Source organism: Musa acuminata, chromosome BXJ2-5 (assembly GCF_036884655.1).
Source record: "Musa acuminata AAA Group cultivar baxijiao chromosome BXJ2-5, Cavendish_Baxijiao_AAA, whole genome shotgun sequence".
NCBI lineage: Eukaryota > Viridiplantae > Streptophyta > Magnoliopsida > Zingiberales > Musaceae > Musa > Musa acuminata.
Window position 1 is genome coordinate 5,243,291 of NC_088342.1, and position 68,035 is coordinate 5,311,325.

At 41.8% G+C, this 68,035-nt stretch overlaps 13 protein-coding genes across 16 annotated transcripts in view; 10 read left to right on the forward strand and 3 right to left on the reverse strand.

The window, feature by feature from the left end:
• The first annotated feature begins 1,104 nt into the window (after window positions 1-1,104).
• Window positions 1,105-3,546, forward strand: LOC103984168 (xylan O-acetyltransferase 1). The gene is made up of 5 exons (XM_009401618.3): window positions 1,105-1,951; window positions 2,021-2,192; window positions 2,274-2,473; window positions 2,551-2,709; window positions 3,023-3,546. The coding sequence occupies exons 1-5, from the start codon at window positions 1,359-1,361 to the stop codon at window positions 3,387-3,389; spliced, it is 1,491 nt and encodes a 496-aa protein (XP_009399893.2). The 5' UTR covers window positions 1,105-1,358; the 3' UTR covers window positions 3,390-3,546.
• A 1,670-nt stretch (window positions 3,547-5,216) lies between these two features.
• Window positions 5,217-7,070, forward strand: LOC103984169 (probable protein phosphatase 2C 32). The gene is made up of 4 exons (XM_009401619.3): window positions 5,217-5,753; window positions 6,122-6,469; window positions 6,575-6,754; window positions 6,864-7,070. Exons 1-4 carry the CDS (start codon window positions 5,265-5,267, stop codon window positions 7,023-7,025), a joined length of 1,179 nt encoding a protein of 392 aa, XP_009399894.2. The 5' UTR covers window positions 5,217-5,264; the 3' UTR covers window positions 7,026-7,070.
• A 921-nt stretch (window positions 7,071-7,991) lies between these two features.
• LOC103984171 (putative cell wall protein) lies at window positions 7,992-8,318 on the reverse strand. Its single transcript, XM_009401620.3, has one exon. The coding sequence runs from the start codon at window positions 8,316-8,318 to the stop codon at window positions 7,992-7,994; it is 327 nt and encodes a 108-aa protein (XP_009399895.3).
• Window positions 8,319-11,256: 2,938 nt separating this feature from the next.
• On the forward strand, window positions 11,257-15,990 carry LOC103984172 (dnaJ protein ERDJ3A). Its single transcript, XM_009401621.3, has 7 exons — window positions 11,257-11,414; window positions 12,834-12,889; window positions 12,979-13,052; window positions 13,567-14,117; window positions 14,231-14,569; window positions 14,938-15,288; window positions 15,460-15,990. Exons 1-7 carry the CDS (start codon window positions 11,343-11,345, stop codon window positions 15,745-15,747), a joined length of 1,731 nt encoding a protein of 576 aa, XP_009399896.2. The 5' UTR covers window positions 11,257-11,342; the 3' UTR covers window positions 15,748-15,990.
• A 6,336-nt stretch (window positions 15,991-22,326) lies between these two features.
• On the forward strand, window positions 22,327-27,036 carry LOC103984173 (potassium transporter 1). 3 transcript variants are annotated; one of them, XM_065108203.1, is made up of 9 exons: window positions 22,327-22,913; window positions 22,997-23,230; window positions 23,900-24,142; window positions 24,720-24,770; window positions 24,879-25,139; window positions 25,246-25,298; window positions 25,384-25,498; window positions 25,591-25,845; window positions 25,919-27,036. In XM_065108203.1, exons 2-9 carry the CDS (start codon window positions 23,008-23,010, stop codon window positions 26,890-26,892), a joined length of 2,175 nt encoding a protein of 724 aa, XP_064964275.1. In that variant the 5' UTR covers window positions 22,327-22,913; window positions 22,997-23,007; the 3' UTR covers window positions 26,893-27,036. The 3 variants fall into 3 exon arrangements, with proteins under 3 accessions (XP_064964275.1, XP_064964276.1, XP_009399897.2); XM_065108204.1 differs by having other exon boundaries at window positions 22,327-22,876; XM_009401622.3 differs by adding an exon at window positions 23,476-23,719 and having other exon boundaries at window positions 22,332-23,230.
• A 230-nt stretch (window positions 27,037-27,266) lies between these two features.
• On the reverse strand, window positions 27,267-28,083 carry LOC103984391 (transcription factor MYB73-like). Its single transcript, XM_009401869.3, has one exon. The coding sequence runs from the start codon at window positions 28,074-28,076 to the stop codon at window positions 27,267-27,269; it is 810 nt and encodes a 269-aa protein (XP_009400144.2). The 5' UTR covers window positions 28,077-28,083.
• Window positions 28,084-29,706: 1,623 nt separating this feature from the next.
• LOC103984175 (pyruvate decarboxylase 2) lies at window positions 29,707-32,229 on the reverse strand. Its single transcript, XM_009401625.3, has 6 exons — window positions 31,627-32,229; window positions 31,343-31,506; window positions 30,598-31,248; window positions 30,398-30,515; window positions 30,114-30,302; window positions 29,707-30,036 (listed from the first exon to the last, which is right to left on the reverse strand). The coding sequence occupies exons 1-6, from the start codon at window positions 32,155-32,157 to the stop codon at window positions 29,866-29,868; spliced, it is 1,824 nt and encodes a 607-aa protein (XP_009399900.2). The 5' UTR covers window positions 32,158-32,229; the 3' UTR covers window positions 29,707-29,865.
• Window positions 32,230-35,313: 3,084 nt separating this feature from the next.
• On the forward strand, window positions 35,314-36,603 carry LOC103984392 (ethylene-responsive transcription factor ABI4-like). The gene has a single exon (XM_009401870.2). It carries the CDS (start codon window positions 35,411-35,413, stop codon window positions 36,281-36,283), a length of 873 nt encoding a protein of 290 aa, XP_009400145.2. The 5' UTR covers window positions 35,314-35,410; the 3' UTR covers window positions 36,284-36,603.
• Window positions 36,604-38,891: 2,288 nt separating this feature from the next.
• On the forward strand, window positions 38,892-47,410 carry LOC103984176 (plant intracellular Ras-group-related LRR protein 8). The gene is made up of 10 exons (XM_009401626.3): window positions 38,892-39,128; window positions 40,301-40,395; window positions 40,824-40,988; window positions 41,734-41,844; window positions 42,010-42,110; window positions 45,053-45,190; window positions 45,982-46,030; window positions 46,139-46,204; window positions 46,675-46,794; window positions 47,028-47,410. The coding sequence occupies exons 1-10, from the start codon at window positions 38,954-38,956 to the stop codon at window positions 47,148-47,150; spliced, it is 1,143 nt and encodes a 380-aa protein (XP_009399901.2). The 5' UTR covers window positions 38,892-38,953; the 3' UTR covers window positions 47,151-47,410.
• Window positions 47,411-55,550: 8,140 nt separating this feature from the next.
• Window positions 55,551-56,698, forward strand: LOC103984177 (protein G1-like7). Its single transcript, XM_009401628.3, has one exon. It carries the CDS (start codon window positions 55,751-55,753, stop codon window positions 56,456-56,458), a length of 708 nt encoding a protein of 235 aa, XP_009399903.2. The 5' UTR covers window positions 55,551-55,750; the 3' UTR covers window positions 56,459-56,698.
• A 5,059-nt stretch (window positions 56,699-61,757) lies between these two features.
• Window positions 61,758-62,672, forward strand: LOC103984178 (uncharacterized). The gene is made up of 3 exons (XM_009401629.3): window positions 61,758-61,956; window positions 62,061-62,261; window positions 62,472-62,672. The coding sequence occupies exons 1-3, from the start codon at window positions 61,846-61,848 to the stop codon at window positions 62,505-62,507; spliced, it is 348 nt and encodes a 115-aa protein (XP_009399904.1). The 5' UTR covers window positions 61,758-61,845; the 3' UTR covers window positions 62,508-62,672.
• Window positions 62,673-64,971: 2,299 nt separating this feature from the next.
• Window positions 64,972-66,082, forward strand: LOC103984179 (PRA1 family protein B2). Its single transcript, XM_009401630.3, has one exon. The coding sequence runs from the start codon at window positions 65,131-65,133 to the stop codon at window positions 65,776-65,778; it is 648 nt and encodes a 215-aa protein (XP_009399905.2). The 5' UTR covers window positions 64,972-65,130; the 3' UTR covers window positions 65,779-66,082.
• Window positions 66,083-66,681: 599 nt separating this feature from the next.
• The window catches only part of LOC103984180 (patellin-6), a 6,253-nt gene continuing 4,899 nt past the window's right edge, over window positions 66,682-68,035 (forward strand). For both annotated transcript variants that reach the window (XM_065108205.1, XM_065108206.1), the window contains exon 1: window positions 66,682-68,035. This exon is cut by the window's right edge and continues 688 nt beyond it. The gene's annotated coding sequence lies outside the window, so the exon portion shown is untranslated.

Below are 68,035 nucleotides of genomic sequence, written 5' to 3' on the forward strand. Positions count from 1 at the left end.
TTTGCTTTTCTCAACAGCATTGGTCGCTGGCCGAAGGCAAGAGCGAAACTTCGCTTTTCTCACTGCTCTGATACCATGATGGAAAGAATAAAAGATAAAAATAATTATTAAAAAAACTTTATTAAAGATAAGAAGCTTTAGCTCGAATACATTAACATGTCCCTCTCCTATTTATACAGAGAAGAATTTTTCTGAATAAAATAGAGGATTTTTCTTAACATGATAGAGAGATTTTCTCGTATAATTGGGGAAATCTTATCTTCTATCAGACATTACTCACAGTAGATTGCATGATCCAATAACAGGATTTCATACGAAGAGCACTCGATATCGCAACTTGCAGTACCAAATACTGTCACATAAAAAGCTTACAGGTATATAGAGTCACAAGGTTGCTTTGCCTTTACTCTGTTCAGATACAAAGCTACTGATTCTGACCAAATGGAATACATCAAACTTGAAGGTCAATCTATCACCTCTACCCAACAAAGTCACTGGTCATTTGATTAACCCCTTCCCAAATTCCAGGGTACAGTCTGAACCACCTGAAGCCACAGGCATGCCTGTAGAGAGCAGGTATTGACTTTGTATCTCATACATGGTCACAAAATCAACTTGGATTTACATCCACTTACATACAAGTGCTGTTGAGAATTTTAATTATGGAAACTTACAAAACCTGGTTAGAATATGCACCAGAATAATCATAAGTATCCACATCAACTTTAGTTTAGATGTGGACTTCATTTTTGTGGTTTATCTTGTCCAGGTGTCTAAACACTAATAGGCCAATATGATCACATTTCCTGGATTCTGGGGACACCCATGAGATATCAGATATTGTACTATAAATATAATTAAAGTGCAGTTAAATGCTTCTTGATGAAATCAATGCATAGTGATCATTGAATGCAAACTCTTAACTGGCAGCAGTGAGCTCTAAAATAACACTAGTAGTAGACATCAGCCAAAGAAGTCAACTGGGAAATTTTATGCCGTAAAGAAAAGATGAAGTGGGGATTTGTCTGTGTATTAATTATGGGATGGGAGCTGCTTCTAACTATTTGTATTATGTACAACGTCACCAACAACAACAACAACAAAAGAATTGCTCGGCTTCATTATTGGGTTTCTTCTAGGAAGAGGAACTCCACCTAATAATTATTTGCCCTTTGGAATCTTGTGGGTTGCGCCATTGACCCATCTCTCACCCCCCATCGCATAGATTTGTTCTTCTTGGCCATGGTGGTGGGGACTGGATCTCCGCCCAATTTAAGGAGGAGGTGTGTCGACGACACTCCGCTGCCAAACCTGTCCCTCTCTTCTTCTTCGTATGAACCTTGACTTGGAGGCAACAGATGCATCCTCGCCGGAAAGCATCGATTGTTGCGTCGGAGACGCTCGGCATGAAGCACTCGTCCTTCAGCACCGGCCGGAAGAACGGCAAGTACACCGTCTTCGTCGTGATCTTGTTCTCGGTGTTCCTCTTATTCTCGTTCACGTACAACGAGGACGTCAAATCGAGCGCTGAGCACCCTTTCGGCGGTGAAGGCAAGTCTGCAGATTTAAGTCGGGAAGAGTTCCCCGTGGCTGAGCCGATCGAGATGGAAAACCACCAGGCTACGAGAAGCATGGAGACCGCCACAGGCAACGAAGCTGAAAAGGAGACGACAACGGTGGTGTTGCCGCAGGAGGACGACGTGCCAGTGGTCGACGTGGCAGATGCTCACGGAGAGCCAGCGAAGCCCGAGCGGCAACGGGTAGTCCTCGACGTGCCGGAGAGCTGCGACCTGTTCACCGGCCGATGGGTCCACGACGACGTGAGCTACCCGGTGTACAAGGAGCCGGAGTGCCAGTTCCTGACGGAGCAGGTGACGTGCATGAGGAACGGCCGGCGGGACGACAGCTACCAGAAGTGGCGGTGGCAGCCCCGGGACTGCTCTTTGCCTCGGTATGCATGTCGACATCACTGTTCATGATCAGTAAGCATATGGTGTGATGTTTCGCTTGTGATGCGAAGATTCGACGCGAGGCTTATGCTGGAGCGGCTGAGGGGGAAGCGTCTCATGTTCGTGGGGGACTCATTGAACCGGAACCAGTGGGAGTCGATGGTGTGCCTCGTCCAATCCGTCGTCCCGCGGGAGAAGAAGACCCTCACCAAGAACGGCTCGCTCAACGTGTTCCGGATCGAGGTAATTAACGTCCAAATCCGTGCCGTCGAACAAGCAGCGAGTCGGCTCCCAATTCCTCACCACCGTTTCTCGCCGGAGCAGGAATACAACGCCACGGTGGAGTTCTACTGGGCGCCGTTCCTGGTGGAGTCCAACTCCGACGACCCCACCGTGCACAGCATCCTCAACCGCATCATCATGCCCAAATCCATCGGGAAGCACGGCCGGAACTGGAAGAACGTGGATTACCTCGTCTTCAACACCTACATCTGGTGGCTGAACACCCCGACCATGAAAGTCCTGTGAGTAGCAATAGTAGTAGTAGTTCGAGCTGTTCGATTCCTTGAGCACAACAAACGGATTCGATTTCTGTCATCAGGCGAGGATCGTTCGGTAAAGGATCGACGGAGTACGACGAGATCGATCGACCGGTGGCATACAGGCGAGTGTTGAGTACGTGGGCGAATTGGGTGCAGAAGAACGTGGATCCCAACCGGACGACGGTGTTCTTCATGAGCATGTCCCCCAACCACATCAAGTAAGATCAGCAGGAAGAGCTTGTTCTTTTCTTGCATCGAGCTACTTGCGTAGGATAACCAATCAAATGAGATTGAGTGCCCCCGTGCTATCCGCTTACCTGCCCGAGCCGTGCATGAACTCTTGACCTGGGGACCGTTTCCATGGTTTCCTCCACCGACTACAGCCATTCAAACGAAAGCACCTTTAGACGCAGATCGATGTTCCGTGTGCAGTAAACGAGGCGCCATCCACGTTGACCTCTCTACTTGGAAGCTTCATTCTAGATATAATATCCTTTTCCCGGTGTTATTTGCTTGTCGTCTTCCACCCAGGAGCACGGACTGGGACGACCCGGACGGGATCAAGTGCGCGCTCGAGACGCAGCCGGTGGCGAACCTCTCCCACCCGCTCCACGTCGGCACCGACTGGCGGCTGTTCGCGGTGGCGGAGGAGGTCATCAGCAGCAGCATGAGGAGGGTGCCGGCGTCGTTCGTCAAGATCACGGCGATGTCGGAGTACCGCAAGGACGCCCACACCTCCGTGCACACCCTCCGGCAAGGCAAGCTGCTGACGGCGGAGCAGCAGGCCGACCCCGCCACCTACGCCGACTGCATCCACTGGTGCTTGCCGGGGCTCCCCGACACCTGGAACGAGTTCCTCTTCGCCCGCATAGCGTCCAGCCCATGGCGTGATCACTGACCGGCGGCCTCGTGCCTCCCTGCAAACGATCTCTTTCCTCCTCTGTGAGATGTTAACCTCTGTCGAACTACATCTTGCACATGCATTCCTTGCACTGTATGATTATGAGAACGTGGACAAAGAACAAGGAAGAAACAATAGAAGAAAGATTAAAGTTCCTTGGCTTTGAACTCTGCCATGCACCTCGACACACCTCCCATCAACCACACCCATTTTGAGACAGATTCGAATAGCACGTCTTAAGGGTGAATTCTCGCCCAAAAAAAAAAAACTTTTTTTTTCTTTTTTAAAGATCCCTCATTTTCAGAATTCCCAAATGACGATTTCATTTTACTAATACTTCAAATATCCTTAGTTGCCTACCTCTTTTTTCTCTATAGACCAATTCATAGGATGAATGTCCAGTTATTGTGTTTTTACACTACATCATAGTGTATTCAATAATATATAAAAAAAACACTATATTATAATACTTTTATAAATATATTATAGAATTTTCTTAGTATATATTAAGGGCAAATTCTTTAAAAAATAGTTTTTTTGTAAGCATCCCTTTTTTTTCAAAATTATAATTCTTTTTTAAATATTTAAAATACCTCTGACCACCTTTTTTTTTTTATAGATCAATTGATAAGATGAATTAGTCTAATTATAATATTTTTACACTACGTAATGATGTTTTCAATAATACAAAAAAATACAATGCTATAATATTCTTCTGGTATTATTAAAAAAATTATAACACAATGTAAAAACACCATGGATTGGAGTTATGGAAAAAAAATATTTTAAATATTAAGAGAAATATAATATTATATGAACTCTTTGAAATTAGAGTTATGGAAAAGAAAAAAAGTAAAAAAAAGAAGAGTATTTTTCAGAACTTCACCCATATATTAATTTCAAATAACTCTCAGACAGAATCCAAAGGACTCTGATTTTGACTCTTACGATTAATCGATATAGACTAAATATGCTCATCAGCTACAAAATAATAGATACATTAATTTCCGTATGATTTATCGGTCACTTACTATTCATACGCGCCGAAGACCACGGTTTGACCCCACGTCTTCGTCCAAGCGGAAGCTGCCTCGCTACTCCCCGCTTCTCCAACGGTCGTATTTCGGCGTCTTTGGTCCGCCTCTCCCCTGGCTTCCTGTAACGGTCGCCTCTGTTGGCCCCAGCTGTCACCGTGGCTCCATGCAACCAACTGGTTGTTGACTACACCTCCGTCTGCCCTTTTTTTGTGGACTATTGGCTTCTCGGTTCGTAGCCCCGTCGACAGCTTCGTCGCCTCTCGCTCGCAGGCCACCGGACACGAAGTCTCTCCGCTGGCGTTGCGACAGGCATCCGAACCACCCCCGTCTGCCTTAGCTCATATGTCGACGTGGGTGTTTGGTGCTCGAAGAAAACGAAGAGGTTTCCCTTGAGGAATGTTCTTCCACGCGTTAACGGGGTACCCGACGGAGTACCTGTTTCGCGAGATGCGGGCCCCACCGTTTCCGCAGAGTTCCACGGCCTGTGGATGTGTTCGGGTCAAGCGTGGGTCTTTGCTTCGTTAAAGGGTCGAAGCGACCGTGTCAGCTGTTGGAAAACAGACGGCAGAGGTTTCACATTTTTATACATTAATTTGACTCATAAACGGAGGCTCGGGATCCGGTGCTCCTCCCTCCGTTCTTTTACTTATCCATCATCGGCCAAAAAGCCCTGCCCTGATCGAATTCTCGGATAAATCTCAACCATCCACATGCGCGTGTTTCTTTCTCAGGATTAGTTCTCGAGGAATACTTGACCGGGGACGAGGGGACTATAAATACCGCTGTCCCGAGAACAATTTGTGGAGAGCAGGGGAAATATTGCCGTTTGGGGACGATGTCGTGTTCCGTGGCGATTGCGAGCTCACCGGCGTTCTCGCCTTCTCGCTTATCGATCTCGTGCAAGGGGTCCCCGGAAAACCTGGCCCTGAATCCTTGCTCTCCCTCGGCGTCACCCCGCTCATGCTCGTCCTCGCCTTTCAGGCCGCAGCGGTTCCAGAGAGCGCCGAGCGGGCTTCGGGAGGTCGGTGCCGGGATCGGCACCTCATCCTCTCCCTCCGGATTGGCCGTTGACGCGCCCTCGTCCTCGTCCCCGCCTCCGTCGAGTTCGGGTGGGTCCTGCTCGGTGTCGAAGAGGAAGAGGCCAGCGCGGATCAACATCCCGTTGGCCAAGGCATTGACTTTTGCGCCCGAGGTGTCTGATGATTGGAGAGAGGTGGAGGCGGAGAGCGCGAGGTATACGGTGTATTGCAAGAGGGGAAGGAAGAGGTTGGTGATGGAGGATCGACATAAGGTGGCGCTGGACCTCAATGGCGACCCCAAACTGGTACGTGCCCTTCTATTGTTTCATTTATCCTTGTTCTATCTCTGCAAGTGCGGTACGTGAATGGGGAAAGTAAGTATTATAGAAAATCTAGACCAGAGGGGGGAATTTGATTACTCCGGAAGCAAAAAGATGGAATTTTTTGAACGAGGGGGAGTTCAAACAAATCAAAGATGGGGCCTTTCGAGTCTGATCCAATTGTTTGTGACAAATCTCTGAATTCGACGGTACTGGGGCTTGCGGAATTATTGGTCAAAGACAAATACTTGGAATGCCAAATCTTGATTCGGTTGAATTTTCTAAATGTACTCATGACATGATTTCTGTGCTGTCAAAGTTGACGCCTTTTGTTATTTTCTGTGTGTTCGTAGGCTTTCTTTGGCATTTTTGATGGCCATGGAGGTAAGAGGGCTGCTGAATTCGCTTCCGAGAACTTGGGCGAGTTCATAGCAGAAGAAATGGTGACAACTAGTGGAGCGGGCGCCAATGACGTAGCGAAAGCTGTTAGGATCGGGTACTTGAAAACCGACGCAGAGTTCTTGAAGGAGGAGGCGGATGGAGGCGCTTGCTGCGTCACCGCCCTGCTTAGAGATGGTGATCTTATTGTTTCTAATCTCGGGGATTGCCGTGCTGTGCTGAGCCGAGCCGGTAAAGCAGAGGCCCTCACGTCTGATCACCGGCCCTCTCGAGAAGATGAAAGGGACCGAATCGAGAGCCTTGTAAGTGTTGTTTCTCCTTCCTCGATTTTAATCACCCGGTTGTCATAGAGAAACAATTAGCATGAAATTGTTTGCAGAACATAAGAATGTTCTAATCTTATGCAGGATGGTTACGTGGATTACTTCCGAGGAGCATGGCGATTACAAGGTTCCCTTGCCATATCCAGGGCAATCGGAGATTCACATCTCAAACAATGGGTTATACCAGAGCCGGAGACCAGAATCATTAACATCGAAGCAGAATGCGAGTTCTTGATTCTAGCATCGGATGGGCTATGGGACAAGGTATAATCTAACTCCCGGCTATTCCTTTAACAAGACCAGAGAACAAATCTGTCTCTTCCCTGCTCTTTCTGAGTAAAGATGACAATATATTTCTCTCAAATGTTTTCAGGTTAGCATTCAGGAGGCTGTAGACGTAGCACGACCATCGTGTATCGACGCTGATAGTGCATCATCATTGTCTGCTTGCAAGAACCTTGTCGATTTATCTGCTAAACGAGGATCATTGGATGATATAAGCGTTATGATTGTGAAGCTGCAGCATTATGTTTGAAATCAAATACCCGATAGCATAAACACACGGCATTTTGTTGGAAAATTGGAGGATGCAAATCTTATGATGACGAATTGCAGCATTTTGGTCGAAAGGATCAGTGTGTTCTTCACTGGCGTTGACTCCTTTGTCAGGGCCATGAAGTTGTGACGAGCATCAACACATCGGAGAAGAATGCTTTTGCACTCATCATCATTGGAATTAGGCTTTTTTTTTCAGTTTTATTTTGATTCTTTCGAATTTTACTAACTCACATTGTAATTGACTTTTAGAAAGCAGCCATATTGATATGTAAGATCTAATCTCCTCTTTTGGCTGAAGTCAAACAGTTCTTCTGCTGGACTCAAAACTTGTTCCTTTTGGTTGGCTTAGAAAGACTTGACTACAGAATTCCACACCACAGGGTATCGGATGAACCATGTTTTTGGTGCTTACGGCTGAGCTAGAAATGTCAGATGCGAAGCATCTGCTACCCATCTTGTCTCGATATCGTAGATAGATTCTGTTGACCATCATAAATGCTATAAACCTGTATGTCAGTGTAACAGCAAACTTGTTGGCCTTTTCAACCTTTTTGCTTTAAATACATCATCCCTTCATCCTATAATTGCCTTTGTTATCTGAAACTATTACATTAATCATATCCAAAGCAAACTGTCAACTAACATACAATCTAACAGAAAATCCAACAAAATGTTGAGTCTCTGTTGATATACCTGAGTTGATTAATGTAATATAATTTTTTTAAACGAAATATTCTATTAAATTATATATCTTAAGTACAACATAGATTTAGAGTCGTCATCACCAGAAACAGTACTGACATGTTCATGGTTTTTATTGAAAGCAAAGGTCATTCATGGCGATACAACACCGACCACAACAACAACGACAAAACAGTGATGTCCTAAGGAAGCTTGCTCGCGGTATGGCGGCTGTAGTACAGTTATCATGCAGTGGCTGCTCTCACGGAATCACTACGCGGAACGGATTGGGGACTTCAAACCCGGGGTTGGGAACGAAGGTGTCGTCGTTCCCAGGAAGATACTGACCATGAGCAGCCGCCGGGCCACTGTGGTCCAAACCACGAAGCGCAGGCATCTCATGGCTGCCGATCTTGTACCGCCCGACGCCGGGGATCAGCACCGTGCCTTCTTGGCCGACGCACTCCGTCTCCTTCTTGTCTGAGTTCGCGGGGACGCTACGTCCGGCGAGGGTGACTTGGGCGAAGGACAACAAGCCCAGGAAGAGGATGACTAGGGGGAGAGAAGAGCAGCTCGAGAAGCTCGCCATGGAGAGAGCGGGAAGCAGCAGAAGAGGAAGAGGTCGGGAGGCGGTACGTTGGTTTGCAATTGGCAGAAGCATGCTTCTTCTTATACAAGCTCGGAGTGGGAAGAGTTAGGTGGCGAGGTGACGGTGATTAAAAGGCGTTGCCAAACCTTCTTGAAGGAGTTGGGGAATGCTTTTACTTGGGAGTAAATTAAGGAGCCTTCCGATCCATCCTACCAACAACTTTTTTAGGCTCATTGATTCCGCCACCATAAAAATTGATGTCAAAATAATTTCACGTTCACCGCCGCCTTGAATTTGCGCAAGCAACACTTGAAACAAAAAAATCACAGTACTATTTTATTTTTATTGTGCTTGAATTTAGTCCGATTTTATATTTGAGTAATGACAAATAAAAGAGTCGCTAGACGAATAATGTTTTATAGATCTACGTGTTAATACATACAAAAGTCTTACGCACTAAAATTAGGATATCAAGATGTACTTAAGAAATTAATACAAAAATATATTTTTTATTTTTAAATAATCAGATATCATTAATCATTTAAGACGATATATGCATATATATACTCGTAGATACATTAATGAAGCGAGAGATACTTTAACAAAAAAAATTTAAATAAAAATATAATAAAATATATGACTTTTTATAAATCTTATTTTCCGTAAAAGATTCGTATAATCGACTACAAATAATTGAGACTTTATAATTTTTTTTTTCTAAGACTAAAAGATAAAGATAACTTTACTTTGATCAAAATGAGCACAAAGTTCATAATAATTCATTGGGGTAAACAAAATTCCACAAACAAGTGGATTGATAGAATCTCATATGGTTAGCTATCGAATTAGCAGTGATGTTAGCATCCCTATTGTAGCTTCACAGCATCAAAAAAAAGTTCCATCAACTCAGAGAAATCAGTCTCCAGAATTAGCTTTCTTATGCCTTCTTTGCTTGCAATCTGGAGGCCTTCCTTGGCAGCTGAAGCTTCACATTTCACCCAGGAATGTTTCACGAGTGGGGATAGCAGAACCATCTGTATTCATTTTGAATCAGTCTTCATCCATCCGGTGTGTGTTTTGCCTTGCCTCCATTCTCCCTTCAGGAGAGGATCTCTCAGAATAGGATAAAGAGAGAGTCTAAAACCTTAGAGAAAAGAGCCACTGTCTGAGGCTGCACACCACTGGATATTACCTCATTTCTGGCTTGCCAACCATTTGCTACAGCAACATCCACTCCCTTTTGTGCTGGAACTGAATTTTCAAGTTAAGCTGAATCAAATTCCAGAACCTGACAGCAAAGAGGCAGCTGAAGAAAGAATGTTGCCAGGAGCCATAATCATCCCCCACAAATCCAACAACAGTGTACCTCCATAATTAATACCCTGTGCAGCAGACGAATTAATTTCCAGCAGAAAGCCATCATCACTTTGGGTGCAACTGGCAATTTCCAAAAGCTATCCTCAGCACTCCGGAAAGTGACCGTCCCTCATCTGTTCCAATTTAATGAACTTGTAGGCAGACTTAACTGAAGGGATGATGATACCATTAGCAGATAGTTTCCACATCCACTGAGGCAAGGCAATCAATCTCACATGTCTGATTACAGATTTCTACCTCAAAAAAATGGTTAAGAAATCTTCAACCATATCAAATTGAGTAAGAAGATAAGAACATCAAAATTACTTGCTAGAATTAGGTGATCAGTAGCATCAACAAACAGTTTTTAGCTCCGACTAGAACACTAGAATTAGACCAAGGGTTAAAACAACCATACTTAGCATGCACAACTTGAGACCAAAGAGACAGACAGTCTTTTGTTCAGGTAAACCATAATTCTTTTAATTTGTAAGTCTTTAATGCCAAGGCCACCTTTATCTTTATCTTTAGGAAGGCTTACCCTACTATCATGATCCTTCTCCCAAAGAAAACGTTTGATGATTTGCTCAATCCTACCTTGGACATGCTTAGGCATTCAAGACATACTTAAGGAATGTCTTGGAATAGAAGAGCAAGCAGCAAACTTGCTCTCTTACGAAGAATGGCAGTCACATAGCGTTGAAAATAATTACAATATCTATTTTATTTCATGATATATTTTCTGTTAAATTATGATTCACGCTATGTTGTGTGCCAAATTATTTTGGATAACATCATCGAAAATAATATAGAAGATTTTATATTAGGATTAAATACTTTGGACTTGTCTATGTCCCATCTTTATTACTTATCTTTTATAAAAAAAATAATATAAAAAAAATTTCTCAAAAATTATTCTAATTTAGATGAATTTGTCATTAGTGACCAACAGAGGGTTCGACCAATTAAGCTAAAAATTATAAATCAATTATAACCCAAAATAATAATAATTACTGGATTTTCCGACGTGTCCAACTTTGACAGCTGCATCAACTTCCTTCCGTAAAATAATAATTGTGATCTGATGTTTTGATTCCACGTCATCATAAGCCAACCACTCCACCGAACAGTTACGTCTCCGATCATTGGATATGTTAAGAGCCTTAAATATATCGCCGAAGCTCTAAATATCCCCCAAAGAATTCTATTGAAATTTCCTCTGTACACTAATTATTTTAAGTGTATTTAAATTCGATTAAGTATATATACTTAAATTGTTATTAGTGACATGGCGCCATCCACGCGCACTCCGTACGCGCGTAGCCAAATCTATCGTCTCTGATTCTCTTCCTTAAACTTATGTGGCTCCTCATCCGACGGCTCAGATGCTCCCACCACCCAGCGCGTAAGACCCAGCGTAGGAAAAACGCGTTACTGAAAGGGGTTCTTCTTTCCTCTATTCTCCGGAACCCTATTGGACGAATTTGTTGGAGGCGTCTCGTTTCCCCACGTGTCCGGAACTCGAGAACCATCTCGACTTCGCGAAGGCACCCGACCCGCCGTGGCCTCCGTTATAATGCTCGCGCTCCCACCGTCAGCTTCGAGAATCGTCTTCGTCGATTCAAGAATTGTGGGCTTCAGGAGTTCGATCGCCCGCTCGCGGCGTCAATGAATCTCTCATTTTTCGTCCTAGTAATCCTCTTCTTATCACGGCCAGCCCAATCCGTGGATCCTTACAAGGTACCCTACTTTCTCCTTCTTGGGTTCGTTCTTGTGCCTCTAGGTTTAGGTTTATGGTTGCCACATCTGGAGTCGATTCAATTCCTCTTTTTCGTATATTGCATATGCGCGTCGCATCAATGGTATGTCTAAGGAAATATGTTGCAAATCTTGGTCTGGGAAGTACAAGCTTTCGAAAACTTGGTTCGAGTGGCAAGAAAGATAGGTTGCCGAAGATTCTGTTCTAGTTCAACCGACAATCTTCACGCTTAACAGTAGAATCGAACTTTTACTTATCTCATGTATATATAATTCTTTTTAGATTAAATGGGTGATGTAGCTGACATCAAAATTGAAATAATTCTTCATCCTAAATTTGAATCTTCACTTGAGAACATTTATAATCTTGGGGAAATGGGGGTTTTCAGTTAGTCCGGTTGTTCTCTACGTAAGGAGTTTTCTTTCATAGGATACACTAGCAATGCAGCTATTGAAAGGGTTTTCGATGTTTGCGCATTAGATCTTGAAGATAGGATATCCATGGGAAATTTGCATTGATGTGGATAAATTAACAATCGAAAGACAAAATTTTGTGTACTCTGTTTGCCCAGTCATTTTTAGACCCACTTCTTCCATTCTTCTGTTACTGTTGTCTACATTTCACTGCAATTTCAGAACATCTGAAAATTACTCTTGTTACCTATTACTGTATCACTGATCCTTATTTAAAGTGTGTACAAATCATAGGTGTTTATTAGTGATATGCCCCTTGTTTTTTTATTATCTACTTGAATCTTGAAAGCATGTTAAACTGTTACGAAGGCAGTTTATATGGGAACAACCAAAAAAGGGACTGAGATGGATGCATAGCAGAAACTTTAGAAAACTACGTAAAATGCTTCATGTAAATTTTTTTATTTTTTCCATATATAAATATGTAAAGTTGTTTAAATTAGTGAAGAGAGTTAAGGGTTATGATAAGTATTTTTCAGTGGTTGGTATGATAAATGGTAAACATTTCCAATTTGCAAAGCTATTGATGCTTGGTAGGATGGATGAACTGGATTGTTGGATGACACTAGCAGTCTTCATCTGAAAAACATGTTGTTATTAGTAACTCTTACTACTGCATTAAATTGAAGATTGATAAGGTATTCAAGTTGTCATAATGCTTTTGTATGCTTAGTTTCTTGCTATTGTTTTGAGCTACTTAACACTTTTCACAACAGTAATGCCGAAAGAGTTTCGTGTTGCATTAGGCCTTAATCAGCTTTGGTTGTGGAGACCTTTTTTTCTTCTTTGCTGATTCTATTAATTATTGCATGCTGTATTTTTCTTTCCCTGTTTGAGCAGATATATGTCATGATACAATGTTCTACGCACATTTTGTTTTCCAGTCGTGTTTTTTACCTGGTTATGACCTACTATTTCTCCTTCCAGGTTCTCGGGGTTGATAAAAGTGCTAGTCAGCGTGATATTCAAAAAGCCTTTCACAAGTATGTGCTGCTGACATCCTATGTTAATGAAATTCAGTTGTTGAGATCCTTTTGTTTTGATTCCTACGCTTTTTTTTTAAATTATGCAGGCTGTCTCTTAAATATCACCCTGATAAGAATAAAAGTAAGGGTGCACAGGAAAAATTTGCGGAGATAAATAATGGTAATTTACTAATTTGTCTTTCATTACAGTTTTTCAATGATGAAATTCTACTACTCATTTTCCTTGTCTGAAGCCTTATGCAAAACTGTAATCATCAATCTTTATGAGTATTTTTTTCCCCCCTGATGTTGATTAGTTGAGTGTCTATTCTGAATGTTGATTGAACTTTCCTGGGCAAAACAACCTTGAAGAGGAGAACATCCAAGTATTACTTGCTTTTTCTTATCACTTGCTTTTTATCCTTCCCTCCTCTTTTGAATAGTCTTCTTTTTTGATGCACATAATAAGGTAAACTGGCCCTACTCAGTTATTTAGATATATCATTTGGAACATGTAGGGCTATTTGATTGATATATCCCTAATTGGGATATTATGGGTTGTTGTTGTGTACAACTTGCATAAGCAATATGTATCTTTTCTCGGTTTTCTTTTATTCACCAGTGTCAGAAAATCGATCAGAAAACTTAAAATACATTAAACATGTTTTAGTAATTCTGTCATATTTTTGTTCCAGCATACGAAATTCTCTCTGATGAAGAGAAGAGGAAGAATTATGATCTATATGGAGATGAGAAGCTGACTCCGGGATTTGGAGGTAATTATGGAGATGAGAAACGGAACCCAGGATTTGGAGCTAATTTTGGGAATTATCAGGGACATACCACTGGTGGACCAGGGAGCAGTTACTTCACTTCTAACCAGGGTGGATGGCAGTCAATGGGTAGCAAAGGAAATGCCAGAACATTTTCCTTCGCCTTTAGTAAAAACCCTAGTGTTGGTGGAAATCCATTTGGTTTTGGCTTTGGTAATATATTTTCTGATTTTTTTGGTGGTGGTATGGAGGGTGGAAATCAGCATGATAGTTTCAGTACCTTTGGTGGACCAAACTCTCAATTTTCTTCTCATGGGAACATTCAGGATGTTGATTTGCAGCTTTTCAACAAACAAATAAAAGACCAGGGGTTAACTTGGCTTTTATTGTTCTATACATCTTCAGCCACAGGATACCATGTACTAGAATCCATTATGGAGGATGTGGCCAGTTCATTAATGGGAGCTGTAAAGGTAAATTTGCAAGTATACATGCAAGATCACCTGCATTTGCTTGCATTGTATTATTCTTATGTGCTTTAGCAACTCTTTAGACCAGCTAATGAGTAGCATTTACTTCTTTGCAGGCTGGCAAAATTGATTGCAAAAAGCAGTCTCTCTGCAAGGATATGGGTGTGTCTCTTCCGAAGTCAGCGCGTCTCTTTATTTATTCCTATAAATCTGCTGAAAAAACTTCATTGGTAGAATATAGTGGTGACCTTGATCCTCGGAGTCTAAAAAACTTTTGTCTGGATCAGCTGCCCAGGTTTTCTAGAAGGATAGAGTTTAGCCAGTTTGATTTTTCACCTGATAGCTCAGTAAATCGACCTCAAGTGCTGCTACTCTCAACCAAGAAAGAGACACCAGTAATGTGGCGTGTTATCAGTGGCTTGTATCGGAATCGCTTTTTGTTCTATGATGCAGAGGTAGCCTACTTTCTGCCTTTTTAAATTTTGTTTAAATCTTGCTTGTGACAGTTCTTTTACTAGTGTATTTTAAGGGTCATTATGATACAGAGAAATGCTCCTTAGTGCAAGCGTAGTTTCTTAAATAAAGTAGCTTACCTTGCAATGTTCAGATTCAATAATTATTATCAATGGATAAGGTAATTGAACTATTTTGGCACTTCACCAATGTTACTTGAGTTATAGATTCCAGAATTATTTCAACATTTACACTGATACATGCTGAAGCATTTAGCTTGTATCTTGATTTGCCTTTTCTGCCATGAATATGTCACACGTTGTATTTTATATACAAGCATAGGAAATTAATATGATTTTGTGTTTTGTAGGCTCATGATGTTTCACATCCTATGTTGAAAAGATTAGGAGTCAAAAAGCTACCATCTGTGGTTGGTAAACTAGTAACTGGTGAGATGCATGTTTTGAGATCTGGAATCATTGTTAAAGATTTGAAATCTGGCATTGAAGAGTTGAGAACCTTGCTTGAAAGTTTTGAGAAGAAAAATAAGGTGTTCTCTGATCATTCCAAGAAACCATCTCAGAATGAAGAGGGTGGAAATGTTCCTTTTCTCACAACTTGGAACATAGATAATCTTTGTGGTGAAAAGGCTACTGTATGTTTTATAGGTGTCTTCAGGTCATCAAAGGGAAGAGACAAGCTGGAAACAATTGTTTCGGAGGTCAGTAGATCCTGCTATAGGTTTGTTTTGGTATCAAGGTTTCATTGGTTCGTTATAGCTAATTGGATGGTACAATTTTATTCAGGGATGATTTTTGAATATTTTTGTTAACTGTTGTTAGTGGTTGGTAAAGATGCTTAAATTGCTTTCTTCCTGTCCTTCCATTTTCAGGTCTCCCGGAAGACTCTAGTTAGGCAGCAGAGCAAAGCCCAAACCACAAGGGATTCGATAACTTACTCTCTGTTGGACGGTAACAAGCAGCCGTCTTTCCTGTATGCGTTTGACAAATTGGGTTATGGTTCTTTGGATAAATTTCTAATAGCTTACAAGCCTAGGAAGCAAAAATTTGCAGCTTTTACCGGTGATGTGACGATGGAAGCGGTAGAGAAATTTGTTAGTTCAGTTCTTAATGGGGATATACAGTTCTCCAAGGTTCGACAGCAGCCTGTTATTAGATGAGGTACTTAAAAATGTCAGTCCTTGTGAACTTTTCACCGTGTAGCATACCACCATTTACCCCATGGTGCAACTGACAGATCACTATGGAAGTGGCCCTGGGAAGAAAGGAAGCATGACAGTGATCTCACTTGTCAAGTAATCGTTGTATAGAGCAAGAATGAGACCAAAACCCTGAAAGAGGTTTCTTACGGAAATATGTATTTTTTTTTTTGGGTCACTAATTCTAATCTTTGCCTTCACTTCTCTGGTGACTTGGTTATGTGACAATTCTCCAACCTGCATCTTTTCTTTCATATTTTTGGGGGAGTGAAGGTCTCATATCTGGCATGAGAGAAAAATGATCGATATGATTGATATTACCACTTTTTTCACTGCACAGCTAAATGTTTTCCTCCAACTAGTTGACAAATTTGGTTTTGTAAAGTTTATTTGCTTCGTCTGACATAAAAGGAAACACCGTGATCTTATCTATGCAGCCATATGAAGTTGGCTCTAAGCAGTTCAAATCTTTTTCTTTTTTCCTTTTTGTTCTGAAGGTTTCTAAATGGCTTTGACCTGTGTAACAAGTTAGAGAGTCGGTCAATCTTCAGGTTACATTGGTGTCTCTGTTGATTTTAGTGCTTGCGGCTAATATATTCTGCTGTCTTCTCTCCTATGCTAACTTGCCTTGGCGTGCGTCGCACAGAACCCAGCCAACATCCAGATTTTTATTGATGGAACTGCTGACAAGGTGCCGAATTCTGCATTCTTTTCAGAATTACTCATTATCTCTTACTTTTTTTCCTTGAAAATTTTGGATCATAGGTTGTTTTGTCATCTGGTAAGTACTTGAAATGTGTAATCATGATCATCATAGTTTTTGTTTATTTAATTGGTTAGAGAAACACACTATTTTTCCATGTTAGTTTTATTTGTATTTAAGTAATGGTCGCCGTGTCTCTCGTACTATCATCCATCATAACTTTTACCATTTTTTTTTTTTCGCCTGTGTCATCGTCCTGTCACGGACTTAGCTGGTTTTGCCTAAGTCGTGCGGTACCCTTGCGTGTCCGTCCGCAAAGATTAGCCTCCCCGAAGTCTCTCATTGTCCCTTAGGACTAACAAAAGAGAAAACGGGCTAGAGAGAACGTTTCAATCGGGATCCACAAGCAAACATATCTGAAAAACACTCCATAGACAATGCAAATTACAAATAGACTTTACAAGCTCTGAATAGTGGCACAACAAAGGGTAAAATGGTCCATTACAGATCGAAAATCTCTCGCACGTGTCCACATGACACAACCTTTATTTACAAGCCTAAAGAGGTCATCAACCCAACTAAAATGAGACTATTAAGCCTTCAACTGCCCCTCTATATGCTGTACAATGCATGAACATGCCAAAAGACACGGACATACATAAGCATTACATCAAACATCCTGTTTTGAAGTTTGTCCGTGACATTCTCCCCCACTTATTCCTTCGACGTCCTCGTTGAAGCCTTTGTCGACACTGCAACTCCTCGCCTTTGCTAAGTCTTCAATCTTCTGTTCCAGCTACAATGCGCCTCTTGGCTCCTTGCTGCTCTCCGCTGCTGTTTTTGAGTAGTCGAACCTTTGATCCGCCATGTTGCTTCAACTCACCAATGACTCTGACTCTGGTGTAGGGTTGGCTGAGTTGTGTTGATCCTTGTTGATTTCTGCGGATCCCCCAGATGAAGGAAAAGACCATCCTAGTCTCTCAAATTCCTCATGTTGCTTGAACTGGGTGGATGCTTGTTGGAGCTTTTAACGAGCATCGTCTCGTAAACTGCTGAAGTTTTGGGTCCTTCCTCCACAAAATTTGCTCATTGACTCTTCTTTCACTTAGTTGTCACATCCAAGTAGGTTCACATCATTTTCGCTTTCGATTGGCATTTCGTTGGGAAATAAAGCGGACAATCTACTCTCAGTAGCACTGATCACCGTTGGTGAGGATTTGACAACTATTGTCTTCCATTATCTTCGAAGGGTCTTTGAACTTGTGCAGAGCTCCTCTGCTGGATGGATAAGAGAATTGGGGTACTCGGTTTCGCCCATTCTCTTAAGAGTTGAGAAGGCAAAGGTTACTTGACTTCGCCCGCCTCCTGGAGGTTGTACTCCATGCATCGAGCTGGTTACTAGCCTTCGCCTGCTCTTTGCTCACACTTCTGAAGCACTTGAAGTGTTTGCACTCCTTGCGTTGAGTTAGTTACTGTGATTCACCTTCTCAATGACATTGAACTTCTGGAATGCAAGAAGTTTTCACCCCAACTTGGAGTAATTCTCTCATAGGTTTGGTCGCCTCTGGGATTGTACCGTCTTCTCCATCAACCCTGCCGCCTACTCCTCTGAGTAGCAAAGGTACAGCACCGCATACTGCCTGCTTCGTTCCTTGGTTATGCACTCTTGCATGACCTGAAATCCTTCACTTTCGGCTATCTTGATGAGAAGCACATTGACACCGGTCTTACGAAGTTCTTCGGCCTCTGCCCTTCAGCCTTGTCTCGGTACTTGGAGATTGCCTCTGCATTCTCCACCTCCTCGGCCCCTTTCACGACCAAGCGCTCTCCCTCCATGAGAGCAAGGGATCAATGACTTTCACGGAAGTCCCGCCTCTACGGTACCATGGCACTGCCATGCCCATAGCCCTACTATCCGTCGCCTCGCATCTGCATCCCTTTTCTTCACGATCAGTAGATATGTCTTCATGGCACTCCTCTGAGTCCACCTCCATTCTAACTGATGCTTGATTTTGGGTAGCTAAGTCCCTCTGGACTCGTCGTCGCTTCCTCGCCCCTTTCAACCCCCTGCTTCAACACCTCTGTGTTCTCCAAGCAGTTTGTTTGGTCGATGGAGAGACAGACTGCAACTCCCATGCATGGCCTCTGCCATCACGTTGTAGGGTTTGCACCGATTCTGTTCTCCTTAGCTTCCTTGGTAGCAACGTTCGCTTACTCGGCCTTGTCCTCTGACTTGCCGGGCTCCCTTAAGCGAATATGAGCTCTGGAGCAGTCCAACTCTCCGGCTGCTTCAACCATACCTCTGTATGATCAAGTCCCTCCCATGGGACTCACTGGTACTTGCATTCGGACTTTTCCCTTGGTGGAACATAGCCCCCATATGCTAATGACCAAGGCTTTCATCCGATGCAAAATTCGATGCACGCCCGGAAGACCCGCCTCTGCGGTACCATGGCCTTCACTCCTTGAATCCATAGCCCTTCTTACCGTCGTGTTGTTCACCGAAGTGGAGCTCCCAGTAGCTCCCGATCATATCTCCATATGATCTAGTCCCTCACGGGACTAAGTCGTGTGTATCGCATTGCCACGAACTGTTCCACCACGATCCGTTGCACCATGTCGCCTCCTGGTGACATCTCCATTGCATTCTGATCCTTGTAGAATAAACTCGAATTGTGAACCCTCCATGTGTGGCCTCTGCCAATACATCACAGGGTCTCCTCCACATTCGATTTTGTTCGCTCCTTTGGCAATCGACCTTCATCCACCCACTCTTGGGTCACACCTAGATGAAGCACCGCTCTATGACAGTTCGTCGCCTAGTAGCTCCCGAAGTCCACTGACTTCACTGTAATTTGTGCACCATTGTCTGGATCCTGGGCCTCTGCCCCTACGAGCACAATCTTCGCTGTGCACTGCTTCCTTCATGGCAACTTGAATGACAACACTGTGGCATATTCTTCAAGAGTACCCACCTCTGAGTCCTCTTGCCCCGTGCTAAGGCCTTCTGAACCCAATTTCGCCTCCGCAAATTGAGTCGCCTTAGTTCCTCCATCAAATGCTTCTCCGAGATAAGGTGTATGTGCCCAGAAGTTCCCTTCGTCTTTGGCACCATGCAAGATGAGTCCGCTCCGTTAGAATGAAGGACCCATGGAACAACATGATCCTACTCTTGCCTCTGCAAGAGTTCATGTCCTTGACCTTTGTCTAAGGAAAGCACTGTGCCTCTGCTCCATGTTCCAACTTCTATGCTGGCTCCCTTCATGCGGCTTGGGTACTTCGCCAAGTTACACCCAAGTTGCTCCGCTCCTCGTTTTTGCATTGAGTCGATGGTGGCCCTCGCGCCCACCATTCCACGGGTCAGCCCTCCCTTGAGTCTGATCTCCACATCGACTCCAAGTGTGCCTACATTTAAGTTGCTTTGGGTCGCTCCCCCACTTGATCTCGCAATGCATCCACCAATGCATTCTCTCAAGCGAGATCATGCGACGACTCCTCGCCGCTTGCTCAGTCCATCGAGCTTTGTGGAGTTGTTGTTTGTTGAGGTACTCCTCCTCAACATGTGAGGTCCGTCTCACATGATTCTCCCTCTGGAGAGCCGGGACTTATCCCTCCTGGATAACTATCCCGTTGGAGCAACATCTATCTTCGTTTGGGAGACCACCATCCCCTTGGACTACTCTGATCTGCTGAACAAACTGTGCATTGTTCTGCCTCCTGCAAATGCACTTGCTAGATTGCGACTCCCCGTCAATACAGTCCCCACTACACCCCTCAAGGCCTAGCAACATGCTGAACTCGTTGCACACTTCAGCCTCCTACGGACGTATCCTTCACATGTCGAAGAGAAAGTTTCAATGCTCCATGGCGCCGAGTTTCGGTCGCCTTGGGATGGCCACGAACATTTCATCGTCCGCATACAAGCCCATACATGAGTACCAAATTCTTCTAGTTAGCAATTCCCCTCACCTCTGTGAGCTTTGTATAACTCTTTTGGTCGTTGAGCAACTCATTCCACCTTGGATGGTCTCATCCTTTACCAAGCGCCTCGCTTGCTTTGAGCACCATCAAGTATGGTTGTCAACGTTGAGCCGTAGCTCAAACTCAGCCATCCCAACCTTTGTGCGCTCCACATTCTTCCAAGCTTGCCTGTTCTCGTGATGCCTCTTGCGCGAAAGGTTGGTCATTCCTCTGAATGCCAATGTCAGATGCCCGCTCCTCTGAGCGACTCCTTTTCCCTACATCTCCATGTCCGTTTTCCCTCAAACGGTCGCGCGTGTACTGACTGCCCTCAACGCAGCCCCGCTAGGTCCCCCACGTTTGCATGCTAAGTGTTTATATGAGTGCTTGTCTCGCTCTGATACCATCTATCACGGACTTAGCTGGTTTTGCCTAAGTCGTGCGGCACCCTTGCGTGTCCGTCCGCAAAGGTCAGCCTCCCCGAAGTCTCCCATTGTCCCTTAGGACCAACAAAAGAGAGAATGGGCTAGAGAGAATGCCTCAATCGGGATTCACAAGCAAACATCTCTGAAAAACACTCCATAGACAATGCAAATTACAAACAGACTTTACAAGCTCTGAATAGTGGCACAACAAAGGGTAAAATGGTCCATTACAGACCGAAAATCTCTCGCACGTGTCCACATGACACAACCTTTATTTACAAGCCTAAAGAGGCCACCAACCCAACTAAAATGGGACTATTAAGCCTTCAGCTGCCCCTCTATATGTTGTACAAGGCATGAACATGCCAAAAGACACGGACATACATAAGCATTACATCAAACATCCTGTTTCGAAGTTTGTCCGTGACAGTCCGATGATCTCTTGAGAGAACCGCATGGATGGTGTTCTCGATCGGTTCAAGATGGTGACTATCCTGTGAAGTTACTAGGGCCTGTAAATTACACCCAAAAAAAAAGAAAGTGTAGTGGAAACTTGATTAAGATGGTTGGTATATAACAAAGACGGATGATGTAACACATGGCTTGGCTCCACTGTGTAATGCATCAAGGAAGATGGGTTTTGATAATGACCTGATTTGTCCTCAAATGCATGCCTTGACTGGGAGGTTTTCTGACCCCGGCCAACCACTGTCCATCTCTGATCAGTTATCGATCATCGATCATGCATTGATTGGCCGGTGATCTGACGTGACAGCGATTGTGTCTCTAAGATAGTCGATCCCACGTCAGGTGTACATTATGATAATTAGCTGTTGAATTTTGGATGTTATTGTGCATCTTACGGGATCTCCACTTTAATGGAGCTAAGAAAGGCCCTGTGGACTCACGTGGTTTAAGGGTTGGATCGCGAGCCACCGGATAAGGAAGCTGTTCGACCAGCTGTCGGCAGTGTCAAATCGAAGGATTCATGGGGCCACAGTGATCTGTTCCATAACTAAAGAAAGGGATTGGGCCGCGACCCAAGACACGATGCGAGGGACTGATGGCATCAACAAAGCTCGGTCTTTTTCTCCTTCCTTGCGTGCTTCCACTCAACATCTCGGGCATATTTGCAGGCTCTCCATCCGGTTTCCTGAAGCGATAAGACATGGCTATGGGTGGGTATCATCCATCACCTTCGGTAGGACACTTGCTTACGCAAGTCTTTGGATGACGTTGATAGATTCTCCTCTATTCTTTAAGGATCGGCAGCAGTAGATGACGAGGGAGATACAATGCACTGGGTGTTCTAAAAGATCAGGCTTCTTCAACTCTTTCCATAATTTTTGTGGTTACAACGGCCTCATCCATCATCATCATCATCATCATCATCATCTTACAGAATCAATCCTACAAACAAGCTAGCCATCATTCCTTCCTTTCCTCGCTGTTCTTTGCAACTTCTTCCGAGTAGTCAGTCTCAGTGCAATGAACCAACCCGACTCTCATGCTGTGAAAGTTGGGGTGACCTCTCCCTAGTTTTGTTTACCGCTAAAATGTGATGGCAGAGAGTCCCACAACGACAAGTCACACTGTCCCTTTCTCTCTCATACTTTGCCTTGGCCGCCCTGCCGACGTTGTACTCTGCTTGTACTTGGTAGCCATGGGTCCAAAGCGAGTCCGCCCTTCACACGATGGGTCAACCACTACTTCTATGATTGCTTCGTGGGGCCGATGATAGTTTACTTGATGTGACCCACATGATATGAGGAGTCGTACGATAGCAAAGACTTTTGATGTTCTTCTGCACACAGTCACATAACTCTTACCTTTCTGATTTCCACCAACCCGATGAGGATGAGGATGAGGATGAGGATGGGACTCCTTGACTGTCACGACCCACATCATCTCCAACCTACGCCCTAACCGCGGAAGTGACAGAGAGAGAGCAAAAAGAAGTGCTTCACCTGGATAAATGACACATTATTCATCTGTTCCTTTGGTGACTCTTTGAACTCATGCCTCTGCTTTTTCTCCATGTATGAACTTTGTGACTCATGAGAAGGAATTTTTCTTCAAGATTTGGGTCCTCGAGATCATGTTCTTGTAAATTTACTACTAGGGTTGCAATCAATGCGAGGCCGTCTTACCCTTCGTTCCCAAACCATCGCTTATTTAAAGCTGCGAGGTTTTGGTGATGCCTGTCATCATCGGTCTCCTCGTGAGCCGCGTGTCGCAACTGCCCGCGCCATCACATTAATCTTCGTCCGCTTCTCACTCTCTGACTCCGGCCGGGACTGCCATGGGCTCTTCGAACCCACAGTCGTTTGCCAGAGAGGAAGGATCCGCTCCCCCTGTACGCTCTGCCTCCTCGCTTTTACTCCCGTCTTTTCCTCCTCTGTTGTTCTGCACATTCTTTCATTTGGTCTTTTGCGAGTCTATAAACAAACTAGTCTTTTAATTGTCTGAATATATCGATAAATTTATGGCTATTTGAGTTCCTCTGCTACTGCATCTGCCTCAACTTCTCACATCAGAACATAATCTTGATGCTGTCACTTTGTGCCATACGGTGTGTTTGATCTCTGGTTCTTGGAGCAGGACCAGAAGAAATCTTCTTGGAAGACTGTGCTAACTCTTTCATACCAGAGTCTGGGTGTGGTCTATGGAGACCTGAGTACTTCTCCTTTGTATGCATACAAAAGCACATTCTCAGGGAAACTGAGCCTTCATGAGAGTGATGAGATAGTGTTCGGTGTGCTCTCATTCATCTTTTGGACATTAACTATCATTCCTCTTTTCAAGTACATATGCTTTGTGCTATCAGCTGATGACAATGGTGAAGGTAGGACCTTACTGGGTTGTTGACCACAAAAGAATACATATCCTTCAAGGTTTTTGTGTTATGTTGGCTGACATGCTCTATGTTGTAGATGGCTTCTCGAAGGAGAATGTCCCCAATCTTGGAAACTTGATTTAACCTTAAATTGTTCTTAGTGTTGATTACCTTTGTCTGTTGCGTCAGGTGGAACCTTTGCACTATATTCACTTCTTTGCAGACATGCCAAGTTATGCATGCTGCCTAATCAGCAAGATGACGACAAGGACTTGTCAGCTTATGATGATGAAGGGGCAGACACATGGGGGAGTCATCTGCTCAAGGATTTCTTCAAGAAGCATCCGATGTTCAGAGGTGGTCTGCTTGTAGTTGTTCTTCTTGGAACTTCTATGGCAATCGGTGACGGAGTGCTCACACCAACAATCTCTGGTAAGTATCAAATTCAGGTGATATATTAACTCCAAAGCATGGCCCTGATGGATCAAACCGATGTTTGTCAAGAATAGAAGCCTTGAATCAGTAGGAGAAGATGCCCCTATGCATTTCTCATGTGTTGCTTTCGAGCAATCCTTGCTGCATTCATCATTTCAATGAATTCATACTTCAATGCAACTAGTTGGAGCTATCCAACATTTGCGGTGGATATCTGCATCAGAGTCTTTGTCATAGCTTCTTCCTACAGAAGAAGACATTTATAAAAAGTGAAATTTATATCTGAAGCCCTATTTTGAAACTTGAGCTGTCTGAATCAATAACCTTTCCAAACTATTTGTTCCTTAGATGACAAATCATCAAAGCCTTAGCGAAAGATGCTATAAACTACACATAAGTAGTGGCTCATTTTTTGTTGATTTGATACTCTTCACTATCAACTTTAGATTTATTTAGTGCTGTTCTTTAGGTGCCAAACTTATTTGAATCTTTAATCAAAGACAACACTAAAACTTCTATGTTGTTTCTATACTTCACAATCTGAATCCAACAGAAGTTTTGCATGTTTTTCCAGTTCTTTCAGCGGTATCGGGTGTCGGAGTGAAACTTCCCCATCTTCATGAGAGTAAGTTCATCGATCAATTTCTTTGCCCCTCTTTACATGCTGCAAGTGCTACTGCTACTTTTTTTTTTTTCCAGGTAATGCAACTTCATTTTGGTGCTTATTTTTCAGATTATGTCGTCGCAATTTCATGCGTAATCTTGGTGGGTCTCTTTTCTCTTCAGCACCATGGAACACACCGTGTCGGTTTTATATTTGCTCCAATTGTCATAGCATGGCTTCTATTTATCAGTGCTATCGGCATCTACAACATTTTCAAATGGAATCCCGGCATTTTTTGTGCTCTTTCACCGGTTTACATGTTTAGGTTCATCAAAGCCACTGGCACGGAAGGCTGGGTATCATTAGGAGGAGTTATGCTTTGTATTACAGGTAATGCCACTCCCTAATTCTCCAAGAAAAAAATATACTGCACATTATGTCTTAAATTGTGTATCGAAGACATTCGCAACCATCATGCAGCTACTTTGTACTTCAGGTACCGAGACTATGTTTGCTAATTTGGGTCATTTCTCTTCCCTTTCCATCAAGGTGAGCGAATTTATCGTCTTAATATGTGGAATTTGTGGTCTGGCCGTTAATCCTGACACTTTTACTTAGAACCATGCCATTCTAGATTGCCTTCACCTGTCTGGTGTATCCCTGTCTAGTTCTTGCATACATGGGCGAAGCTGCTTTTCTCTCTAAGCACCATGAAGACATTCAACGAAGCTTCTATAGGGCAATACCAGGCAAGATGCACTGCATTTACTCCTCATTCTAACACATCGGAACTCGATACGGTACTCAGAATTGACACATTTATGCATTCTGAAAATTACAGAGCCAGTATTCTGGCCGGTCTTCATTGTGGCCACTCTCGCAGCGGTGGTCGGAAGTCAGGCTGCGATATCTGCAACCTTTTCCGTCGTAAGCCAGTGCTGTGCTTTCAGTTGCTTCCCTCCTGTGAAGATTGTCCACACTTCAAACCAAATATATGGACGGATCTACATTCCTGAAGTCAATTGGATGCTCATGTGTCTGTGTCTGGCTGTCACGATCGGACTGCGGAACACCAACTTCATCGGTCATGCTTACGGTAGAGCTCTTTTATCTTTTCGAGCATTCATGTTTTATGGATAAGCTGCCTGATCAACTGACCTCATCGACAGGGCTTGCAGTCACAATCGTCATCTTTGTAACCACTTGCCTGATGTTCTTGGTGATCATAGTCGTCTGGAGGCAGAAGGTAAGAACGGCCGTGGCTTTTCTTGTGTTCTTCGGATCGATAGAGCTGTTATATATATCGGCATTGATGATAAAGATCCCAGAAGGGGGGTGGCTTCCGCTTGCTCTCTCTACGATATTTATGGTTGTCATGTATGCATGGAACTACGGCACATTAAAGAAGCATGAATCTGATTTGGAAAACAAGATTTCAGTAAGCAGAATACTGGCTTTAGGGCCTAAGCTCGGGATCGTTCGCGTGCCGGGAATTGGCCTTGTTTATGCTGATCTGGTGACCGGGATGCCTGCCATTTTTGGGCACTTTGCCACGAATTTGCCTGCATTCCATCAAGTTCTAGTGTTCGTGTGCATCAAGTCCGTGCAGGTTCCCTTTGTTTCTGAGGATGATCGATTTCTGGTCGGCAGGATTGGACCAAAAGAGTATCACATATTCCGGTGTATCGTTCGGTACGGGTACAAGGATCTGCAGCAAGAAAACTCTGAGTTCGAGAATGATCTTGTGTCTAGAATTCTAGCTTTCGTAGAGACGGAAGATGATGATGGAGAAACATCGTCGGATTACGAGTCTGGTGAATCGGGCATTCGGCGCCTCGAGCATACTTCCGATCACAATGTGCAGCATTCCGATACCCATTTGGCGAGGCCTCCGGCACATGAATTCTGGGAGAGTTGTCAGCTGAAGACGGAGTCCTTAGAGATCCTGACGGCCAAGGAATGTGGAGTGGTATACATTCTCGGGCATTCCTACGCCAAGGCGAAGAAATCATCGTCTGTCTTGAAGAAACTCGCCATCGACGTTGTTTTCTCCTTCCTGAGCAAAAATTGCAGGGCACCTGTCGTTCTTCTGAATGCACCTCACTCTTTATTGCTTGAGGTTGGTATGGTGTGCTATGTTTAACTGTGCCAAACTTGTCTCTCTTCTTCTCCGTCATCTTGATATTGTACATGTTTATGGAGGAGGAAACCTAAGTTGGTCACATAATCGACATGACCATTTCTCTTCCCTCAACAAGTATGTGCATATATCTTACATTTGTTCGAAGTCCCTCCCCTCGACAAGTATGTCCTCAGAGCTCAAACTTCTCCGCGATCGTATTCCTCTCTTGCCTCACCTCGATCACCATCTGCAGCAAGCTTGTCGGTGTTGGTGATGTTCTCTGATGCCAATGAAGGAGCGTTAGAAGAGGAAGATGCTGCTGACATTTGTGATCAAGCAAAAGACATGTTCGGTCGTAGCATCACCATCATTTATTAGAAGATCGAGACTTAGAATCAATCCTGGCCGTTGGATGCGGAATCGGTCCCGATGATGATGGAGCTGCCACCGCCGCTTCCTCCTCCCGATGGAAGTCGGTTCATGTAACTCCTCACCTCCTCCACTATCATCTCTCTTATTATAGCCAACAAGCACATCCCCGCCGTCGGCTCCTCCCACAGCCGCCCTCCACCGCCGTCTGTCCCGCCGCCCTCCCCTAGCCGTCCAAGAGTTAGAGACGTAACCGGACCGGACCCCCCGGCGCTGCCGTCAGTCGCGTCGTCGTCCCTCAAGCACGGGCGCTTCCCAGATAGCGAGCCCGAGTCCGACTCGCCCGGCTCCTCGGAGTCGGCGGCAACGGGCGCTGTGGCCGCGGCGTCGAGCTGCATCGGGGAGGACGGGACGGGTCGCTCGGAGGCGGACGCGTCGACCGCGTCAGCGGCGGCTTGGAGGCGGCGGCGGAGGGTGGAGTTCCAGTGGTTCTTGACGGCATTGTCGGTGCGGCCGGGGAGGAGGCGGGCGATGGTGGCCCACTTGTTTCCGTACAGAGCATGGGCCGCGACGATGGCCTCGTCCTCGGCGGGGGTGAAGGGGCGGCGGTGTACGGTGGGGCTGAGCTGGTTGCACCACCGCAGCCGGCACGACTTCCCCGACCGCCCGGGGATGCTCGCGCTGATCACTGTCCAGTTGCGCGGCCCGTGCTGCTCCACCAGCCGCATAAGAACCGCGTCCTCCTCCGGGTTCCATGAACCCTTGACAGGTTGCTCCCCGACATCGCCACCCTTCACCACCGCCATCTCTTCTTCTCCTACTACATATATCACCATATTTATCGCTCGAGTCGACGGACTCCGTTGGGGTTTCGTTTGGTTTGCGGTTAGTGGTGGTTTTTAGGACGGATCCAATTTGACGACCGTTAGCCTCTGGTTCGTTGGGATTGGATTGGCATGAGACGTGAACCGCTTGCAATCGAACCACTTTACCGCCAAAGTCGCGTGGGTTCCTCTCTCTTCTTGTTGGTTGAGATTATAAATTTCACTTTTCTTTTTGCTGAAATCCTCATAATGTTATGATTATGTTTTCATAAAATGAAGCATCGAAGGGGAACGATCCTAAATTAAGGTGAACTACATTATTTGAATCATGCAATTAATTCCCGTACATGATAAGACTTGGGCTCGGTTTAGTTAAAAGCCCATTAAGCTAGGCCCAAACGAGAACACTCTTTACAAGCCGATCAAGGGCTAATTATATATTAGTTATGTAATTAAATCTTTTTAGTATCTCGGTCCTTAAAATTAAAAATATATATATCAGAATCTTTATATTTGTGAAAGTGAAACATCTAGCTCCATTTACCCTAACACGTTTGATTTTATCGATGAAAATACGAAAATGATGGATAAATTTTTTTTTAAATATCTTAATTATATTTTCGATGATGGTGGATTACAACGTCGTTAGGAGCCGTCGATAGCTATTGTGGATGATTAGAGAGAGTGGCGATGAGAGGTAAGGCAAAATGAGTGAAAAAAGATGAGAACGCAAATGTCGACACTCAACGTCTACATCGTTGTTGATGCAGATACAAAGCGGCAAAAGGGCAATGATCTACTGTGAGTCGGATGTGACCTTCCTTTGCTGGTCCTGTGATGCATTCATCCATAGTCATCAATTTTCTCATTGCACATCATAGTCGTCACTTGTGCCGCTTGCCACTCCCTCAATGTTGACTGTCATATCTTCAACATAGGTCCATGGCGGGTTTGTGCCCTTTGTGATTCCTATAATCCCGATCTTGTTGTCTTCCCTTCGCACTCGATGATATTCTCGTCCTCTAGCTCTTGTCTCTCTATCTCTAAGTTCACAGTAGTACTTCAGGTAAAAAAGCTCGTAGATCCTCAATGGACAACCATGAAATGATGGTATGGGATGGTTGAGGAGAGGGTGGAGGGCATCTTGCTAAGTTAGAGTCGGAGGATAGGGTTACTGATCGATGTTGATACAGAACGTCGATATTTATATTATCCTCTTCCTCCTCTCCTTTTATTCAATTATCGTCATCGCTTTCCCTCATCATTCACAATAGCTACTCATGGAGAGTCAGTATTATATTCTTCCTTCTCTTTTTCTACTCAACTATTATCGTCGCTCTCCCTCATCATTCACAATAACTACTCATGACCTCAGCAACATTATCGCCTACCACAACTAAAAGTGTAATTAAGACATTAAAATTATTTTTATTTATTATTTTTATATTTACGTTGGATCAAACTAACGACGCTAAGATAAATAGAGTTAGATATTTCATTTTCATACTTATAAAAAGTTTAATATACAATTTTTAAACCTAACAATAATATAATAAAAAGGGATTTAACTACGAAAAATAATTATAATTAACCCGTCGGTCGATGCTTCCGTCTCTATTTAGACGAATACTAAACCGTCAGATGCAGATCTAAAGGGATTCTTAATGTAGCTGAACAATTCCTTTGCAAAGATGACAGTAATTGGTTAAGTGCATAGCAATTATTCGTCACAGGAGAACAATCTCAGCAACTAAACCGATGATAGAAGCGGCTCCGTCGTGGAGGTTCTTTTGCGGTGGTGTTACTGAGGGTTTGGAGGCCTGCTGTTGGCTGCTGAAACCCTGGAGCCCCACTCGAGCAACTCTTTGCTGGTATCATCCTTGTGCACGATGATCTCTATGAAGCAGAGGCAATCTTTCTTCGCCCCCATCGCTGCCTCGATTGCCTCCTTGAGCTCCTCCTCACACGTGACCTGGGCGAGCACAGGTTGATTACACTTGGAACACGGAGTGCAAACGGCGGGACTGGCCATGAAGAGAATGTGCTCACCTTTGCGGTCCAGCAATTGCCCTCGCCGTTGTGGATGGCATCCACCAGACCAGTGTAGTTCCAGTTCTTGATGACATTGTAAGGCCCATCATGGATCTCGACCTCAATCGTGTACCCGCCATTGTTTATGAGGAAGATGATGGTGTTCTGGCCGCACCTCAGCATCGTCGACACATCCTGGGCTGTCACCTAAAATCCACAGAGACAGATTCGGGCATTAGATTCCATGGCTCAAGCATAATCCTAGATGTGGTGCATCCACAGTCGACCGTGAAGGCTGACACCTGAAAGCTTCCATCGCCGATGCAGGCGATCACGCGCTTATCCTTTGCGGCCTGTGCATACCCGAGCGTCGCTCCGACGGACCAACCGATCGATCCATACTGCATTTGGAACTCGTATCTGCAACACAAGAACATCTCATCAAGAAGCAAGAAATTACAGCTGATCTGAAGTGGATGGAAGACCATTTCAAGCGACCTACCCGCATCCCTCCGGCAGTTTCAGCTTCTGGCAGTTGAACCATGAGTCCCCTGTCTCGGCGATCACGGCAGTGTTCTCCGACAGCATCCGTTGGATGTGCTTGAAAAGCACGTTCACCCTCAATGGCTCCTTGGGTTGGCACTCCAGTGGCTGTCCCTCGGGCACGTAGATCCTTCGGTAGTTCTCGTGCGCGGTGGTGTTCGTGTTGAGCCTCTTCGCAAGCTCGAGGAGGAAGTCCTTCATGAGGATGCACCCGAAGGCCGGGCCGTTGGCGACCACCACCCGGTCGGGCTGGACGATTATAGCCTTCTCCTTCTTGAGGAGGAGGGAGTACCCGACGGAGCTGTAATCGTTGAAGATGGGGCCGGCGAAGAGGTAGGCGTCCGCCGACTCCACGATCTCGGCGCAGAAGGCCGTGCTCACGGCGCCCCAGTAGGTGCCAAGGAACCTGGGGTGGTGCTCCGGGACGAGGCCCTTGGCCGACGGCATCACGGCGATGGGGTAGCCGGAGGCGTCGGCGAGCTCCACGAAGGCCTTTCCGGCCTTCGCGACCCGGATCTTGGGGCCGCCGACCAGCACCGGCTTCACGGCCTTATTCAGGACCTGCGCCGCGGCCTCGACAGCGGCTTCCAGTCCCATCTGGTTGCTCAATCTAGCAATTCCAACGATAAAAACCCATCAGGAAATCTTGCCCCAAACCTAATCTACAGTCCACTGACGAAAGAAAAGAGAGCGATCCATCGAACCTGGGAGAGAGACAGAAGGGGACGGGCTCGCGGCTGAAGGTCGGATGCGCGATGCCGGGGAGATTGCAGCTGACACTGATGTAGACGGGCTTGCTCTCCTTGAGAGCGGTGGAGATCGCGGTGTCGATGAGTTCGTGAGCGTCATCCAGGTTATTAACCACCGCCTATGCATCCAAACACATCGATTGCAAGATGTCTGCGTTATGGAGCTCAAGGCAAAAATCGGATTCTTGTTCTCGCTCCTCCCGAGAGAGAGAGAGAGAGAGAGAGAGAGAGATAAGTACCTGGAAGCAGGTGACTGTCTGGAAGCACCGGAGTTCCTGGGAGAAGTCGGGGAGGCCGATGGTGTGATGGAGGACGCGGTTGGTCCCGTAATCGTTGGAATTGGGCCCGCCTACGATGCAGATCAACGGGAGGTTCTCGCTGTAGGCGCCCGCTATGGCGTTGAGCACGCTGAGGCCGCCGACGGTGAAGGTCACGACGCAGGCGCCGACGCCCCGGGAGCGGGCGTATCCATCGGCGGCGTACCCGGCGTTGAGCTCGTTGCAGCACCCGATGAGGCGGAGGCCCGGCTCGGCGATGAGGTGGTCGAGGAGGGTAAGGTTGAAGTCGCCGGGTACAGCGAAGACGTCGTGGGCGCCCACCTGGACGAGGCGGCGGGCGAGGTGGCGTCCGAGGGTGGCCTCGGCTATCGCCGCCACCGAAGCCGGCGCAGCGGGGCCGACGGAGCAGCACTGTGCCGCCGGGGGGCAGCCCACGACGCCGTTCGCCTTCGCCTCCGCGGCCGCGTCCACCGATCCGATCCTAGTGTCCATCGCCACTGCGGAAAAGGAGTGTGGATCGTTTCTTCCTTTACTCTGTTTCTTTGACCTGTGCTCTTTAGGAACGCGCGCTACGCTCTTTATACTAATTAATGGGAGATATTTTAATGACTCCTCGATTCGTTTCCTCTCACAGCTTAGATGGTTTCACGTGGGTCCCATCCGACGGGTAATCATAGTGAAGGTAGGGAACGCGTTGATATGCGAGACCACGAGTCATCACAGCCGTCTGATCGACGAAAGATTCCGTCAAGACGGTGAGGGCACCCTCCTTTTGATTCGATCCCATGGGCTCTCAGTCAAGCTTTCCACGTCCATATCGGTGCTCGTGGGATCGACGGGTGGTCGTCGTTCGCTTAGAGTCACGCGGAGTGCGGGGAAGCCAAGGTGGGTGGGCGGAAACCACGTCGCCCTCTGGTTGCGCTGATCGCTGATTACACGCAGTGGTTTTGGATTGGAGACAAGACTGGGTTCATCTGGGGAAGTGTAGTATTGTCCTTAAGCAAGTCATAATGGTGATATTTGAATGGGCTAATGTGTTAAACCAGCGTGACTAAATAGATATACATGCATTCGAAGAAACCATGAATTTTTCTTTCTGCATTTTACCAAATAATTGATATCATATATTTTAATACCGAACACGTGACAACAGTCGGTGACCATCATAGCACCAATGAAAGAGCTTTAGACTGACACGATGCAACACCTTGAACTCGAGAGGGTCGCTCATATGCCCTTACATTGTTCGGGCCTATACAATTCGATGTCGAACATCACATAAAAGCTCCAAACGACTCCATACAATGTGGACCCGTATAGATTGACGTCAAATATTACATAATCATTCAGAAAAACTTGGAACGACATCACACGATACGAGTCCATACACATTGATCGACACCCATCCGTAAGATACAAGTCAACTATTTGAGAAATCAACAATCATTAACAGACACGACCAACCTCTCTTTGTAAATATAAAAGCTAACCCCCTGACCAACGGAGGAAAAACTTCGAGCATTTAACTCCCTCTTACTCTACGTTAACTTCAACTTCAAAAGAGTTGTGTTGAAAAATCTCCCTTCGAGCATTCAAATGTGTCTATGATTTCTAGACACATTTCAAAATTTTATTTTATTTGAACTTCGACTTGATTTTTCAATTTATCTCAAACTTAATTAAAAGATACATGAGCTCATCTTTTTCTTAAAGCAGAAATACCACTTACTTGAGCCCAGAAAGTGTCTCTCTTTACCACATGTGGAGCGTCGCGCAGCACAAGGTAGTGGGGCGGGTCAGAGCGGGCCCAGCCACATAGGTCCGATGGGAAGGCCATTGCGTAAGCCACTATCCCTTTATACATATGTATATTAATTATCACGTTCCCTTTCCAAATTTAATTGGCACATTCACCTGTTGTCATTGTGATACTAATTTTTTGTCACCATGTCGAAGTTATCAAAGAAATAAGTTAAATTGTGAGAATAATTTTTATATGAAAATATATTGTTTTTTTCTGTAGCTTTATTCTACATTTCCCAACAACATGAAATATTTAGCTCCTTCCATAATATTATGCATGTGGGAATATAGAGTAGGTTGATCCCGACCCTTCAAAGTCGAGATCATGGCAGGAGAAACCGATGGACGGTCGATGTTTGCTTGGAGTTGCGTCCGGTGCAGGGAAGGGGAGAATGGCGGTGTTCGCATGTTTCCTACAATGGTTTTGGGTGGATTAATGTGTTCAGAGGACATGACCAAACGAACGCGTAAAGCTTCACAATGAAGTGTTCGAGTCTCCTCCCTTTTCATTCGAGGTTTACGGTTTGATTCGTGCATGATATCAGCTTTGTGAAAAGGGACGGGTGATCTTTTCACGTCCACGAAAATTAAAGGTGTCTCCGCTACTGTCAAGGTGTGATACATTCCCAAGAATCAATTCGACTCGATGCGAATCGGTATGATATATAGAGTTCTCTAACTTTCTTCTCCTGCGTTCCTGCATCTCTCCATCTTTTACTAGTATTGAAGGCAAAATATGAAGATGCTAATATCATATGACTAAGGGTAGAAAGGATCAGATTACATATATTATTACTTGGATCATAATCTAAACACTTTTAAATTTTGAGTTGAATTAATGTCTGACTTGATATATATTAATCTTAGATTGACTTAAACTCATCTTTTTGATCGGACTACATGAGTTGACCTAAAATTCAGATCGATGCCTGAATAATATGCTGCTTTTGGGATCTTAGTTTGACACAAAGGTGAAGTGATATATGTACGAAAGGGTTACGGCCATTAAAAAATGAGTTGCCTGAGTTATTTCTTTACGTAAGAGATCATTCATACGCATGTTATACGATGTACGTGATGAAGACTAGTATGTGTATGCACAGCCGAAAGCTTGGGTTGATCACATGTGAATCCCCTCCTCCATGTTGAGTCCGAGCCGAGCGCACCTTTCTCTCCAGTATCTATGCATGCACATCCGGCGGCAGAAAGATCACAGATCCGCATCGAACAACACCGAAGGTGAAAACGCAGCACAGATAGCTTCAAACAAAGGAGGAAGCCGAATGGGAAGCTCACGTCTCAGCGCAGTCCCAAGGTGATTAATAATGGCCACCAACAGCAACCGGATGCGACTGTCCCTTTGCATGAAGACAACCTCGCTTGTTCCCGATGCCTTCTCTCCCCTACGCCCCAGCCGCATCACCATGCTCCCGACCGACCCCTCATGCTCTCTTCCACCCCACGAAGAGGCTCATCATGCCACCGGAGCATGGCCCTTGCCATCCCCCGCCCCCCCCCTTCATCACTCACTACCCCCTCCTCCCTGCATGCCTTGTTGCTTTCCGAGGCCGCAATGAGAGCAGCACGTAGCTCCCCAGCAGCTAAAACCAAATGCCAAGCCGAGGCATTATTTGTTTATGTTTTGTGAGGCTTCTTTGGCTTTCTCACCAAGCAAGAGGAGTGTGGCAGGTTGGAAGAAACCAAACGTAGTTGTGGTGCTGCGGCTTCTCAGCCATGCAGTAAAGACTGACGCTTCCACAGTCCACCGCTTCACTTTTCGTCTCTTTTATTATCGCACTATATGTTAATGCTGCTGCGTATGACCACCGCCCTTCCCACCCACAGAGAGCAAGGTTGAGGGAATCCCACCGGCCTCGGCTCTCCTCTCATCTCCCAAGCCCTTCGTCCCTCGCAGACCGACACAGACTACACCTTCCCCGTGATGGATCATCAGCTCCATTCTCCAATAGAACAGCACCAGCTTTCTTTCCAGAGTAGCTCCAGTACTACCAGCGACAACAGCAACAGCAGTACCAACACCACCTCCTCTGCCGCCGCCGCCGCTACCGTCGTTGGGGACGCCGCCGCTGCTGGTCCTAGCAGGAGGGGGAAGGGCAAAGGTGGGCCCGAGAACGGGAAGTTCAGGTACCGTGGAGTGCGGCAGCGGAGCTGGGGGAAGTGGGTGGCGGAGATCCGAGAGCCGAGGAAGCGGACCCGCAAGTGGCTGGGGACCTTCTCCACCGCGGAGGACGCAGCCAAGGCCTATGACCGGGCGGCGCTCATCCTTTACGGCCCACGAGCGCAGCTCAACCTCCAAACCTCCTCCTCCGCTGCCGCAACCGGCCATCACTCCAACAGCACCACCGCTGCAGCCTCCACCACCACTACTCTTCGGCCGCTACTCCCTCGTCCCTCCGGCTTCCCCTTCCCCATACCTCCACCGACCGGCGCCTCCACTTCTTACAACTACCCGCCCCCGTTCCTATACGCCAACATGACCGACAGCACGATCATGGCCCCCGGGCCCGCTATGGAACCACCAAGCGTAGAGGTCGGAGCGTTAGGGACCGCGCCGGGACCGGTCGTGGCTGCGGGGCCTAGCAGCCTCGGCTTCAGCGATCCGGCCATGGAGGAGATCAGCTCCTTGGCAGGGTCGGTCAGTTCGAGCTTATCTCTCTCATGCCCGCCGGTGATGACGACGGAGAGCATGGGCTCGGCGCCACTCGTGTCCTCACCATTGTGGCCTTACGATGACTACGATGTGGCGGCTTCTTGCCTGTGGGATGAGACCGACCCATTCTTCTTCGACATATGACAGTACAAGCAATTAGGGTTTACTTTTGCATGCATGGTGATCCGTTCCAAGAATCCAGAATTCTTCGATTATATTGTTCTTTTCATAAGATTTTTTGTAAATTATTAGCCAGTTTGCGTGTTATACTTCGAAGAAGCATGTAGCTTTGTGGTGAACCGACCGAAGGATTTGCTTTTCTAGGGTTTGGGGATGAACGGAAGAGGAATAAAGAACAAGGGTCCGCTGCATGTAAGGAGGGAGCAACATGCAACAGATGGGTTAGTTTATTATGTATATTTTCTTGGAAGAATGTTACTTGATTGGTTTTTGGAACGATGCTACTTTCTTAGGCGACAATGTCATTATTGTGGATCGAGTGTCCTCTTCAAAGAAATTATGTGACTATGTTGTTTCTTCCTGATTGCATGTTCTTATGTTTTTCTCAAACATAACTCTACAAGATGAAAGCCATTGCTTGTTGAGAAACCTGCTAGATCACAAATACTTTTGTGTATTCATGTCCTTTATGAAACGAAGACACTTTGTTGTTGATGCATATGGATCTGTATGCTGCTACATGTTTTACAAGTTGAAACATGTCTTGAATAGAACAAGAGCATTATGTATCAGGCTACTATTATGTTAGTACTCCATGGACAATGCGATTCTCAGTTGATGGAAGGTTTGTTCTTCGTTGGTGCTCAAGCATGAACTAAATGTATAGGGTTTTCATCTCAACATGGTTCTAACTTCTAATGATGCATCTCATATTTCTACCAAATTCCTGTTTCTCAAAGTAAATTCTATAACAAAATATTGATGTGCCATATTTGTAGTCTGTATATCTGTTAATGTAATCAGATTTAGACTGTTTAGTGTCATTTAAAACACAGACTTGCTTTCTGCAGATGGTTCTTTTGATTGATGTCTTGCATCCTATTGAATTCCCTTCCACCATTATTGTATGTATATACATGACCTTTGATTAAGTGCTCATTAGCATTTCTTCCTATTGAATTCCCAACACATTTTTATAGCAGAAATATCATGTCTTTATCATGGATCATCCGAGGAAAAAACTGTTTTATTTGGAGTGAATATTGCCAATGCTGTGAGTGTCATGAAGTGATGTCTTATCTTAAGCCTTATCAGAAACGAAGTTGCAATCAGGAACAATATTCTTCATTGTTAATTCAAAAGTAGCTATCTTCGCTGCATATTTTGCTTCTTAAGTTGATAGATTGTATCAAGAACTGCCAGTGCTCTACATGGATAACACATACTAATCAGAAATCGAGCTACAGTACCAGAGAGTGTCAAATGCATCATTTCATGCATTCTAAGTTTCCAGGTTTCTGGACTAATTCACGGTCTGTTACCTATATATTTTATGCATATTTTAATATTATTTGTCTTGCAGAATTCTTTGTGAGATCCAAAGCCACAAGCTTTGATTGTTCTCGAGCGATTTCATTTCTTACTTTGGCTGCTTATTTTATTAGTCATTCTTTCCACATTGTTTGAGATTGTAGAAGATATATCAGTTCCCTTAGTATCAAATCCAGGCACTCACCATGCTGCCAAGTTGTGCCAAATAACAGCAGTTCTTGATCTCTGCAACATTGTTATTGCATATATATGTTGTTGCTAAGCATTTTCTTGGACATGTTTTGGATGGATGCCTTCTGTTTTCTAATGTGCTTTTACTTGGGCATATTGCTTCTTCATCAGTGACTGCGCTTCTCTTGTTTTCTGAAAGCAGGCAATGTGGTTGTTTAAAGTTATTTCTCCAGACTAATGTAGAAATATATATTGTGGTGCATGCGATTGTGATTGCATTCTTAAACTGTTTATGCTCCATGAATTGTGAGGAAAACAGCCTTAGAATTCCAACAGTTACTCATTTGAAGCTCAACTTTGTTTCACACAGAATTCACCGACTCGCATTGCAGTAGACAATGGTAAGTATGATCGGATCAAATTCACTTACCCTCTAACCTCTTGCTGTTCTTAAACACCTGTGTTGCTCTGATGCCGTGTGGCAGCTTCCCTTCTGTTCATCCTCACATCAGAGAAACTTGTGCAGCCACGATGAAGCTGTGAATGATTCAGAATAGGCTTCTTATATCAAGCTAATTCAGACAGAAAACTAAGAACAAGGCTGAGGATATGTCCAAAGGGGAAGATGGCCAATGTATCTAATCCTATTAGCAACCATGGCAAGTCTCACGACACTTGCCATATCCCACTCCAAAACCTCACAAAACTCAAACCCATTACAAGCTTAGCCTCGCAAAACAACAGAAACACAATGAGGTATAATAGGCTAATATTACCTCGAATTCCGTCTTCATTTTTCACTCTTTTGTAAAAATAATAATAATTTATTTAAAAATATTTATATCTGGAATAATTTATTATTTTTATTTTCAAGGTTAAGTCATCCAAACTTTCCTCCATTGTGTAATATATATATATATATATATATATATATATATATATATATATATATATATATATATGTTTGACTGTTGAACATTCATTAAGATTCTTATGTTATTAACGTGCCATTGTCGCTTAGATCCCATCACGTAGCTCGCATCTTAAAGCACGTCGTGTTAACGTTATCGGAGGAGGGAGGCGGTTTGAGTGTCACGCTGAAGTCTCGTGAGGGGTAGACGGAGGGGAAGGATGGAAGGGGCGAAGGATGCCGGCGGCGATCGCTCGGCCATTACCGTACAGGTCAAGTTCAGCGGCCGGACGCTGCCCGTCTCCCTCCCTATGGACGCCACGGTTGCCGATCTCAAATCGTTGCTGCAGCCCGTGACCAACGTCCTCACTCGCGGCCAAACCCTAATCTGCAAAGGTACTTCCTCCTTCACCCTCTCCGTTCTCTCTTTCTCACTCGCATCGCAGATCGTGCTTTTTGTTCTGAGCGATTCAGGGTTGTTTGTTCGATTCGTGATGCGGTACTAGGGATAGCTTCCGAGCACTCTGAAACTCATTCAGCTGGAAGTCGATTCAGTGGTGGTAAATGGATAAAGGACAATTGGTGTTGGTTAGCTGCGGGGAGTTCACAATTGATTTGTTACTTTCAGATTATTTCAGATGAAGTGGTTATCATATTTTCGACAGCGGGCAGGCGAATTTATGTAATTTATTGTGTGAAGAAGAAGGTTGTCTCATAAAATATATCTCTAATTTACTTCATATCAATTGGCATGCTCGTGTGCCAACTGATTCAAGCCAAATATTGGCTGCAGCATGGATCAGCATGCAGAGTAATGATATTCTATGATTCATTTAACCTATGCTTAAGGTTTTCTTTTCCTTTCACTAGTGTTTGCACTCTATTATGTCTTTTAGGTGCTCAGTTCTCCTATGTTTGTCAAATAACCCACATTCTTGGGAAAGGCAGGTGCATGAGGAGATAAGGAGAAAAGGAAGGAATACTTAACTGATTTGCACCAGTTAATGGATAGAAAAATATTGGTACTTGTGCATGCCCACTTGTGCTGGAGAGTTTTGTCATGTGTCCATTGGCGCAGGTCATGCCAATCAGCATGCACCATTTAATGGATAGAAAACTATTGGTACTTGTGCATGCCAACTTGTGCTGGAGAGTTTTGTCATGTTTCCATTGGCGCAGGTCATGCCAATCAGCATGACAGAGTAATGCACTTTGTCAAATGGGATGATAATCTTCAAGAAAATGGATATCATTCAAAGAACAAGGCCCTAGATTATATATGAAAAAATCATGTGTTAAACATTATCTTGGAATGAACTCGACAATCTCCCGACCAAGCTTACTTTTCTGGGACACAGTTGTTTTTTCTCTGTCTGGGGATGTAACATGTGTACAGACGTAGAGAGTGACAACCCAAAGTTCAGTAGCGATTTTGTATACCAGGACGTAGTGACTTATAGTGAAATTATGCTTCACTTTGAAACTCAGTCAAGATGCAATGTTTGCAGCATTAGCCATGGGTTTTTGGGATACCCGTAGTTTACAACAGTAACCTATGTCTATTGCAGGAAAGGTTCTTGCAGATAAAGTGAGCTTGAAGTCAGTGCCAGTCACGAATGGCTCCAAGGTTATGTTGATAGCTTCTCAAGGTCTTCATCAAGGGGTAATTTCCTGGCCTTCTTGTTTATGGTTGCTACAGGTGCACTTTATATATGTTGGGAGAAAACCGTTTTTAAAATAGTAAAAAAAGAAGACAAGTGTTAGTTACACCTTTTCACTTTTGTGTTCTAATTGAAGTCATTTGTCTCATGGTAGGTCAAGTCTTTTTTCATAAGCTTCACCCCCTATCATGATAAACTATATCGAGGATGTTTTGGTCTTAAAAATCTTTTGGAAATTCATTTAGGCCTGTGTATGCACTCTAATTTTTCATCTTATTAATGGTCTTAAATTTTTTTGGAAATTTAATTAAGCCTGCTGATTACTAGAACTTGAAAACTTATTCATGGAGTTTATCAAATTGTTAACTAATGCTGAAGATCAGACCAAATATGTTGAGACATTTTTAACAAGAGCATCTTTCTTGAACAGGATGGTCCCATAACCAAAGATGCTGCTACTCAATCAATCAGCCCAAGGAAGCTTCTTGATACTAAACAAACTCAAGTTAGTCACACAAGGACAAATGTTGAGAAAAGTCGGTCTGAAAGATGGAAGTTGACTGGTGTTGTAGCTCTATCAGAGTGTCATTTGGAGGTACACAACAAAGGAGTTGATTTACAAATGAATCTTTATTCTTTCTGAATATACATTTCGAGAATAACTACTGCTCGTCGTTATGTCTTAATTAACTTTTTTAATTAGATATTTTTATAATAAATGTGTATAGATCACTAAATATAATTGTGTGCTTGAATGTTGTGCTTGCTTTTACTCAAAGTGCTATGTCCTGTTTATGCTCTATTGATCACTAGCACCAGGTTGTGATTTAGTTTATTCATGTTTTTGAGAAGCCATGAAACCTATGATCCAGAAATGCTTTACTTTTGGAATTCTGGAGATTGCTCTGATTAATAGTTTCTTTAGTTGTGCTATACCTAGTATTGTTTTTTATATAATTCTGATACAATGTGAAGCATAACCATTTGCACATTTAGGGTGCTAATGTGGTTTCATCTGATAACTAGTTGAGGTACTGAATTTGTATTTATTGTGTTTCTCCATTCATATTTTGATAATTCTCTTTAAAGCTCTCTACAATATAGTGTGTACATGTCTTATTGAAATTAATTTATTTTAGTTTCGCTCAACCATTTATTTGACCCGAGTTATATTGAAAGCCTGCCATACTAGTCTCATTTGACTTAAGTTATTCTAATTGGGATTGGGCTGCCAATGAACATGTTCTATATATATTTATTTATTTATTTATATGGGGTGAAATATATAGCTTGCTTTTCTTCCTTTTAAACTCGAGAATCCTTTGTGTATACATTGATAGGCAATGCCTGAAGAAGTTTGGTCTTGTGGACATTCTGTAAGAGTATTGGACGTCAGCAACAACTTGATTAGAGATGTACCAACTAAAGTTGGTGATTTGAAGTTGCTGAATGTAATTCTCTTTGCCTTTTTTTGCCCAGTTGGTTCAAGTTGTTTGGTCTCACTAGAACTTCTTATATCTTATGTTTTATAATTCTGAGGCTTTTGAAGGCTACTACTGATGTATATTTCAAGAATGCAGCAAATTTTTTATTCTGGCTTTTCTTCATATGTCTAGAAATTGTTGCTGAATGCAAATAATATAACAGATGAGAGCATAAGCTGGGAGGGTCTATCATCTTTAAAGTGTTTGACTATCTTATCATTAAGCCATAACTAGTAAGTATCAGATTGATACTTCTGATATATGATTGTTTTTTATTTAATTTATGTGTCAATTATTTTATTTGTGTCATAATGATAATTCTAGGAATCTATATGTGTCAACTGATTAATTTATGAAACATTGATTTGAAGGTTGGCTAATAGTTTATTGTTTACTTTATATGAATCTGATGAATATTCTTGTCAGTTGATTGAAGGGTTCATTTTGAATTAAATAAACAAGTTTTATAGGAACCTCTTGGTCGGTCAAGTTTGGGCTGATGTATAGAAGCACCACATCACCTTATGCTTCTAAAAGCCAAAATTATATGTTTTGCAACTTGTTTTTATGGTATTTAGGCTTTCTTGAACTGTATTTTCTTCCAAAACATAAACCTTTTTTTTAAGAATCTATAAATGTTAGAGATAAAATAAGCAGAATGATTGATAGAGTGTCACTCCACATATAGAACTTTTAGACTTAAACCACTCATAATTTGCAGGCCAGCATACATTTGTGTTGGTGTTTTTGAAATATAATGCACTTTAAACTTTACAAAATGAGTAAAAAGTGCCATAAGAAGCCATAGGTTAAGCAGTAAAGATGGAGATAAAAAGCCCTGAAGTTGCACTCTGCCACCGAGATGTTATTAGATCTGTGAATAAGAAACAAAGTTTTGCCATCAATGCATCCTTCCACAAGAAATCCATCTGATTTAAGTTGAAGCTAATTAGGTGGCGGAGGTTTCTGCCTAATTCAAGGTATTGAGGCACATTGTTCTCGTAAAAAATATAGGAAGAGGCAATGCAGTTTGTGGTCATTGCAAAGACCCCATGCATCAAGAGGAAAGTTTCGCCTGGTGGCTGCGAAAGAGGAGTTTGTTCCTTTGCTTCAATTGAAGCAAAAGAGTTTTATAAATGCAAGACAATGATAATAATATTAAGTACCGAACGTATCCAATTTGGATCCTGATTTAGCCAGTCACCATCAGCACAACTCTTGATACTCTTGAATCAGCATGACAATCAGACTTGAACAACAGTCCAATAGCAAGCCATAAAGTGTCACTAGAAGAACAGCTATGTAAAATTGTCCATTAGGACCACAAGAAACACAAGTCTGGTTGCCAGAGATTCCAATGGAATTAAGCCAGGGTCCAGTTGGAAAAAAATTCATTTGTATTTCCATGGGAAAGTTTTGAACATAGGGACAATATGAACTTATGAGCTTAGGCCCCCTACCTGGCTCTCTCTCCTCTTGGCTGGGTCTGTACTGTTGAATCTATAGATACTTTTGGAGGTCATCTCATCATTAACATCCATGCGCCAAATCTAGATGGCATCATTGTGATTGGTTGGCACCAAATATCAACATGAATTACAAGGGCTGGGTCACAAAAGGTCAAGAATAATGTCTACCTGTTCAATGGCTATGCTCCATTAGATCTGATACTACTATAGTTAGACACAGAATGCATGTTCATGAACATAGGAAGCCTAGGAATCATTCACTAAATATTAGCATTTTTGCCATCATTATTAATTGGGAGGAATCAGCTTTAAGAACAGTCAGAGTGGGTTCAACCACAAGTTCTAGAAACAATATTTTGGATCATGAATATTCCATGGTGTTGGTTTCATATTTGGCCCTAGTGATGCTCACCTGATCAGACAAGGAATTATTAAGGTAAAGCAAGAAATCCTGGAGAGGCCCTTAAAGTGCTGAGATAGCACACAGCAAGCTTTCTAGAGTTGTAGGAGAAAAAGAGAACATAGTTGCTGGATTCTAACACAACTGTGTCTTTCACTAGAATTTTGCCCTGGAATGTCTTGTATACACCATATAGGTCTTTCAGATGTTTGACTCAATGTAATGAAATGTCTAACATACACAATATATACTAAAGTAGTTTAAGAACACTGGAAGAGTTGAACATGGTTTCTAGAATTTACATGGTCTTAGTTGAATAGAACTTCAGTAACATGGTGGCACACCGAATGCAGCCTTACTATTATTTGCATGAAACTATTTTTTTCCAACAACTTTCACTTTAGAAGTGCAATGTGTTACCTGGAAAACCATGTGTTGATTGTGATCCTCTTTTCTGCCTGCTTCCTATTATTTCTGAACACCGTGATCTGTTTCATAGTCTTTTGTCTGGCTTCAAAAAATTGCCACAGTATTTGATACAAGCCATTCAACTGGCAATTCATTTTTATCTTCAGCCTCCCTTGTAGACATTCCTATATATACCTTGCTCTTTTTGTTAATGTAAATTAATGCAGTAAAAACATTATTGTTGGATGTATCTGCATCGTCAATTAGTGAAAGTTCATTTTCGTACACTTTCAAACATAAATTGGTTCTGTATACTCCCATAACTCTTTTATACGTGCTATTTTTAAGTTTAGCAAGGCAGATCATAGAAATTTTGTTATATATGAAAATATTGGTCATTTGATGAAATTAATGTGATAAATTCAGATCTTTTTATTCCTCATCATTCTTAATTCTACTGATTCCTTCTTCATCTTACTAATTTGATTTTTAGTAATAAACTTAAGTTTTTGATCCCTCATATTCTTCGGATAGTGATTCTGGTTGTCAGATGCCCACTCTTTTGTTAATTTACTCAAAAAATGAGTTGGTTCCAGGTGATCTTAGATATATCTTTTTGTTGCCTTTGTTTCTTCATGTTGGTTTGCTTAATGAATCTTAAATGGTTTTCTTGATTTAGTTTTCTATTATACATGGTGACATGCTACATCGGTCAAACTTCTACAATTGTGGTTATATGTATTTGCTATGATATTCTTTTATGCCAAAGAGGTGTCCTATTATGTCTTGTTAGGCCCTCCATAATGAGTATATCTTTTATTAAGAAAGATTCTAAGCTAGTTTACTTGTAATCTTTGCTTTTAAGTTAACTTGACAAATTGTTTTGTTATTTTGGCAGTTTAACTACGTTGCCATCTGCAGTGGGTACCTTGACTTCTCTTTGCCAACTTCATATTGCAAATAACAAGATAACAAGCTTACCTGATGAATTAGGATTGCTCAATCAACTTCAAATTCTGAAGGTGGCCAACAACAGGTATTATCTTTTTCTGTTACATAATTAATTTAATGTTTCACATATCACAAGCTTCAGATATAAGTAGAGCATCTTATTTATGTTTAAATACTAAATGATTAGATAAATTATGTGGAGTGACTGTTCTGAAAGGTACTAGTGACAAAATGGACAAAGTAATGCAACAAGTGCATAGACCATACCTTAGAAGTTCTCCCTCCCTCAGTACATATTGACAAGTTTGCATGTTTAAAAATAGAAAGTAGGTTTTCTCAACAGTCCAAATTATTGCTAGAATTGAGAAGGCCAACAATGACAACCAGAACTGAGGTCAATAAAGTAGTTACCTTCTCAAAATCTCAACATATGTTTCTCTCATCATACATATACTACTGATGTAGTGATCATTAAACATTATTATTGCTATTGCTATCACCATCATACAATTTTTCAGATTTGATGAATTAACATTACTAAGAATTTGAACGTAAAAAAGCTTCACTTTTTGGAGGTGAAAATTTTGACACCTGGTCAAGGTATACACGCACATAAAGAGTACTCAGCAAGGGATCATGTGACAAAAGATCTGAGGCTGCTTGCCTTTATATTTGCTACGTGGAATTGGCATATAAAGAGAATATACACAAGGATGTTAGTCGATATTATTATAATTTGTCAGTTTAAGTACTCTTTTAGACACTATTAGTTTATGTCTTACTACCCGTGGAAATCATGTGGAAATGAATTTATATGTCTATATATTTTTTGTTTTTTTTTTTCTTTTTTGACATTTTTCCACCATCTAATGGCAGGTTGAGCTCCATGCCTTCATCTATAGGAAATTGTCGAGCCCTGGTTGAGGTAATTGTGCCCTTGCTATATGCATATCTAGGACTTTGCTGTGAAAAAAAAAAAAAAAGGCATACATTAATGTATCGCATCATCAATTTGATTTTTTCACTGATGCAGATTGATTTATCATGTAATCTACTAGTTGATCTGCCAGAGACAGTTGGGAATTTGCAAGATTTAAAGGTCGTATTCTTCTTGATATTTGTAGGAATTATGAAGTTTCTACCAAGTAAAGAACTTTACAAGTTGAATTGTTTATTTGTGTCTAGTAAAAAATAATGAAAACATGTACTTAAGAATTTATTTTTTATCAAGCAATACACTTCCATTTTGATTTTGATGCCATAGTTTGTTCATTGTTGTTAAAATAATTTGTGTGCGAACAGATGCTCGCTTCATAGTTATGCTTGTGGAACATTAATTACTTTCTGTTGTAGCGTACACATTTTTGTTCAGTTATACTGAACAGGTGTACAATTCTTTTTCTCTAGCTGTATGGAACCTTTTAGGCAGATGTATTTAGGCAGCTTTATATGTTCAAGTTTTAGCAATTGGTTACACTGTTGCTTCTTTTTTTTCCATCTTGCAGTGATTATGTAGTTTATTTTACTGTATCAGTAGTTATTGCTCATGATTTTTTGCCTGTGGTGCAGGCTTTGATTCTTAGAAACAATGGTCTTAAATCCCTTCCTCCAACATTATTTAAAATGTGTTATCAGCTGTCAACGCTTGATCTTCATGGCACAGAAATTACAAATGACTTTCTTCGCCAGGTACTGCTAGCTTATATTCTGATTTTTTTTTTTCTTTTGCAATCTTTTTTCTTCTGTGGCTGGAACATGATGGCTTGGAAAAGGGTGAAAGCAGAAAGAGATGTTCATGTTCTATTTTAGTCTGCATGAGTTATTGTTTTGTATTTAATACTCCATGCTTCTCTGTATCATATTTTTGTGTATATGTGTATATTTCATCTTTTTAAAATCTTGTCTCTTGAAATGTTAAATAGATTGAAGGATGGGAAGATTTTGATGAACGAAGGCGGTCAAAGCATCAGAAACAACTTGATTTCCGTGTGGGATCCTCAGGAGTGTTTGACGAGGGTGCTGATGATGACAGGGCCCTTAAATAGGGTTAATTGCTCTAGGTATTAGATGAGCTTATTCCTTTTTCTTATAAAGTTTATCAGTTGCTCGTTGATGATTATATTTGCTGGTAGAGTTTATGATTGACTAGAAAACTTATGAGATATACGTGTATGATTCCACAGCAGGTTTATCTCTATCCGCCACAATTCACTCTATTTCTGGTCTGTTGTAATGGTTTTACTGTAGCTTCGTGATCTGTAATGGTGGGATATCTATTCAAATATTTTTTTTATGTTAGCACGCACCCGAAAGGTCTCCAGTGGCATATAACATAGGCACAGTAACTACCCTGTGGCTTTTCTCGTATGGTGAAAGTGGCCATCAAGTTTACTTCTTTGGTACTTTTGTCCGGTGGTATTTCTCTGCAGGGTTTGGCAATTTATTGAATGAGCATTTATAAGAAAAATATAAAGCAATGTATTATTAACAATAGAAGTTAAATTTATGATATGTTTTAAGATTATTAATCAAGTTTTATGATCATAAAATTTTATCTTAGGATTTACTGTGATCAGATTTAATTGTTAAGTTACTAAAGATATGTCGTAACATATCATAATAATTTTTTCTTTAAGAATAATAAGTACTATAGTAATTCTATGTATTATGAGACAAAGCACTCGAAAATAATTAATATCAATTAAGAATTTAAATTTAATTGTATTTATTGTTGATTCATTTATTATAACTATAGTATTGTCATGTAAAATGTTTGAAATAATATATTCTTTTAATTGAGTCAGTGTGTAATAGGACGATAATACGTTTATAGATTAAATAATGTTTTTTTTTCTCTTTCTTCTGTCACATCTCAACAACTCTTATTTAGGAGACTGACTTATTTTATCTTTGAGTCTGATCTTGTATTCAATAACTGTTGTGTATATGAGTTGTCGATTCAGGTGTATTGTTGATTCACTTGTATTTGTCATCTTTGCATTTGTGATCGATTCATCCCAAGTCCATTAGGCTGCGTCCGTCCTTGAGGACCTGAATGAGCCACAACTGGTTCGGCACTATGGTCAAAACCCGACCTTCTCCCAGCTTGAATACCATCATTAGTAAAGCAAAAGACAACTAATCATTTTCTTTACACACCACCACGACCGCTGCCGCCTCACTTGGTGACATCATTTGCTAATGCCTTCCCTTCTCTCTCAGTGACCAGTCTTTCTTCCCTGATGCTGATGGCCACCATCGCCTCCACAGGCACTGTGGAGGCATCATCATAGCTCTGGATTCATTCAACTAAAATAGTTGTGGAGTCGTAATTCCAACCAAGTTGAGTTCCTATCTGCTCCACTGCTTTGAAGTTTTAACTTCCTGTCTCCACCAGATGAAATTTACATGCATTTTTCTGTGCCGACATTTAAATCCCCCTGTTTTTGCGTGTATGACCGACGACACCGTAGAACTTTGTGTTTGCCGACCTCACAGTGTGTTGGAAAACATTGTTACTGATGATGGTCTGTCTGTCGATCCTTATTTACCGAGTTCAATCTGCCTTGGAGAAACAACTTTGTAGTCCTGCGTGGAAAGATAATTAATCTGTGGAAGGAGTGTTCGGCAGATCGAGTTTCATAATGTCGAATACTTCTCCCTCTAGTTGTTACTTTTAAAATGGTGCTGATATCATAAAATTATTATTACTAATGTTGTAAGTATAAAAATTATAATATATTATTATTATATAAAAAAATTAATGTAAAAAAATCAAATAATGATAGGTCATATATATATATATATATATATATATATATATATAATGTGTATCCTTTTTTATATCATTCAAAAAGTTTTTATCCGATTTACAAATACATTATGATTGGATCCGAATACTATAGATCTTCAACAAAAACTAGACTCGTTTCTTCTCTCTTCATGTTCTTAAACTACTATAAACAATGGATTAGAGATAAAGTGATAATGAGAAAATATATGTAATCTCTTAATAACCGGCTTACATGACTAATGAAAGATGTAAGTCTTACCTATTTAAATAATTAGGAGAGTCTATTCCATTGAAATCATCTTCTAACAAATTATATCATAATTAAATTTTCTTTCAATTGATTGATGATTATTATTAAAAATATAATCATATCTATAATGTATTTTTATCTAATTATATAAAATTATATAATCTTATAAATATATTAAATCTTATTGCAATTATTATTGTTATATTTTTATACATTTCAAGAAGGTGTATACTCTCCTCCAACAAATAGAGATTTCTTTGAAGGGCGCCCAAAAGAGATGGATGCATATGAGTTTGATCGATCTCATCATATGAAATATTCAAACATTATCAATTAATCTTCTGTTTTGCCGCATTATAATAAAGTCTATCTTCAAATTATTTCTTCCAGTATTTTATTCATCTTCCTCTATTTCAGCAATTATTAAACATTATGTCCATGTCATCTATCTTTAATATCTTGCATCATAAAGTAACGCTGCTTAAATAAATTTACATACATAGCATAGTGAACCCTCTAATTAGGCTTTGATCAGGTCATTCAAATCGGATTCAAATTTGGGTGGTGCTGTTGGTGAACTTATGTGTCGATGCCGAGGAATCAGCACGGCTTGGTCCAAGGGTCGATGTCCAGAGTTTTCGATCGTTTGGAAGAAGTGCTGGAGCCGACTGGATCAAGGGTCGGGACGATTGTGCCTCCGGGGGTGGTCGAGTTCCTGCACACATGCTTTGGTCGGGGAGGTTCCCGACTTGGGCCCCTTGTAGATTAAGTTAATGGTCTTATTTTTTCTCTTACCCCCGGCCAGGTGTCGACTAGGGGTTTTAATACTGTTGCTCGAGGATCGATTGTATACGGACTTGGCGCGACGATGAGATAGTATCTTCGTATGCCCGCCGCCCGATATGCATGGAGCGATGCCATACGACGCGGTCCTGAGCTTTCCGGGATGGGATTTACCGAGGGGGTGTCTCCCTGTATGAGCTTCGGTTCGGCGCGGGAAGTCATCCCTCGTGCTGACTCGACAGGGGTGTGACATAGCATGAGTCATAATATGGTCGGGATCTAAAATATACCCTATCAGGTGCAATCGGTGAGACTCGACCTGCCTTCTCTACCTCAAACAACTTGATCTGCTTGCAGAGCTAATATTCGGTGCTCATGTCTAATTTAAAGAGCGCTTCTGTTAGCTTGTGACCAAATTCATGCTCGTCGTACACAAACAACTTATCTTTTGAGATTCTAAGCTTAAAATCTATCTTCGTCACTTTATCTTTTGAGATAAAAGAAATAGAATGACGGGGAGAGAATGAGAGGCATACACAGAGTCGACGATCCAAACCATACAAACTCGTCGGTATCAAAGCCATCACACTCGTTGCCATCCCCCAACAAACTGCCTTCACCATCGAACCTGACGTAACCCACGCAGTAGCCTTTGATTAGATGACACCCCTCCCTGAATGATTGAAGGAATCCTTTGTGACCCCGTCAACGAATGGCAGCAACGTGTCCACCGGAAGGGAGAGGAGACACCGAGGGATACGCTTATGGGTGAGGCATGGCTTGCACCACCACTGCTTTCTTTTGCCTCTTCTACGAAACCTCTTCTGCGTTCCAACGCTTTCTCCTTCTTGCAAGGAAGGCTTGCCAACAAAGGGAGACCGAGAGAGCAATGCGCTACTGTCGATTAAGGGGAGGAAGAAGGATGATAATTCGTACGATGCCAACCACGATGGTCTATAATAATTCCGCACCCAACACCAACCAAAATGGTACGCTCTGAGTTAATGGGTGAACTGTCCATTTCCCGTGATAAAAACTCTCTATCTAGTCTTTGATGCATTCCTCTTCTTTCACCAGCACATGTTAAGAGAATTTACTCTCGTCCACCCTAACGAGATGATCCAATCTTGCTATATATGCCTTGCCTGCATTCCTCGAGAGAAAGTAATTGTTGTACTCATCTCTTTAAATCAAAGTTTCATGTATACATCCCTGCAAAGCTTATGAACTCATTCTCTCATAGTCAAAATGGTTTTGTCAATACACCTTAAAAACAGATATGATGGCATTATAATCTATACATATATAATGATAACATTTTTTCCTGCTCGAAGTGGGCAAGAATAATGAAGAAGGTAAAAAGCACACATTTAAGGCTCTGTCGGTGGCTCACAGTCCTAAAACAAAGGCTACAGTCTAAAGGTTGCTTAGAGTTTTAGCTTCTATATGCAATCCATAATATAGCACATAAATAGATTTGTGAGGGTCCATTTGTCATGCTTTTTCCAGTCAGATGTGGATTCTCAAACATGTAGTAGGTTCGACTTCCATTTCCCACTCAATCATGGCTAGGCTCTCTCCTGGCATCTGATACCACGGAGAGACTGTGTTCTTCGGTCATACAATACAGTGTCGTCTTTACAGATCCATCCTATGAGGCTACACCAACTAAAAAAAGAGGGTGAAGAAATATCTCTTGGGAGATTTATGTCAACATCCCTAACGTGATCAATCAGCTGCCATGAGTTTGGTTCTTCAAGGTCACACCAGGCGTCTCAATGTGACTTCTTTTTCCTTTTCTTCTGCTTGTGGGGGAGTTCGCATGTCACATCTGCAAGTTCTCCTTGTCAAAAGCCACATCAAAATGAAGTTTGTTTTGACCTTCTTTCTTGAAGAAGTTGATGAATCGTCAATGGTCTATCGCAAGTGCAGATGTTCACAAGGGAAGATAAAGATGTTCTTATGATCTCGAGGCTATATAAAAATACATATATGATCTCAAGGATATATAAAAATACATATGTAAAACCTTAACAATACCTATCTATCTATACATAATCTTTCCTAGAGATATTTGTCTATCAATCTGAAAAAAAATATAATTATAACTTAATATTAATTTCAAAATTTAATCATCATTTACCAAGTATTTCATTATAAATGTAAATTTCGACATAGAAATTATAATATCCTAGTTAGTCCCACGTCTATGGATAAGATTAAGATTGACTTATAAGGGTCTAGCGAGTATATTATTATCAACTTTAACCTAAGCATTTTAGCCAATGATTTGAGCTAATCAAAGTTGATAGATCAGTTAGCCCATCAAGTTTGGATTGTAATATTTGGTATCAAAGTCGACTTAGTATTTGAACATAGTGAAGAAGCTCGAGTAGGAAAAAACTATCCGTAAATAGAGTCAAAGGACTCATCACATCGTGAAGCCACCATTAGACTACGACTCACATGTATCATACATGGTTTGATCTAGACTATGCTATGCCTTGATGAGGATAGCAAGCCCTTAAGTGAAAAAAATTATAATACTTCGATTAGAGCTTAGTAGAAAATGATACCTAGAAATATTATAATATAATATTTAAGAATAATTACTAAAATGAGAACTCAAAAGAATATATTTTTGTATTTTTCATTCCATATTATTATGATGGCTATGTATGAAAAATAAATAAATATTTAAAGAAAAATGACATAATGGAAGAAATGATAAAGAAAGAGGTGCTTGATTGCATTTAAAGAAATGGTGGTATAGGTGAGGTGAAAGTAAAAGAAGATATAACCTTTTTTTCTTCCAAGATATCATTTTCACAAAAGGAATATTTTTTACTTGGGATAATTTTCACATTCACTGAGGAAAGAAGAAACCTGTTGATGCCTTCTACTGGCAATTCATGTTGACAAAGAAGCTGGAATTTGCTGTATATTCTACAAATCTCATTGCAGGGATGTGATGGAGACTCACAGTCTGCAAGCCTTCCAGCAATGTAAAAGGGAGACCAGTTTAGTTTTGGGAGGAAGAGAACCTGTAGATTGAGTTTGATGAGCCTTTCACACCCATCCAAAACAATCTTGTTTGCCTCCCCTTCCCAGAATGAATTCCCTTTCAGATGTTAATGTTGTTGTAGACAGGCAAAGTGTCATGTGTTCTATTCCAATCATTTATGTGCATGTACTTGTCATTTCTCTTTTATATATTGAAGCCATTTTCTTGAGTCAAAATCTTTGAAATCATAGTAATTATCCTTCAATGGAGGTTTTCTTATTATCATCATCCTTCATGTCAGAAAAACAAAAACAAAAGAAAAGAAAAGAAAAGAAAGACATGAAGTCAGATTTATCTGAAAAATAAATATTCTTTATGTTCTAGACAAAGCATGAGAGAGATAAATCTCAATATGTTTTTATCCTTGATGCTGACTGATCACATGAGCAATATGAGCCTCCTTTAAGAGTTGCTACTATTGCATATAAGCACTGGTATAATAAATATGTTCTATTTAGTGCAAAGCTAATTGTTACTGTTTCCCTTCATTTTCTTGGATCTAAGGTGGGTGCAATTGACATATAGGTTAAATTATTATGTTTGATTTAGTAGATGGTAATCACTGACCTCAACAAACCATGCCCTTAGTTGGAAAGTCAATTGCTGGTTGGTGATTTACAAAAAGAAATAGATGAATTATTAGCTTCTCTTTCATATCATCTCAAACCATAACCAAGCCATACTACAAATTTACGAGACATGCTTTTATTACATTAGTAACAATTGACAAAATACACCTTAAATTGATGTACCAAACCCATTTTCTAAAGATTAAGAGTTAAAAAAAATAAAAATAAAATATATAATACATATAAGTTGAGATGTAATTTTATATTTTTTATTAAAAGAATCAAAATATAATAGTTCCTCATTTATTAAATATAATTAAATTATTTATACTATATGCATACTTGCTGCATGGATGATTAAGAACATGCAATTCCTCCTTGTATATTCTAACCTCTATCCAAAATTATGATTGATGTTGGGGAACCTTATGTCGTGGCCAATGGATCAGCATAGTTTGGTCCAATCTCGAATGCATAAAGTCACCCATGAGGATGCTCGAAGGGAGGTGGTTGGTGTCAGGTTCGATTTGAGGCTTGAGTGATCAGCATGGTTTGCTCTTCCTCTCCCATCGGGTTGCTGCTCCTTCCTCATCAAGTTCCTACACACGGGCCGAAGTCGAGAGAGGTATTTCTTGACTTGATCTCTCCAAAGTCTAAGTCAGTGTTAAGTGGTGTTCGGGGGAGTTTGAGTGTTCAAAGTTCCATCCTTGACACTGGTCAGGAGGTTAGCTTTTATACCTGTGAACGAAAGTCGTTCATACATGGTATGCTAATGGCCGTTGATTCCTCGGACGATCGACTCATACCTTCCATGCAGGTGTCGACCTACTTGCACTGATCGACATCATACGACATCGTTCCAAGTTTTCCAGAGCTATTCTGTACTATGCGGTGCTGTCTTGTATGACTTTGGACAACGCAAGAATAAATGATTGTCTCATCCAAATCCAAGGTATCGCATCGATGCAATGCATCATATTAGTCCTAAGACTAATATGCCGCGACTATTGCCGCGACGATAGTAACAAAATATGCCCAATCAATTGATAAACAAAAGTCATGGGTAAAACACTTTGTTCTAAGTTTACATTTAAATGCACAAAGTGAAGCAGTGGTGTAAAACCTGTAGAATCACACATATCATCATCATTTCAGAAAATAAAAACATTTGTCGTTGTTGTCTACTAGTCTCGATGGCCTCTTCTTTTCCTTCCTTTGTGGATTAGGGACAGCACCCTAATAACTTTAGAAGCACACTAATAACTTTATTTATTGTATATGATTCCGTACTGGTATCGATTACTTACAACTATAGATCCATATAGTTTGTAAGAAGACATTTCTAATGTTGGTGGTGACTGCCACCATTATTATTCTGAAACGAGCTAATTTATAATCGTTTAATCAACCATAATTTAAATTAACGACAACAAATTCGTGTAGATATTGCTTAATCTCATAAGAAAACTATTTGATACCCCTATACTATGATTTATGTCGATCAAAATCATCTATGCCCATCGAATCTCATAAGTTAAAGAACTGTGACACCTCCAAATATAATTAAACATCTCTACGATTAGGCTTAATTAATCTTATAATGTCAACATGACATCATCAATATTTTTTATTTAAAAATTAAAGATATAAAAAATATGATGAATAGAGACAAATTTTTTTTTGTTTTTTTAGTTTTGATTAGATTTCGGAAATTTTACCAAACCATAGTAATTGGCAACAATATTTATGAATATAATATTTTAGCTATGATATGGGATGATCTTGTCGTGATTATTGTAAACAATTTCTATCTCATATTTGCAATTGTGAAGTCAAAGATGGAGAAAAAAAGTCTCTGATGTGTCTTTCGGAGATGAGATTTGGGCCAATCTTAATAATTATTTTAAAGAATTAATCTTTACAACAACAAAAAATCCCAACATAGGAGGCCCACCAACTTGATTACCCCCCGCTCCTCTATCTCTCTCTCTCTCTCGATCGACCCACCTTGGCCCTCCCTCTTTGCTCAAGTCTAACAAATGGAAAGAGGCTTTGGGAAGGGGAGAGAGAAAGCATACATCCACGTTACAGGGAGAACGCGCTGATAGTAGGCGATAAGAGCAGTAGTATTATCGACATACCTGCAGGAGGAGGAGGAGAAGAAAGAAGTGATTCAGCTCTCGTGCATGGAACCGGCGCCGGGGGCACCCGGCGGAACCGGTGAAGGCCCTTCCTCCTCGTCCGACCCCGCCGACCCGGGTGCTGCATCGCCGCCTCCTCCTCTTCCTCCACGACAGGAGCAACAGCAGCAGCCGCCGCTCAGTCGGTATGAGTCGCAGAAGAGGCGCGATTGGAACACCTTCCTCCAATACCTGACGAACCACAAGCCGCCGCTGACGCTCGCGAGGTGCAGCGGGGCGCATGTGATCGAGTTCCTCAAGTACCTGGACCAGTTCGGGAAGACGAAGGTGCACGCCGCCGGGTGCACCTTCTTCGGCCAGCCGAACCCCCCTGCGCCCTGCGCGTGCCCCCTCAGGCAGGCTTGGGGCTCCCTCGATGCGCTCATCGGCCGCCTCCGCGCGGCCTACGAGGAGAGCGGCGGCCGGTCCGAGTCCAACCCCTTCGCCGCCCGCCCCGTCAGGATTTACCTCAGGGAGGTGCGGGAGAGCCAGGCGAAGGCCCGGGGCATCCCTTACGAGAAGAAGAAGCGTAAGCGAGACCCGTCTGCGGCCACCGCTGCCTCGGCATCCGCTTCCGCCGCTACAGTACCCGAGAAGAATTCGGAAGCTGGGGGGGAGTCTTCCTCTTCGGCTCTGCCTGCTGCCGGTGGGACTAGCAGTGCTACTACTTCAGCGGTGGGCGTTCGACGGGATGGTTCATCATCGACCTCATGACTATAAATTCCTCTACTTTAATTGCTCCCTTCTTATGGGATCTGATGCATTAATGCCGGTAAGATCACATCCCATATGCTTTATTTCGTTACCAATATATTTGATGGACGAAAACAAAATAGGAATCATATACATATTATGTAGATAATTCTCTACATTAAGTTGATAAATGAAGGTGTCAGAGAAATTAAGCTGGAGTAAATGGATCTCTCTCTCTCTTCTCTTCTCTCCTTACTCTCATCTAATCCAATTAATTGCTCCACAGTGTGGCCAATTGAATGTTACATATTATGTTTCTTTTGTGTATGTGTTAGATTAGAGCTGTATACATGCAGCTAAGATATGAAATTTCCTGTGCTTTTCTAAGATATTATGGTTTCAGGTAAATGTGAGGCAATCAATATTTTGCTTTTGATCAAATTCTTGTCTCTCCGATGATTTGAAGAATGCAGTCACATTCCAGTAGATATTCCATCATCAAGCACATTGCAGATGTTTCATCCTCTTTGCTCAGGAAAACTTTGGCCCTCAAAGCACTGACACCAGCAGATTCTCCCCCTCGTTGCTCTTCACACCCCCAAAGCTTTCCTTTGTTTACTTGTTTACAAAGTAGAGTCACAGACTCACAAACTGCTGTCCCGATTCCTTTCTCCACCCCTCTTTTTCTCTTGTTGTCATTCGTTTTCTTTGGGATAGCTTTACGAGAGACGTGTGAGTTGCTAGTGACTGCTGCAACACGCAGCAACACAAGCCATGACCTGTCCCAGGTTTGTATGGTCGGAGGATTACCCGCACGAGCAGCCACCTCTTCTAACACACTAAACAGTCTTACCCTCTTCCGGTCCCAAGCTGGCTTCTGCACTCTTAGATTTGATCTCTGTTAATGGAGCTGTCTTACCGCAGGCATACAAACTCGATCCCCAGTTTAGTATAAGCCACCCTTTTCTTTGGATCTGCAACTTAATCGCTCCTTTACCGACAGGTCCAACAGTATCACTATCCGGCTTTCCATTCAAAACACCCTTTACAAAGATGTTAACAGAACATGCGGTGGTGTTTGGTGGGGAAGTAAAGCAGACGGGTTTGGCAAGTCGAGAACTTTAGTTAGATTTTGTGCGGTAGTCCAAGTTTTCTAGATTCTATTGACCTACTAATCCACTTACTTCTTCTACCATTAACCCAAATACTTCGACATCAAATAACAAAGCCGTTTTATATGATCATTAGTCAACAAGAACATGAAACGCCATACTAAGTTCAGATAAGTAAACTTGATCTGCTTCTGTCACTTGAACCTTCACTGTTTACACAGAGATGTATACTTGATCCTTCACTGTTTACACAGAGATGTATACTAACTTGTCATAATCTCTCCACCACCAAATCATCATGACGTTAGAGTAACGTTATACAGTAACGGGGGGAGAGAGAGAGAGAGAGAGAGAGCATAAGGATAAACAATACAATGTGGTCGACGGTGTAGAAAAAGGAATAACTTGGCGTGTCTGCATTCGACCGAAAATTATTAGTTCATGTGGAAGCAGCAAAGCGCGGCAGCAGAGGCCGTCGTACGAACTGTAACTCCGCCTTACTGCCCTAGCTTTTGTCGCCCGCTTTAAATCCCAGTGGCCAGTTTAGGGGGGGGGGGAGAGAGGAGGGAAGAAGCTCCAACTTGTGCAGCCAGCGAATGTGCTACAGCGGGAAAGAGAACAAAACAGATGAAAGCAAAAACACGTCGGCAACATTATTGTGCCTCTCATCATCCTTCTCATTGGAATATATCACCTTTAGACAACAAGAACAGCATCAGCCTCCATCCAATGGAACACCAAACTGCGCTCTCTTCTCTTACCATTTCACCGGGAGGTGACAATCCTCTCTCTCTCTCTCTCTCTTACGAGGTAAGAAACACATGACCTATGATTTCTTGGACTTGTTCTTCGTCGTGCTTGGTTCGTGGAAAGGATAGAAGACGAGTCCGGCACACTGAACCTACAAGCATTATAAACCTCATGTTGATTGAATGATGGGGATCGAAGACATGAAGGCACGTCACAGCGTCCACCTTGTAAGATAAACAATTCGTAGAGGAGTCACGTCCAATGATGTGGTCTTGTCTTGACTTGATATATGATTGCTCTAACGCGTCTAATCTAATCTTGTAGATGCGCCAATAAGCGTAGTGCGGTTTGAATACTTGCAATAGTCTTATATTTATTCTCATCACACCGACACCGACTCCTTTGGATTCTAATGTTCATTTAAGTGATGAAGAGATCACTATTTCAGAGTCGTTTGAATTTTTTGTTTTCTTTTTATTTCTCTTCAAAAAGGAAATTAAAGAAGAATTATTGATGGTTAATTTGTGGCATATGGGTACAATTAAGTTATTTAATTTAATTTGATAGTGAAGGTTAAGTTCTTAATTTAATAAATATTTGGAGTTTTATACACTTGTTTTTTTTATTAGAGCTTTCTCATGTTAAATTAACATTATTATTTTTGTGAATAACGACTTAAGAAAATATATTATGTCGCATCTAAATTAATTAATACATCATTTCACAAGTGATATGTCTTAACTTCCCGTCTATATATAAGCGTTGCACATGTCATTCGATTTAATGAAAATACTTTTTTATTTTTTTAAAAATATAAAGGCATTTACATGAGAATTTATAGTATTGAAAAATAATTACATACCGCCATTTGGTCATGTGGTCGAGAAAAACAAAATACTCTCTTTTCTTAATTTATGTTGAAATTTAGAACGAAGAAAAAGATAATATGTTTCTTTTAAACTAATAAATAAGAGAAAATTAAATCAATTTTAGCTTTTTTTTATTTAGATGAAGATTTACTTTGAAATAATTTGGAAAAAGGAAAGAAAATTTTGTTGACCATATTATATACCCGTCGGAATCTACCAAGGTGATAAGGTCATTTAGTCCCAAATTGATTAAGGAGTATGAAAACCAAGGGCTCATAAGTTCATTTGGTCTCTCTTACCTTTAAAGACGTCATTTAGAGTTTTCATGTTTCGAAAAAACAAAATCATACGAGTACACCCATTGTTCAAAGCTAGACAATTCCTTACGAATCTACGAGGACAAATGATCCCTTATGACAAGGGAAGGACAATTGGCAAAAATATAACATGCTTTTCTACTAAGATTTGATTGCATGGTTATCACTGAATAAACATTATGAGAATCATATGCTTTGTATGTTTGCTATTTCAATTAGTTAGCTTTTTGGATCTTATAGGGTGTAGACAAGCAGATTTTTAATCTTTATATCACAATCAGAATCTAGATCGTAAAAGTTCTTTAGAATGATGCATTCATATGCCTCAGAATAATCAATTTAGGTCTCTAGCTTTGATGATTTCAGCATATCAAGTGATTGTGTTGGTGAGATCTAACTTAATACTTAACCATACATATGTTATAGGGTTGGTAGGTTGCTGATACATCAGTCTATAACTATCACTAACTTGCTCAAGGAGAAATGTCACTACTAGTTGTTCTTTCTTTGATTTGTCTTATTATAATACAAAAGTATGATGTGCAGTTGTACAGTTTTAAGAAAAGATTTAATTCTTTATAGATTTTTCTAATTGACATTTATCATAGTAATTGTGCAGAGGTTGTTCCTAAGATTTGAACATAGCTAATGATTCCCTTTCTCCACTGTACACAGATTTAGTGATCTTATTGAAGTCCAATAGGCTAAATAAATTTCTGGACAGACTAAAAAAAGGTTTGTCAACAGTCTAAAATCCCACTCAATAGCATTTCATCAAATTTTTTTTCAGTCAAATTCCATTATTTTTCTTCCTTATGCTAATTATAATAAATTTAAGAAACTGTTTTATATGATTCTACATAAATGGGATTGAGCACTCTCTGCCTTATTGAAACATAGTAAATTGATCCCAAAATGCAGTGCTTTTGTCTCATGAACTGATAATTTGTCTTCAATTCCTTGAAACAGGAATGGAGGAGAACACACTGGTCAAAGTAGGAAGAAGTACACTTTTACATATGATAAGAAGGCTCAACAGGTTTTAGGTTGCAAGAAGATAACCTGTTTAGTTGGACAACACAAGAATGTAGTACAAAAGGGAATTAAAATCCATCAAAATTTGCAGTCAATATCTAATTTTTGAAACAAAGTGCAATCATGTATGGATCACTAAAATGGAGGATGCAGCATTCATCAGGTCAAAATGAGTGCCTCAACAGGTAAAAATGCATCCATATACTTGTGTGATATCCCAAGAATCCTACACAAGAAAAGAAGAATGGATGAAATTGCATTGAGAGTGCTTATCATATGAACTGCAAAACTGCAATATATCCAAGTGAACATACAGTCTGATGGACAATAGCCCCAAAAACATCAGAAAACACAAGAAGGTGGGGGTTTACATATGATGCATAACAAGGCACAACAGTTACTGGTCTACTTGAAGTTCTACAAACAACTAGTAGATATTATTACATCCTCAACCTACATGTAATTTGTGAGACACTCTACTATTGCGTATATTTTGGTTGTTTGATACGTATAAAGCGTATAGATCTAATTAAGGTATACATCAGGGCTCGTCTTAAATTGAAGTGTTGGGAGACCAGAGGATTCAATCTAAGATTTTTTAAAAATTATATCAGAATATACTCGAGAAGTCAATTTAATGCTTAAGTAAAAATTATAAAGATTCAATCAAAATACTAAAATAAATATATTTATTCAAGAGTATTCATTTTCAAAAATACACATATGAGGTCTTGTTATATTGTGGTAAGTGGTCATCGGATTAATATTGCTAAATTTGTTGCATCATTAGATCATCAACAAGATCATAAAATTATGTTTCAAACTCGATGATATAAAGTAACGGCAGTCTCATGAGGTTGGGCTGACGTGGTCGTTGGTGGTTGGTTAGATTAAATGTCATATATATTTATCTACAAAATAAGAGCAATTAGCACCAGTGGTCTAGTGGTAGAATAGTACCCTGCCACGGTGCAGACCCGTGTTCGATTCCGGGCTGGTGCAGTTACCATATTTTTGGTGTTTCTGAAGCCAAACTCAGGAAAAGTAAAAAATGGAGCCACTGGGAGGATTCATCCATCACGGCCGTCCATAAACATAGGATTCCTTGCCACCGACGGCTAAAGATTTCGTGAAAAGTCGTGCTTCTCTTGTGGCAGGAATGTTTTTGTCGCCGAATGCCATATACGGCTAAGATGACGCCACGCGTCCTTGCTCTTCTCCCTATCGTCTCGGACTCCTCGGCACCTTTGGAGACTCCTCAGAAGTTCGCATCTCCTTTGGGAGGCAACTGAGTGAGAGAGAGAGAGAGAGAGAGAGAGAGAGAGATGCCGTGCCTTAACCTTTCCACCAACGTGAGCCTCGACGGCGTCGACACCTCCGCCATTCTCTCCGAGGCGTCGAAGACCGTTGCCAGACTCATCGGCAAACCCGAAGCGGTACGGCCTGCTTCCCCCACGACATTGTTTGCTGGATCTCGATGCCATCTTCATGGACACGAAGTGTTCGATGAAATGCTCACTTGGTTTTTGGCGATTGGCAGTATGTGATGATAGTTCTCAAAGGATCGGTGCCCATGTCTTTCGGCGGGACAGAGCAGCCCGCGGCGTACGGCGAACTGGTCTCCATCGGCGGCCTGAACTCCGATGTCAACAAGAAGCTGAGCGCCGCCGTCGCGGCCATCCTCGAGACCAAGTTGTCCGTCCCCAAATCCCGCTTCTTCCTCAAGTTCTATGACACTAAGGTGCGTGATTTCCTTCTCTCTATTATCTATATATATATATATATATATATATATATATATATATATATATATATATATCAAATTGGAGACTTTATGATGCTTGTTGATAGGGATTCGCCTTCTTAATCGTCACTGCCATTCTAAATGGTGTAAATTTCACCAATTTTTGTAGCTCGAAATACTGATGGTCTACCTGGTTTTGATTGGCAGGGCTCAAACTTTGGGTGGAACGGGTCGACTTTTTAGGACTTGTATGGCCTTGGTGCTTTTGATTGAGCATGTTGGGGTCAAATTCTATGCTTAAATAAATATAATGGTCTGATCTGTTCCCTGACTGTTACTAAAATATCTGTCATCTCGGGAAAAACTTATAGACTTTTATGCTTAGCGTCACTATTATCTTTTGCCTAATTGCTTCTTTGGTTGAACTCTTTTTTCTTGGCAATGTTTGTTTTCTGTAATAGCTTATATGGTGTTTTGTAGCATATATTGTTTCTGCAGATAGGCATTTGAATTGACAAACATTCCAGTTGTGCAGCAAGAGTTGTCAAATTATTAAGATGAATCAGGTACAAATTATGCTCTTATGATCCTTGTGAAGCTAGACTCTATCTTTTAAATAAAAAAAGAACTATAATTTATGTTCTGTAAAGTTGTGATCATAATGGGAATCCATATTGGTTTCACTGGTCACTATAAGTTTGTAAATTACAGTGTTAAAATATATGCCACTTAACATGACATGGTACATTAAAATTATTTCTTGATGTATGCAAAGTGAGCTTCATTTTTGTTTGAAATTATTTACAGCAACTTTCGAATATTTTGGCTTGCTCTTACCTATTGTCAGACAATTTTCAGTTTCACTTTGAATTTGTATCATACATCTCACTTTGTATTTAGTACTGCACAGAAATGAAGGACAATCTGTAGCTGTTTCGATTGTCGACTACGGAAAGTGATAATGGCAGCTCTTTAGAAACTAATCATGAAACTTACTGTTTCAATCATAGGTGTACTTCTAATGAGTCCTAAAAAATGCACTTTGGAGATTTGGTCTTAACTCTTCTGCTCGAATCATGTTACAGAGAGTTGAAGGTCAAGCATGTGAAGAATCTGATGGTATTCTTATGTGCAGTATTGGGGCATATAATTAGAAAGATACATCATATACTCAATTTCCTTTAGCATTAGTTTATATTGTTAGGTTGACAAGTACACTTAGCTTCACAATCTTCTAATTGCTTGGGACTGGTAAGTTTATTTCCCATTTGATCTTTTGAGGAACCCATGTTAGAAGACAACAGAGGTTGCAGTCATCATTGATAACCTTAATCTCTATCAGAGGACCAGAGCAGAACTCTAGGAATACATGCTCAATGTAGGTGTTTTGTTTCTGGTATATTGGTTCTAAAAACTCCTGTTCTTCTCCGGTGAACTTGGGAAGAATGCTAATTTTTATTTTGGTGCAGTTAATTTGTGAAGTTTCTTGTTTCTAGTCTGCTTCCTTGCTGTCCAAACTGATTGGAGGCCTGTTGCTTGCCTAAGCTTGGCACCAAATGTGGTGTTAGTCTCCAGATTCCCACTTTTACTCTTATGGCTGCTTTACAATCAATGACTTTCTTTACTGTACCATATGAAACAAAGATTTCTCATGCTACTTCGTATGTGTTCATCTCTGAAGTTTAATTCAGATCCTATATTGACGATGCCATCTTCTGCACTCTTCATTTCTCTTTCATTCCGCCTTATAGCATCAAACAGATGAAGGACAACTACTCACAGATTCTTTGTGCAAGCTTTGCAACCTTTTACTTGCAGATCGTTTATTGACCAGTTGCTACTTGCAGCCATTTAGTCCTATGTTTCATATATTGGCATTTTAATGTGTTTGAGGTATTCTGCATCTTCAATATTTGAACCTCTTAGGTTGTGAAAATATGTTGATCTCTTTTGGGGATAGATGTTCTTTTGAAGATAACCTTTAGGAGGCCCTCGTATCCTCCCTGCCGCCTCTAGGTTTAATTGATTTATGTGTCGTGTATGCTGGCATCCCAAAAGAGTTTATAGGTCAATTACTGGCTTATTGCACAAGGCTTAAATGCAATGATGAATTAACGTAGTTCACAGAGGATACTTCAAAGAATGCCAAATAATAATAATAAAAAACTCTATCGTGATCTGTCCTCCTTATTTCTATGATATATTTTGGAACATGCATATGGTCCTCTGTGCTTATGTTATCAGCAATTTTTGCAAAAGAATTATCATAAAATATTTTTCTATATTTGCTTTTACTCACTTTAAGCACTGTTTGCCTGCTTCATTTTTAAATGGGTTTCTGATAATTTTCAAACAATAATTAAGATAAAATTATATATATCCCTCCAAAATTAACTTTAAGGAGCATATATATCTCCTTGTAAAACTAAAGAATTATATATATATATTTGTATATATATATAATTTTTTTTATTAATATTAGTACCTTTTGAAACTTTTTATGATAATAAAAATTCTAAAATGTTTAAGTTGTTATGTATGTATTTTTATGCTTCTGACTTGTATTAGTGATATTTCGAGTGACATGTAATGCCTATGTCAGAATTTATTAGCGCAAATAAGCTACTTCGAGACCATCGGAACAGATACGTAAAAGCAGCGTATTATCAATCGAGCCAGCCGTCTGTTAATATTCGATAATAATTGATGTCGACATTGATGTCTATTGGAGGAAAGAGCGCAAAAGAATTCCGCGGCCGCCCCATTATCTCACCCAACGCATTAGCCAGGCGTCCCTCTTCTCTCCTGTCCGAAAGAGATCTACCGCCAACCCCAGTCCGCCTTTTCTTGGTGCCCTCGTCCGCCGATGGCATCTGCCCCGCCGCCCATCCTCCCCGTTTCCACGGCCGGCGGCGGCAGTGCCCCCTCCTCCGCCCCGCCGATCTCCGTCCCCGCCCTCCGCCTCTTCCTTTCCCGGTTATCCGACTCCGCCCGCCGCTCCCTCGCCCACCGTCGTCCCTGGTATGAGCTCTTCGATCGCTCCGCCTTCGCCCGGCCGGATTCCCTCTCCGATGCCGCCTCCCGCCTCCGCAAAAACCTGGCCTACTTCCGTGTCAACTACCTCGCCCTCCTCGCCGCCGCCCTCGCCCTCTCCCTCCTCTCCCACCCTTTCTCTCTCCTTCTCCTCGTTGCCCTCCTTGCGGCCTGGGCCTTCCTCTACCTCTTCCGCCCTTCCGACGCCCCCCCCCTCATTCTCTTCCGCCGCTCCTTTTCCGATCGGGAGATCCTCGCCGGCCTCGTCCTTGTCACCCTACTTGTCGTCTTCCTCACCTCCGTCGGATCCCTCATCGTCTCCGCCCTAATGGTTGGCGCTGCGGTCGTCTGCGTTCACGGGGCCTTACGGGTGCCCGAGGACCTCTTCCTCGACGATCAGGACCCCGGGGTTCCCGCCAGCGGCTTCCTGTCCTTCCTTGGCGGAGCAGCCGCTTCTTCCGGGCCCTCCGTTCGCATCTGATGTGGATCCGACGATGATCTTTTCGTAAGACACGGCATGCTCGATTGGGGCTTGAGTTTGCGGCATCGGTAAACATAGTAATTATTGGATTTAGGATTTCTTTTGTTCTCTCAATTTTCGTCTGTGACCTAATATTTCAAGATTGGACTCGATTGGGAGCACGTAGAATACTGGATCTGTGTATCTGATTTCGGGTGAACGATGCTATAACTGTGTTGTTCTCTTATTTGTTGTAGATCTATTGAAGAATTCTGTTGATCTTAAGCTCTTTTAATGTCATTCATCTCAATGAAGTTTTCTTTTACCTTATTGTTTCGTTCACATGCTATATACCTGCAGGTTTAATACTTCTCTACCTTTCGCGTAATTAAGGTGAGATGGTTGACGGTGATCGTATAGACCTAACAGTAGTTGGTAGAGGTTTTGTGGTTTGGCTCTATGCCTCTTATAGAGTTTGAAATTATATATATATAAAATCATTCATGTCATGATAGGATGGTTTTTACTGAAATTTTATTCTCTAGATGTTAGATATTGTCCCTCTAAAAATTGTAAGGAGGAGACCATTGGGCTCAAGAGCCATGTCAACTTTTGTAATTGGTAGGTATGGCATTGTTCAGGTATTTCAAATTTCAGCGATAGCTGGTATGCAGGACACTTTTTCATGGTTGAAACTAGTATATCTCTACTGAATTTTTATAATATATGATATATTAAAGTATGCATCTGATGTATTTTTTATTTTATTTGTGTTTAATTTTGTGTCTTGGTAATTAATAATTATAGATGAAGCATCCATTCAAGTTTCTAAATTTTGCATTGAAAGAGCATTCACTGATGATTGACTAGCATTAGGTTGAAGTTGTAATAGATTGTCATAGATCAGATAACATTTATATATAAGTTCTCATTACTTGCTTTAGTGCTATTAATTTGTTATATTTGTTGTTACGTCGTTATGATACATCTGCGTTGCACCGTATATTACTAATGGAGGAAACATGACATATATAATTTGTCATTCCTGTTTCTTGGTTTTTTCGATTGGAATTGTAGCAGAACTGTGGTTTTCTTGGGCTATGGGTTGTCATGTGCTGGAATAGTTAGTACTAAGCATTAGCAAGCAGTGGCTCTTTGTCTCTATTCAGTTCAATGATGAGATTTTGGAGACTGTTTAGACATGACAGTATTCATTTGAAATCTATCTTGGAATTTTGTAGATACCAACTCAGTAATTGTTGGGAAATCTTTACGCCATGGTCGAGGTGTCAGCACGGCTCGGTCCAATCCCGAATGCGTAAAGTTGCCCACGCAAATGCTTGGATAGTGGAAGTGAGCGTCGGGTCAGGTTGGGTTCGAGCCTCGTCTCTCGAGGCTAGCTTTCTCCCTTGGCAGGTTGCCTGCTTCGTCATCTAGTTCCTTCACACAGGCCGAAGTCGGGAGGGGGATTTCCCGACTTAACCCCTCTAAAGTTTAAGTTAGCGTCGAGTGGAGTAAGAGGGAGTTGAGTGCTCGAAGTCCTTCCCCCTGATGTCGGTCAGGGGGTTGGTTTTTATACCTGCGAACGAGGGTCAGTTATACATGATTTGTTAATGGTTGTCGACTCTTCGGGCGGTTGGCTTGTACCTTACGGGCGAGCGCCGATCGACCTGTATGAACCCGCACCTTGTGGCGTCGTTCCGAGCTTTCCGGAACGGCTTTGCGGTATGCGGCGTCAACTTGTACGACGCCGAATAGTACGAGGGTAAGTGGTCGTCCCGTTCGGGTATGAGGTGTCGTATCGTGTTAGCCTAGAGCTCTTTTGTTGGCACTGTCGTGGTCACCGACCGTTGTCACGTGGATGGTGTTGAAATATGTCATATTAGTAGTATTGCTCAATTAGAGATATTCAGTTGGTTTACTTAAAATCTATGCTTGTGTGAGTTCAACTTACACTTGCTGAAAGTTGCTTCTGTTCATGTTTTTAGTGAAAGAATGGGGCACTGAAGCTCATTCTCTGGTATGGGCTTTCGGAAAATGTTAACAATAGGGTCTGCACTTAGGCTGACATAATTTATTCATAATCTTAACTGGCTCCAAAGATTGTCTGAAATTGTTTATTTACCCTACTTTTAGTATTTTACTAGAGCTGTTTATAGATAAGTCTTAAGAATTTCTATTATGATAATTTTGAATGTTAGTTCTGGATCTCTTTTAGAATATGTACTTTTCCTTGAGGCACTTGGAACAATATCTTATTGCATCAGTGCAATGACTG

Coding starts and splice junctions, on each gene's coding strand:
- LOC103984172 (XM_009401621.3), top strand. CDS start 11,343: ATGAATCTCTCATTTTTCGTCCTAGTAATCCTCTTCTTATCACGGCCA. Junction 12,890..12,978: donor ATTCAAAAAGCCTTTCACAA/GTATGTGCTGCT, acceptor TAAATTATGCAG/GCTGTCTCTTAAATATCACC. Junction 13,053..13,566: donor ATTTGCGGAGATAAATAATG/GTAATTTACTAA, acceptor TTTTTGTTCCAG/CATACGAAATTCTCTCTGAT.
- LOC103984168 (XM_009401618.3), top strand. CDS start 1,359: ATGCATCCTCGCCGGAAAGCATCGATTGTTGCGTCGGAGACGCTCGGC. Junction 1,952..2,020: donor CGGGACTGCTCTTTGCCTCG/GTATGCATGTCG, acceptor TGTGATGCGAAG/ATTCGACGCGAGGCTTATGC. Junction 2,474..2,550: donor ACCCCGACCATGAAAGTCCT/GTGAGTAGCAAT, acceptor TTCTGTCATCAG/GCGAGGATCGTTCGGTAAAG.
- LOC103984176 (XM_009401626.3), top strand. CDS start 38,954: ATGGAAGGGGCGAAGGATGCCGGCGGCGATCGCTCGGCCATTACCGTA. Junction 39,129..40,300: donor CCAAACCCTAATCTGCAAAG/GTACTTCCTCCT, acceptor TGTCTATTGCAG/GAAAGGTTCTTGCAGATAAA. Junction 40,989..41,733: donor TATCAGAGTGTCATTTGGAG/GTACACAACAAA, acceptor ATACATTGATAG/GCAATGCCTGAAGAAGTTTG.
- LOC103984169 (XM_009401619.3), top strand. CDS start 5,265: ATGTCGTGTTCCGTGGCGATTGCGAGCTCACCGGCGTTCTCGCCTTCT. Junction 6,470..6,574: donor GGGACCGAATCGAGAGCCTT/GTAAGTGTTGTT, acceptor AATCTTATGCAG/GATGGTTACGTGGATTACTT. Junction 6,755..6,863: donor CGGATGGGCTATGGGACAAG/GTATAATCTAAC, acceptor AAATGTTTTCAG/GTTAGCATTCAGGAGGCTGT.
- LOC103984391 (XM_009401869.3), bottom strand. CDS start 28,076: ATGGTGATATATGTAGTAGGAGAAGAAGAGATGGCGGTGGTGAAGGGT.
- LOC103984177 (XM_009401628.3), top strand. CDS start 55,751: ATGGAACCGGCGCCGGGGGCACCCGGCGGAACCGGTGAAGGCCCTTCC.
- LOC103984178 (XM_009401629.3), top strand. CDS start 61,846: ATGCCGTGCCTTAACCTTTCCACCAACGTGAGCCTCGACGGCGTCGAC. Junction 61,957..62,060: donor TCATCGGCAAACCCGAAGCG/GTACGGCCTGCT, acceptor GGCGATTGGCAG/TATGTGATGATAGTTCTCAA. Junction 62,262..62,471: donor TCAAGTTCTATGACACTAAG/GTGCGTGATTTC, acceptor TTTGATTGGCAG/GGCTCAAACTTTGGGTGGAA.
- LOC103984179 (XM_009401630.3), top strand. CDS start 65,131: ATGGCATCTGCCCCGCCGCCCATCCTCCCCGTTTCCACGGCCGGCGGC.
- LOC103984392 (XM_009401870.2), top strand. CDS start 35,411: ATGGATCATCAGCTCCATTCTCCAATAGAACAGCACCAGCTTTCTTTC.
- LOC103984175 (XM_009401625.3), bottom strand. CDS start 32,157: ATGGACACTAGGATCGGATCGGTGGACGCGGCCGCGGAGGCGAAGGCG. Junction 31,507..31,626: donor AGACAGTCACCTGCTTCCAG/GTACTTATCTCT, acceptor TTGGATGCATAG/GCGGTGGTTAATAACCTGGA. Junction 30,037..30,113: donor GCAATTGCTGGACCGCAAAG/GTGAGCACATTC, acceptor GTGCTCGCCCAG/GTCACGTGTGAGGAGGAGCT.
- LOC103984173 (XM_009401622.3), top strand. CDS start 23,177: ATGGGCTCTTCGAACCCACAGTCGTTTGCCAGAGAGGAAGGATCCGCT. Junction 23,720..23,899: donor AGCTGATGACAATGGTGAAG/GTAGGACCTTAC, acceptor CTGTTGCGTCAG/GTGGAACCTTTGCACTATAT. Junction 25,846..25,918: donor CTTCATCGGTCATGCTTACG/GTAGAGCTCTTT, acceptor CCTCATCGACAG/GGCTTGCAGTCACAATCGTC.
- LOC103984171 (XM_009401620.3), bottom strand. CDS start 8,318: ATGGCGAGCTTCTCGAGCTGCTCTTCTCTCCCCCTAGTCATCCTCTTC.